Source organism: Euphorbia lathyris, chromosome 1, assembly GCF_963576675.1.
Source record: "Euphorbia lathyris chromosome 1, ddEupLath1.1, whole genome shotgun sequence".
In the NCBI taxonomy this organism is placed as follows: domain Eukaryota; kingdom Viridiplantae; phylum Streptophyta; class Magnoliopsida; order Malpighiales; family Euphorbiaceae; genus Euphorbia; species Euphorbia lathyris.
In genome coordinates, this window is record NC_088910.1 from 121,404,288 (window position 1) to 121,475,509 (window position 71,222).

At 36.4% G+C, this 71,222-nt stretch overlaps 5 protein-coding genes across 5 annotated transcripts; 4 read left to right on the plus strand and 1 right to left on the minus strand.

The window, feature by feature from the left end:
- The first annotated feature begins 2,081 nt into the window (after positions 1–2,081).
- On the plus strand, positions 2,082–15,041 carry LOC136210818 (cellulose synthase-like protein G3). The gene is made up of 6 exons (XM_066002235.1): positions 2,082–2,704; positions 3,738–3,890; positions 4,631–4,756; positions 4,949–5,413; positions 6,869–7,216; positions 14,414–15,041. The coding sequence occupies exons 1-6, from the start codon at positions 2,087–2,089 to the stop codon at positions 14,963–14,965; spliced, it is 2,262 nt and encodes a 753-aa protein (XP_065858307.1). The 5' UTR covers positions 2,082–2,086; the 3' UTR covers positions 14,966–15,041.
- Positions 15,042–17,309: 2,268 nt separating this feature from the next.
- On the plus strand, positions 17,310–32,200 carry LOC136210819 (short-chain dehydrogenase TIC 32, chloroplastic-like). Its single transcript, XM_066002236.1, has 16 exons — positions 17,310–17,762; positions 17,853–17,940; positions 18,372–18,473; positions 20,135–26,395; positions 27,087–28,086; positions 28,195–28,282; positions 28,408–28,510; positions 28,590–28,782; positions 28,887–30,439; positions 30,539–30,770; positions 30,852–30,931; positions 31,047–31,200; positions 31,286–31,355; positions 31,475–31,559; positions 31,716–31,762; positions 31,861–32,200. The coding sequence occupies exons 9-16, from the start codon at positions 30,334–30,336 to the stop codon at positions 32,023–32,025; spliced, it is 939 nt and encodes a 312-aa protein (XP_065858308.1). The 5' UTR covers positions 17,310–17,762; positions 17,853–17,940; positions 18,372–18,473; positions 20,135–26,395; positions 27,087–28,086; positions 28,195–28,282; positions 28,408–28,510; positions 28,590–28,782; positions 28,887–30,333; the 3' UTR covers positions 32,026–32,200.
- Positions 32,201–41,859: 9,659 nt separating this feature from the next.
- LOC136210820 (short-chain dehydrogenase TIC 32, chloroplastic-like) lies at positions 41,860–47,616 on the plus strand. The gene is made up of 9 exons (XM_066002237.1): positions 41,860–41,964; positions 44,687–44,802; positions 44,917–45,148; positions 45,230–45,309; positions 45,424–45,577; positions 45,731–45,800; positions 45,972–46,056; positions 46,315–46,361; positions 46,462–47,616. The coding sequence occupies exons 2-9, from the start codon at positions 44,697–44,699 to the stop codon at positions 46,624–46,626; spliced, it is 939 nt and encodes a 312-aa protein (XP_065858309.1). The 5' UTR covers positions 41,860–41,964; positions 44,687–44,696; the 3' UTR covers positions 46,627–47,616.
- Positions 47,617–48,891: 1,275 nt separating this feature from the next.
- LOC136214556 (short-chain dehydrogenase TIC 32, chloroplastic-like) lies at positions 48,892–56,437 on the plus strand. Its single transcript, XM_066002882.1, has 8 exons — positions 48,892–49,094; positions 54,222–54,456; positions 54,538–54,617; positions 54,732–54,876; positions 55,314–55,401; positions 55,594–55,678; positions 55,945–55,991; positions 56,097–56,437. The coding sequence occupies exons 1-8, from the start codon at positions 48,989–48,991 to the stop codon at positions 56,259–56,261; spliced, it is 951 nt and encodes a 316-aa protein (XP_065858954.1). The 5' UTR covers positions 48,892–48,988; the 3' UTR covers positions 56,262–56,437.
- A 5,311-nt stretch (positions 56,438–61,748) lies between these two features.
- On the minus strand, positions 61,749–69,451 carry LOC136210821 (mitogen-activated protein kinase kinase kinase YODA). Its single transcript, XM_066002238.1, has 11 exons — positions 68,657–69,451; positions 67,802–68,518; positions 65,936–66,023; positions 65,750–65,812; positions 65,226–65,386; positions 65,069–65,144; positions 64,873–64,932; positions 64,685–64,795; positions 64,294–64,524; positions 63,441–63,532; positions 61,749–62,849 (listed from the first exon to the last, which is right to left on the minus strand). The coding sequence occupies exons 1-11, from the start codon at positions 69,193–69,195 to the stop codon at positions 62,504–62,506; spliced, it is 2,484 nt and encodes an 827-aa protein (XP_065858310.1). The 5' UTR covers positions 69,196–69,451; the 3' UTR covers positions 61,749–62,503.
- Positions 69,452–71,222: the final 1,771 nt, after the last annotated feature.

The following is a 71,222-nucleotide window of genomic DNA, read 5'->3' on the forward strand; positions in this document are numbered from 1 at the left end:
AAAATTAAATATTACTTTTTTTTTTATAGTAAATACATATTAAAAATGAATTCAAAAGTGTTATCAAAATAAAAATAAAGAGTCCATTTAGTGGTAACATGTTTTTATAATTATTGAAAAATAAAATTAAAATAAATAAAAAGTTTTTAAAAAAAATGAGATTGGAAGGAGTTGAACATATTTAACCATCTCATCTACCTTTAAACATTTAAATAGAGTTAATATAATTCTTTCCAAAATATTATCAGACACCATTACTAAAAAAAAATTCTCAATTCTCCGACGGTCTGACGGGGCTCGATCCCACCCCAATCCTCCTTTAATTTCGCCCCTGTTTGCATCCATAAATTTCCGATTGGAATTTAGAATTTTAACCATTTCCGACATGCACCATAACAGACCGAAATTATCACTTCTTTATTTACAGTCAATATTCACATACCCAATAATTTTTTTTTTTTCGAAGTGCATCTAAGATGCGAATGTGAGAAAGAAAAATGATATCTCACTTATCCTTATACATATATTAACGTAATTGGTGTAAAAAAAATATATATTTAGCAGTACTTTGAATACGTATCATTTTGTTGAACAGAAATGATTCCTATACTGTGTAATTTTCCATTAATTCTCCAACAACTAGCAAAGATGGGCCAATAGCTGACGACCTGTGTTTACCCATTTGCGGATTAGTCAATTTCCCCAATTTAATACTACAATTTAATCAACAACATATTACATAGACCGCCATCTTTTTAAACACCACATGAATATCTCACTAATTTTTTTAAGAATAAAAACTCCAAATTTGCTCTCAAACTACAAATAATAAAAATTTAATCTTTAACCTTTTCAACTTAAAATAATTTTGGCCCTATATAGAGCAATTTTAGATCAAAAATATGTAATAGAACCATATACATAACTCTAAGTTATTTGAATCTAGAGCCCGAGTATCCTCGACAGCCGGGTAGAAGTAGATATTTCGGTCCATATCCACCCCTCTATCTTCATATACGAGATGAGATGTTGATTGCATCATTAATAGAAGGATTGTGCATCTCTCATTTTTTCCCCCAAACCCATGTCAAGTCGGTGTCGTTTTGGTTAGGATACGGAAAACGAGGTTTACTTTGCCACTTACTTAACCCAAAATTTCTTCACATTAGAAAAGTATTTGAACCACATTCCGTTTTATTTTTTATATTCATTATAAGACTTCGATACATATATAGTTTGTTGTAACGATTCGGCTGGGAGTGGATATTGCCAGAGTAGAAGGTCTGAGCAATGAGCTATTATAAGAGATAAAGATGAGGGAGGAATAAACCAAATCTCATATCGGAAATGAAATGAGAATGACTGTGAATACATATAGACGTGTTTTAAAATCGTGAGGTTCAATATGTTGTATTTGAACTAAAGCGGCCAATATCTACTGGTATTGAGCAAGGCTGATATATATAGTAAAATTTAATTTTTTTTATTAAGATTAAAACTTCATTACAAACTTGTTTGGTTAAAAAAAATCAGTGAACTTGAATAATATATATCAATTGACTAAATAGGTAAGATTACCAATATAAATATACGACAAACATAATAATAATCAAATAATACAAACTCACCGATTAAGGTTGACTTGGGTGGTTAATGACATCAAATCGCTAAATTTCGTGTTTGAGCTCAAATGTGCACAAAAAACTTCAATTGCAAGGGATCTACTTAAAGAAGAGAACTTTTACTATATATCGGGTGCAATACATGCGACCAATTAAAAAATGTATGTATAATAATCTATGAGAGATGATTGGTGTTAAGTAATTAATGCATAAAAGTGGCATTTTTTAATTGAAGCGTGTATATTGCATCAGGAGTATTGTAGAATTTCTCTGGAGAAAGCCTCGATTTTTCACAAATTATATAAAAAAATTATAAAACTCAAAACCTTAATTACGTGATCAACTAAATATAATTTTGTTTTAAAACATAACTACCTGACAAACAAAACTTAATTATTGGTGCATGAGGAGGCTCTATAAATAAGTTGATGTATATTATCTTGACTCTTGAGAATTCAGTATCAATGGCTGAGCTAAGAACATCCACCACCACCACATCCGCCGCCGATGCACCTCCTCTTCACACAGTAAAACCAATGCCCCAAACAATCTTCAACCGTGTATTTGCACCAATTTACGGTTGTGCCATCCTATCTTTATTCTATCACCATGCCAAAAACCTCATCCACTCCCCAACCATCTCCACTTTTTGCATAACCCTAACCTTGGTTATCTCGGATATGATTCTAACCTTGATGTGGATAAACATGCAGGCTCTTCGGATGTATCCGGTTCGCCGGCAAGAGTTCCCGGAAAACTTGAAAAAGATTATTAAAGAAAGTGAATATCCGGGTCTTGATGTGTTTATTTGTACGGCAGATCCATATAAGGAACCGCCAATTAGTGTTGTTAACACGGCTTTATCCGTAATGGCGTATGATTATCCTCGCGAGAAAGTATCTGTTTATGTTTCAGACGACGGTGGCTCAGCTTTGACTCTCTTTGCTTTAATGGAGGCGGCTAAATTTGCTACTCATTGGTTACCTTTTTGTGATGAGAATAAGTTGCTAAACAGGTCCCCTCAAGCTTATTTTGACTCCAAACAAGGTTTTAATTCTTCTAATGATGATCACCGTATTAAGGTGCGATTTCTTTTACTTTTCATACTTTAAATAAGAATCATAATATTAAATCGACTGAAATTATCACTAATCCCTCCACTCAGATAATCAGCATAGCTTAATGGCTTTATTACAATGACGTCGTACGGAGAAAAATTCTCCATATGAAGACAAATATTTATATTTGTATGATATATTTTCTAGTTTCGTTTCAAAATGTGTTTGGAATAAAATATCATATATAATTTGTAATAATGGAGTTGGAATTTTCAACCATGAATTAAAAGTTGCCACGCCTATATGACATTATTGTGTCATTTTCTCACAGAAATATCTTATCCTCCTCAAGTTCTGGCTTCGGTCCAATATTCACTAGTTATTATTTTATTTTATCAATACTGACCATGATTTATAAATTTTATTAAAATAGGAAATTACAGTCTATCCTATTAATTTAATAGACAATTTGGAGTGAAGTCCATAAGGAAAATTTAATTTAAATAAAAGATAACTACAAAGGAAAAATACAATTTACTACTCGTATATGACATCTCACTTCATTGTTTATAATAAAAAAGATAGGAATTTTCACACAACTAATTCATAAATACAAAATAATTTCACAAATACAATAGAAAATGAAATATTTTATAATATTTTTAAAATTACAAAAAAAAGTGATTTGGAAACTTTAATTATTATTAAATAAAATAGAAAAAGGGAAAATTTGAAAGTTAAAAAATAAAACAACAAAAAAACTTAAAACTGAAAGAAATAAATTAATGTATTGTTTATAAATATATTTTATGTAATTTTCAAAGAAAAAAAAAAGAAACTCTACTGTTAGGTCTGATGTAGAGTAGTTAAGGAGCTATATGTAATTTTTAAACGATTTCGTCATTTACATCTTTTCTTTTGTAATATTTTCATTTACATCCTTATTTTATAATGTTTTTTAAAGTTTCTAGAACGACATTTATTATGAAACGGATTGAGTATTAAATTTGATTCGTAAAGATATATGTTGTATTGATCGGAAGGATGTTTTAAACAGAAAATGTACGAAAGCATGAAATTGAAAATAGAAAAAGTAGTTGAGAGAGGGAAAGTTGAGGAAGAGTATATTAATGGAGATGAAGAGAAGCAGAAGGCCTTCAACAAATGGACTCATAATTTCACTCGACATCATCATCCTACTGTAATTCAGGTTTGCATTTTTTTTATTTCTACATACATGGATTGTAAAAATAAAAATATTTTAAAATAGGTCTAATACATCACCAGTTTCTTGAACCTGTTCAAAATAGTAGATTGGTTCCCTGAACTTTGCATGTATCTCACCAGCTCCCTAAACTTACTTATTTGGTATCACCAGCTCCCTAAACTTGTCCATAAAAGTAGATTAACTTCCTGAACTTTGCAAGTGTCTCACCAACTCCCTAAACTTGTTTATTCTGTAACAATTAAATACAAAAACCATAATAGTAACTCTCGATCCTCCTTCATTCAATCTTTCAAATTTGCATCACTAACTCTTATAATAGGTTGAAAGGTATGAGAAGTGAAAAATTACCTTTCGAATAGATGCAGACGTATTTTTAGAATTTAGGTTTAATAAGTTTTGTATTTAATTGTTACAAAATAAACAAGTTTAGGGAGTTGGTAAGACACTTACAAAATTCAGGGAGCTAATATATTTTTATAGACAAGTTTAAAGAGCTGGTGATACGAAATAAGCAAGTTTAGGGAACTGGTGAGACACTTGTAAAGTTTAGGGAGCTAATCTACTATTTTGGACAAGTTCAGGAAACTGTTAATATATTAGCCCTTTAAAATATGTGTAAACACTTTAATTGTAAAAATAAAAATATTTTAAAATAGGTGTTAACACTTTAATTAGGTTAATGATTATTTCACAATTTACTAATTATATAATTAATTAAGCAGGTTTTGTTGGATGGTTGTAAAGATAAAGACATGAATGAGCGTTCCATGCCAAACTTGATCTATGTTTCTAGAGAGAAAGACAAGAATTCACCTCATCGCTTTAAAGCTGGTGCCCTCAATACTCTGGTAAGTATGACATTTTTATTTCTTTAACCCATTTAACATATAAAAATACACCTTATTGTCTATTTTATCTAACATTTTCACTAATAACTAACAAGCATGTTACTTTAGTGATGTTATTACTATGTTTTTTATTTTTTAGTCTTATTGTTATTATGTTTGTAATTGTTAGTTTATGTTAAAATTATTTTGCAGCTAAGGGTATCTAGCATCATGACAAATGCACCAATTATCTTAACCTTAGATTGTGACATGTACTCAAACAATCCCCAAACTCCACTTGATGCACTTTGCTACCTATGTGACCCAAAACTACTTTCAAAAGTAGGGTATGTTCAGTTTCCTCAGAGATTCCATAAGATAAACAAGAATGATACATATGGTTGTGCATATAAACGGTTGTTTTATATTCAATCAATTGGGTTTGATGGATTAAAGGGACCAAATCATGTTGGAACTGGTTGTTTCTTCTCAAGAAGAGTTTTCTTTGGAGGTCCATCCACTCTTGTTCCACCTGAAATTCCTCAACTTTCCCCACCATATCCTCATCTTCTTCATAATCCTAATTACAAACCCCTTCTTCACTCCCAATCTGTTCTGGCATTAGCTCATCAAGTTTCAACTTGCAATTATGAGAACAACACAAATTGGGGCTCTAAGGTAAATTCATCTCGTTTTTACAATGAATTATATAACTGTAGAGTAATACATCCCATCAATTTCGAGTAAATTACAACTATTATCCCTTAATTTTGTCCTTACTTTTATTATGGCCCTTAGAATTTAAAACTGAACATTATGTCGTTGAACTTTGCACTTTACTAATATAAGGTTCCCTTTTTTTTTTATCGTAGATCAAGATGACCACTCTAATCAAGTAAACCGAATAAAGAGTCAAATTGGCCCAAATTGGTCCAAATTGGTCTTTCAAGTTCGCATAAATGATCATTTTTTATACCTGAAATCAATTTTTACTTAAAACTGTTATATGCGCAGCCACATAATGTTTTGCAATCATTGCGTTATTTTATGCGTTAGTGCAGAATATCAATAAACTAATATTATTTTGAGGAGTTCAGTAAAAAATTTTGCCTCTGTTTCAAAAAGTTTCTATTAAAATTAATTGTTCGTGATCCATACTTCTATTTTGAGAGATTTTTAGAGATTTTATTTGTTAGTGCAGTTTTGGCTTCTATTAATTTGTCTCACGTTTTATCACTTAATCTAATTAATTCATTAGTAAAAGAAATAATAAAATAATAAAATTAAAATTTTAAATTCAATTAATTATTGTCTAAAATTGGACCTATATAAATAAAAATATATCCAAAATTTATTTTTGCCAAAACATTCTGCAGCTGCAGAATATAATAATTTTTAAGTATAAAATAGATTTTAAATATTAAAATGTAAACATGATAAAGTTTGGGTATCAAAAATATATTATACTTTCATGGCTTATTTGACCATGGGTTAATTTGACCTTTCATGCCAACTTTAAGGAGTGAGTTGATACTCAAAGATTAATTTAGGCTAAACTCACCCTTCATGCGGACTTGAAGGACCCATTTGACCTTTTAATCTAAGTAGCCTTTAATTATAGAGTCGATGAAAATGATATTTTTATAAAATTTTAATTCTTCAAATTTGTGGTTTTGAAATCATTTAGGTATTGTTTGGTTGTGAAACAAAAAACTTTCAAAATGGTGATTTTAAAAATTGAAAAACCACGTTTCCATGGAAAATGTTGTTCTAAAAAAAAATTAATTCTTAAATTTTTTTTAGATCGTCATCGGTCATTTTGACTTGATCCATAGTAAAAATAATCATTTATAAGTGCAAATGTTTACGACTATAATATCGATTTTGAAATTCAAACGTTATAATGAAAATAAGGAAAAAATTGAGTAGACATGGATGTGAATTACCCTATCTATTTATTTCTTATATGAAGTGGTTTTTTTTTTTTTTTTTTTTTTTTGAAAAATATGAAGTGGTTAATGTATATTTTTTTTAATTGGTGGGATGTATTGCTACAGAACACTAACATATTAAATGTCATCAATTATTATTATATGTTTAAATTGGAATATGCAATTTGTGAATGAGATGCAGATAGGATACAAATATGGGTCATTGGTGGAGGACTACTACACAGGGTACAGATTACAATGTGAGGGTTGGAATTCCATATTTAGTATGCCTAAAAGCCCTGCATTTTTAGGAGATGCTCCCATAAGTTTGATTGATTTGCTAAACCAACAAAAGAGATGGGCAATTGGGTTGCTTGAAGTTGCCTTTTCAAGATATAGCCCAATCACTTTTGGTGTTAAGTCAATGGGCCCTTTGATGGGCTTGGGATATGGTTTGCTCTCTTTTTGGCCTCTTTGGTCAATCCCAGTAACCACTTATGCTTTCCTTCCTCAGCTTGCCCTTCTCAACAATCTCTACATCTTCCCTCAGGTACCCTCCTCTTTAACCTCCTTTTTTATTTTATTTTTATTAGCTTAAATATTGGGTTAAACCCAAAATGGGTAATTTAAATGAATTATTCCCAACCATTATGGGAAATAATTTCTTGAATGGGCTGTTTTTAACTTTATAGTTAAGGAAAATTTACATATAAATTCACTTTTAAAAAATTTATCTAATTTTATATCAAACTAATAAAATCATTACTTTTAATCTATTTTAAGAATTAGGAATCTAGAATACAGTATCCAGGGTTTATGATTTATGAATATGAGTTTAGAATTTTTAAATTAGAGGTAAAAGCATACTTTATTTATTATTTATGACATATTCATAATTAAGTTTGATAAGTTGAGTTAGTTGTAATTTTATATTTAATTATAGTTTTCATGTAGAAAGTTCTATAGTTAAAAATGGTTTCATTACGGTATTGGGCCCATGTAATGACATTATTTTTAACTATAAAATTAAAAACATACATTTCAAATAATCTATTTCTCGATCATTATCAGGTTGGAAATAATTTTCATAAATAATTTTTTGTTAGGTTAAACCCTTAAATATTGTCCTAACTTAAAATATTTCATTTAATCCCATTATTAAATACTAAATTTACACCGTGTTGAAAATGTTAGGCTTAATATTATATTGTTTTTCAAATAACCAATAGTTATAGTCATTATTAACCCATATCGGTTTTCAATTATCATATGACACCAACACGTAGTACTATTGGAAAAATTTCACAAAAACAAAAGGTTAAATAAATAAATTATTAGAAAAATTGATATTATAACTATATCTACTTTAGAATAAATTAATGGGTTAGTTTCAAACAAAATTTCGGGTGATTATACTGATTTGTAGATTATTTTTTTTAAAACAAAGGATAACTTCTTATTCAACATCCGATTTTAAAGCATTACAAATAAACTCCGGGGGGGGGGTATGTTTCCATATCCTAATGTCAGACTCTGAATCCGAAGCTCTAGCTAACATGTGAGCTACTGTATTCGCTGACCTTCTAACAAATGAAAAGGATAACACATTAGGCCCATTAATCATGGCTTTACAGTCGTCAACTATGATGCCAAATGGGGAAACTAGCTCGGTGGTTCCGTTAATTGCCAAAGCCAAGAGCTGAGAATCCATTTCCATATGAACATCACCAATGTTTTCCTTTTTTAGCCAACTAAGAGCTTCCCGACAGCTCATACCTTCAGCTAGCAGGGGATCTTGACAGAAACCGAGAGGACCAGAGCCTGCTGCGATGAACTCGCCCCTTTGGCCCCGGAGAATAAAACCAAAACCCGCCTTCCCTGATTCCGTAAAAAGCGCAGCATCAATATTCAGTTTTAAACTCCCTTCTTCTGCACTGGTCCAGACTGTACTCACAACAGCAGCCCCTCTCGTGTCCGACGCTTTCTGGGCAAGTTGCCACTTGGCTAAGAACGTCTGGGCATTGCACAATGTGATGGCTGGCGGCTGTCGTTTATCCTCCCATAAGACTGAATTACGGTCATTCCATATGGCCCAACACAAGATAGCAGCCAATTCTAGTGAACTCTTGTCCAGATTGTTTTGAATATAAATCCAGAATTCAGAAAAACAGCTAACCCTCCTACTTTGATCACCAATTATTGATAACAACCATACCTGACGGGCTTCTAGACATGAAATCAACGCATGAAAGACGGTTTCGTCTTCAAGGTTGCAGCGCGGACATCTAACAGCCGTATCAACTCTTCTTTTCACCAGTTCAGAACACGTAGGTAGGCAACGAGTTGTTGCCCTCCATACCAAGTGACGAACCTTTGGCGGGACATGAGTTTTCCAGATTTTACCCCAAACTTCGCTTAGATCAGCTCCCTCATTATCATGCGGTTGGTATTGGATGTGTCTGTAGCCGCTTCTAACTGAATATGCCCCGTTCCTTTCCAATTTCCAAGTCCATCTGTCTCGCATTTCCCTCCGACTCAGCTGAACTTTTTGTGATAAGCATTCTGTCCCTAATAGAAAATAGCTCCTGTAACTTCGCCAGATCCCAATTCCCTTATGGACTTTCTCTGAGCGCTGCAACTAATTCATCTTCTCGGCCCGAGGGAGCGATGCTGTCTACAAAAGGGTTTATCTCATCGGGAAGCCAAGGGTCTGACCATATATTTACTTCTGTACCTGATCCCACAAGCATTCAACTTTGAGATTTTAGTAAAGGTATACTAGCCATAACGCTCCTCCATATATAACTTGGATTTGTTTTAATTTCAGCATCAATGATAGTGGTCTGGGGAAAGTATCGAGCTTTGTAAACTCTTGCAACAAGAGATGTTGGGTAAACCAGCATACGCCATGCCTGCTTTGCCAGAAAAGCTATATTAAAACTGTGAAAATTCTTAAAGCTCATACCTCCAAGTTGTTTTGGTTTGCAAAGCTTTTCCCAAGACCTCCAATGTATTTTCCTTCCTTGTCCATCCTCCGAGCCCCACCAGAAGGAGTTTATCAACCTTTCTAGTTCTTCGCAGAGTGTAGTTGGGATGAGGAACAAGCTCATGACATAGGATGGGAGAGATTGTTTAACCGATTTGATTAGGATTTCCTTCCTTGCTTTTGATAGGAATCTATTCCTCCAGCTGCCTATCCTCTCCCTGATCATTGTTTCGATGTACTCGAACACCTCCCTTCTGTTTCTTCCAATCAGTGATGGAAGGCCTAAGTATTTACCCGGACTTGTTACTACTTCCACATTCAGGATGGAACCAATACTCATCTTTACTGTTGTTGGCACATTTTTGCTGAAGTGGAGAGAGGATTTATTAAGATTAATTTTCTGCCCAGATGCTTCTTCATATCTTTTGAGGCATTGTCGAATTTCTTCGCTCTCTTCTTCTGAAGACCTGAAAAACAGATAGCTATCGTCAGCAAAAAATAGGTGAGTTATTGCCGGTGCCTGTGCTGCTATTGAGCAGCCATGGATTTTTCCTCTCGCTTCTAGCTCCGACAACGCGACAGACAATCCTTCTGCACATATTAGAAATAAGTATGGTAAGATTGGGTCTCCCTGTCGTATTCCTCTTTGCGGAGTGATGGGGCCGAGCACATGTGGTCCGTTGATGATCCTGTACTTTGCTTTAGTGACACATTGCATTATTAAATGAACCCATGTTGAGGAGAAGCCCAGTTTGAGCATCATCTTTTCAAGAAATTTCCATTCCACCCTATCGTATGCCTTTGCCATGTCTAATTTCAGAGCTGCGTACACCGTCTTTCCTTGGGTTTTTCGGTTGAGATAATGGTTTACCTCAAAAGCTAACATAACATTATCAGTGATTAATCTCCCAGGAATGAAGGCACTTTGCTGTTCTGAAATGATACTTAGAAGTACAGTTTTGAGCCTATTTGCCAGGATTTTTGATATTATCTTGTAAATCACGTTGCACAAGGCAATAGGACGCAAATCTGAAGCATATTCAGGGGCTGATTTCTTTGGGATCAAGACCAATATTGTTTCGTTAATTTCCTCCGGTAATTCACCTGAATTGAGCCACTAGAGACAAGCCTCTGTCACTTTCGCACCCACCACTCCCCAGAACTTTTGGTAAAAACATGGGTTGAAACCATCCGGCCCTGGACTCTTTTCGGGATGCATTGAGAACACTGCGGTTTTAACTTCCTCGGGGCTGAACGGTCTAAGAAGTTCTTCATTAATAGTTTCGGTTACTTTGCACGAAATGTTAGACAATATAGGGTCTGGATCGCATGACTCTGATGTGAAAATCCCACTAAAGTAGGAGGAGATGATATCTTCCAAGCCAGATCCACATTCCTTCCATTCCCCGTCATTTCCTTTAAGCCTGTGGAGGTCGTTTTTCCTCCGACGCGCTGTTGCTGCTTTGTGGAAGTACCCTAAATTTAAGTCCCCTCCTTTTAGCCATTGTTGTTTCGCTCGCTGTCCCTAATAACTCTCCTTCTGCATTAATAAAGTGTCAAGTTCTTCTTTCGCCTCTTTATAGGCTTCTGCAGATTCGGCGTCACTTCTCCTTTTCATTCTGCGCATTACTGATTTACAATTTTCTACCTTTGTCTTAAATTGGTTTCTCAACTTGATGCCCTATTGATGAAGGGAAGAACCACAATCTTTTAATCTGTTTGGAAGAGAGGAAGCAACTTCATTCTGCCATCCTGCTGCGACTCTGTCCCTACAATCGTTCTCGTGTAACCAAGCATTCTCAAATCTGAATCCATACTTTAAATGAGTAGTGTTCTGCCATAGTGATAAAAATATAGCTGTATGATCTGAACAAGAAACTTCTTCATTTATCAGTTTAGCTTCGGGGAACCTGAGGCGCCAGTTTGAGGATGCCAGAGCTCTATCTATCCTTTCTTCGACTAACCTACCTGCCTCACGCCCCCTTTCCCAGGTAAAAGGGTAACCCTCCATACTGATGTCTGATAACCCACTTGACTCTATGGCAGAATTGAAACCCCTCATTAACGCAGGGCTCTGTCGCACACCACCTGATTTTTCAGCCTGTGACCTGATGTCGTTGAAGTCCCCAATTATAATCCATGGGAGAGTAGAAAGAGTTGACAGATGTTTAATTAGCTCCCAGGAATCCTTCCTGCGTGTTCTTTCCGGATGACCATAGTAACCCATTAATCTCCAAGAATCCTGCCCTGGTAAATTTATTTCCACGTCAATGTAGTTCCGCGAGAAGCGGAGCAAACTGACATAATTTTTCTGTTTCCAAAAGAGGGCGAGGCCTCCCCCGTAGTTAACAGCTTCTACCGTAAAAAACCCCTCGTACTCGATCTTCTTTCTTATTGTTTCAATTTTCTCTCTGCTACATTAACTTCGCTTAAGAACACAAACTCGGGCTTTGATTTGGACACTAGGTCCTTCAGCATACGAACTATGCGAGGATTGCCCACCCCCCGACAGTTCCAACTTAGTGTACTCATTGCCCCGGGCGGGCCTGGAGACCAGGGCCCACCTTATTATCATTCTTTGTCTGAACTGACTGATTCTTTCCACTATTCTGGTTTAGAAGGATCAAGGATTCCTCTTCCATATTTGTTGTCTGTGTTTCTGGTTCCTCCTGCCTTCTTCTCTTCGGATCTGTGATACTGATTTCTCCCGTGCTTGTGTCTGTTCCTGGGGGAGTGTTCTACTTTTGGATTGAAGTAGCTCTGAAGTTTCCGTACCTTGTGGGTTCCTACATCTTAGGTGGACGTGAGAGCAAATACTTTGATTGTACCTGTTGTGTAGCTCTCCAGGTTAAGGCACGTAATGTGGTGGAATAAGGCATGTCAGCTTTGTCTAGGTCTAGGACGTCCAACAGTAGCTCGCAGAATTTGTCCGAATGTCCAATGCAACCACAGAAGAAGCAGAAGGTCGGCAGTCGCTCATATCGAAAGCAAACCCAGGAGAATTCTCTACCTTCTTTGCTTATTCTTAGTTTTCTCTTCAAAGGTTGTAGGATATTAACAGAAACTCTTATTCTCAGATAGGTTCTTCCTGCTCCTGTGAAATTGTTTGGGTCTGATTCTACGAAACTTCCCACAAAGTTCCCTATGTGAACTGCAACCCTTTCTGACATTAGACCAACAGGGATGTCATGTACTTGTACCCAGAAATCAGTGCTGTGTAATTCTACTGATTTCGGCTCCTGTCCCGGTTCCAAGGGAGCTAAGAGTAGCAATTGTTGTTCAAAGTTCCAGGGGCCTCCCTTTAACACTCTGTCTCTTTCAACTGGGTGGAAGAATTCAAATTGATAGGAGTTCGGTCCCAGTTCCAGAACGCACATTCCTCTTGACGGGCTCCACAGGTCAGCCAATACGTTTTTCATGAATTGAGTTTTGATACTTCTTGATGTAACAAAAGAGCCTATCAGACTCTAAGAAGTTGGTCTGGCGGGGGGTATGGTGTCTTGGATTTGAAGAATTAAACCTGTAGAAGCCTCTTCCTCCAGGGTTATGCGGTGTATGGCGTCTGGTAATTTGTCCACGGCTGTTGGTGTGTTGAAATTCCCAAAACAAGGGTATCAATTAAGGCGGCACTGAGTTAGGGGTTGTGATTGGGGGTGGCTGTAATAAAAGAGGTCGGACGAATATGGGAGACTTGATTCTGGTGATTGGGGAAAATCGTAACTTTTTAGGGTTTTGGTGATGGAAAACAGGGGAGTAGCGGATGAGGAGGATGGGGATAGGTAATTGATGAATGGGGGGCTGCTGTTTAAAATTGACAGTGATCAGGGGAATTGATTATGGATCGGGATTGAAGATTTGGCTGGTGCAGGGGAAAATCGGAAGGTTTTGGGATGATGGTGAAACATGGGTTTTTGGGCAAGGATACGGTAAAGCTCCACAACAGGGAGAAATTCTAAATTCTCTTCTTTTTCTTCCGGATTTTTATGACTTGTAAAGCAACAATTTTTTCACGTGATTGTTATGTATATACTGATTTGTAGATAAATGACTATTGTTGGTTTTTTTGTTGTCAAAACAATGACTATGTTTGTCTGACACTTACAAATCGAGGACTTTTGGATTGATGTAACCAAATTTGATTGTTAACGACCTCAAAATCAAAAATTTCAAAAATTTAATGATATTTTGAGCAACTTTAATTCTTCAATTTTTCAGTTTTGAGGTCATTTAGGTATTGTTTGGTGAGGAGAGAGAAAGTTGATGTGTAGAGAGAGAAAGCTCCAAAAATACTGATTTTGAAAACTAAAAAATGTGGTTTCGTAATAAATGTGATACTAAACAATCTTAATTCTTGAAAATTTTGATTTTAAGGTCGTTAACAACCAAATTTAGCAATATCAACCCAAAAGTCATCGATTTGTAAATGTCCACAAGCACTGTACTCGTACTCGTTTTGACAAAAAAAAAAACTACATTCCTTCTGTAAATACCATGTAGATATTATTAGCTTGGGCCCAAATCCAACACTTTTGACCTCACAACTTTAAAACACGTCTGCACCCACGTGGGATTCAGTTCATTCTTGTCTCATCGTGATCCCTTAAGGCCGCTCTTTTCTACCCCGACATCACCCACTCCGGACTGGGTCGTTACACCTTCATTTTCAAATCTATAGAGTTTTTTTTTTAATTAACCCTAAATTAATTATACAAGTCATGTTGAAGAGTAAAATTAAGGATATTCTAAATTGTATGAATGCAGGCATCAGAAACAAAATGGTTAAGCCTATATATCTTTCTTTTCCTCGGGGCAAATACACAAGATTTGATTGAATTCATTTTAGTGGGTGGATCAGTCAAATCATGGTGGAATGATCAAAGAATTTGGTACATAAGAGGTCTCACATGTTACTTATTTGGATTAATAGAATACATTCTCCATACTTTTGGGATTTCAAAATTTGGATTTAATGTAACAAGCAAAGCAGATGATGATGATGAACTAAGGAAAAGATATGATCAAGGAATGTTTGAGTTTGGTGTTCATTCACCTATGTTTGTTACCATTTCAATGGCAGCTTTTATCAACTTCATCTCTCTTTTTCATGGATTGTTTCAAGCTTTTAGAGATGGAAATTTAGAGGGTTCATTGCTGCAGATTCTCCTTTCTGGTTTTGTTGTTTTCAATTGTTGCCCTGTTTATGAAGCTGTTTTCTTACGAGCTGATAATGGGAAAATCCCCTTCAAAACTAGTGTTATGGCTGCATTTCTTATATTTTGTTTCTATTTTCTATCTTTTTTCTTACTGGTGTAACCAATCTGATACAGTATTTGTTTGTTATTTAGGATGTAATTAGATTCTAAGTTTTCAATAATAATTACTTTCCGTATCTTTACGCGTTTCTATGTAATTATTTTTAATAGGGTGTCAAAACCGACAATCGTAGTTTTTATGTGATTTATACCTTCACGTGATTATGTATGATATATATTAATAGCAAACATTTTCTAATAGTTATATTTGACTTTAACGATCATCTCTCTAAATGTATGTCATATTGGAAAGGTTAATTCTTATTGAATGCGGGAAAGAAAGTGATCATTAAAATTGTATTTCATACTATTCCTCCTTATATTATGAGATGCTTCAAGCTCATCCTACTTTTCTACCTGATAATGATTGCTAAGTTTTGATGGGGGAAATAACAGTGAATGATATAGAAAGAGCCATTTGAGGCCTAACCCGGGCATCTCAACCCATCTCTTACTTTACACGTGTGGTCTAAATCCTCCAAACCGCATCTCCACGGGTTTAATAGAGATGTATATAGGGTTGTCCCTTATATAAATACATGTTCCCCATCTGTTGTAAATATGTAATTAATTTATTTGTTTACCGTTTTTATTCGCATTATTCCAATTAAAAGTAGTAAAGTTAGGTTAAATATAATTAAGAGATAAGGTGCAAAAATATCTCCAATTTTACTCTTAATGTCTAAAATAGTACATTTTTACTCCTAATGTTGGCAGCCAAGAGCAATTTTCCTCCTAACGTTGTCAAGTTGGATCAATTTTATAAATAATTTATCAAATTGTCTTCTCAATTATGAATCTTATTATCTACACTTCACATGTGAATCATTTTATCATTCATTAGTGACAGATCATAAACATATGATTAGACGTGAAAAAAAAAATAAAAAAATATACTGTCTATTTTACAAGTTGGATAAAAAAAATGGTTAATTACAAAAAAACTACATTGTGGTTTGGCCGATTTGCGATGTGGTACCTATGGTATTTTTTGTTACAAACAGGACCTCGTGGTTGTCACCGTTACACAAATAAAGGAGACGGTCAAAATTCTGTTAAAAAGCTGACGTGGCACGGGGGTAATTTAGGAAATTTGATTTTTTAATTTTTTTTTTAATGTTTTATTTCTCTCTCTCACCCCTTCTCTCTTCTCCATCGATCTCTTCTTCTTCATCTTCTCCATTGATCTCTTCTTCTCCTTTCTTCTTCTTCTCCTTTCTTTTTTTCTTCTTTCTTTTCTTCTTCTCCTTTCTTTTCTTTTCTTCTTTTTTCCTCCTCTCTTCTTCTTCTTCTCCTCTTTTTTTTTTTAAATTTCTGGTAAATTCCAGAATTCTGGAAATTTCAGAATTCTGGAATTTGCAGAATAAAAACAAAAAAAGAAGAAGATGGGAAAGAAGAGAAGAAAGGAAGAAGAAGAAGAAAAAGAAAAAGAAATGGGGAAGAAGAGAAGAAAGGAAGAAAAAGAAAAAGAAATGGGGAAGAAGAAGATGAACGAGAAGTGGACATGGTGGAATGAATACTGAAGAGAGAAGAAGAAACGAAGAGAGAGAGAGAAAATCGATATTGAGGAAGAAGAATGGAGTAGGATAGAGAGAGAAAAGTCAACAAAAAAGTCAAAAAAAAATTGTTTTCCGAAAATACCCCTGCGATTTAACAGTCGAACTGCTGTTTCCTTGATTTTGCTAACGGTGACAACCACGAGGTCCTGTTTGTAACAAAAAATACCACATGTATCACATCGCAAATCGGTCAAACCACATGGTAGTTTTTTGTAATTAACCTATAAAAAAATTCAAAATATTTCACCAAATTAATAAGTATTAACTTTCAATTTTGTTATTAAATCACAGAAAATATAAAATCTTTTGTTAAACGAACTGATATGCAATTTGTGCAGAATAAGGAACAAAATATGTGTTTTATAATAATATCTAAAACTAACCCAACTTGACAATGTTATAGATAAAATTCATTTTGACTGCTGATGTTAGGAGTAAAATTGTTAAAACGTTTAAATTTATTTTTGCACATTTTCTTATATAATTAATGGTTTTTTAAACATAAATCAACGCTGACTATAGGGTCCAACCGCACTATAATAGTATTTTATTGGAATTTAAATGTCTTTTTTTATTTAAATCGGAATTTAAATGTCTAATTACATTCATTTTTATCAAATCAAATTTCCATTAATTTTTTTTATTTTAATCATGTTTGAAATTGCATATATAAAAGTCATATTTAAAATCGCATTTGATGCAGTAAATAATTATATAATTAAAACTTATACATATCATATATGGTATTATGAAACGGAAACAGCTGTAAATCTGAAACCACAGCATGTAAGACAAAAATGGACTGCTCAGTAAAGATTCTCACGCCACAGACATCTCTCTTTATATAATTCCAATCCAATTCCTTTGTCTTTTCAGTCTCTTCCTCATATCCCTTCAATCTAGCCGTTAGAGTTCTGTCTAGGTCTTCCTCCTCCTCCTCCTTCTCTTTCCCGCGCCGTTTCTGGAATTTGTGACAAATTGGTCGAATTCGTGTGTGGGTTTCAGGAGAGCTAGATCTGTTTAGCCCTGCCTCCAACAAGCATTTTTTGGAGTCCTCTCTGTTGCACATCTCCAAAATCGCCATTGAAAGGTTATAGTCGGCCAACATTAGCTCAATTTTGATTTTGTTATAGATCTAGATCAGATCGAGCCAATTAAGAGAATGAAGGAGGATTCGATGTTCTTTCTCACTCAGGATCTTTGATTCCATTGCCTATCTCAGCTCAGCTCGCTATTCAGGTATAATCGTCGAAATTAATTGATTATTTCTTGATCTTTTGATTAGAGGCAGTTTTGTTTATGTTTTAACACAAAATTATCTGTTTTCAGGGAGCTTATTGAGCGAAATGTTCCGCGCCTATCTCATGAGGTCAGAGGATGTAGAAGATGAACAGGAGAAATATCAAAAATTGAAAAGGTAATTTTATCCAATCTGATAACTAATTAGTGAATTAATTAGGTAAATTGAGTCTATTTCATAAATTCTATGCTTTTACTTGTGCTAGTCTTACATCTATACATCAAAGAGTATCTTTATCTTCATCCTAAATTATATGTGACTAGAGTTTTCAAGCTTTGTGTGATTGAGTTCCTGATACCCATACCAAATAGTCCAACATTTGCTAAAAGAGAAAAAGCACGAATGAAAATTAATTTCAGAAAGGAACCACAATTTTTGTTCGTGTATATTTGACACTTATGAAAAGGACCACGACGGAATTCAATTCAAGTATTTGCGTTATAGTACGTTTCAAATGCTTTGGTGTAATCAATTGGACATATATACTTGCACATACATCTGGATCAAGAAATTTAACTCATCCCTTTTTATTTTTCTTCTAAACCTAGTTATTCTCACTTGATGTTGATGGAGTATGTGGTTAAGTGGAAGATGCGTGGAATACATGTGACTACCTACCTTAGAATCGGAAGTCTTGGAAAATTTGCAAGGTAATCTAAAGCGGTAAATTTAGAATTAGAAATTTTAAATTGAATTCAATATTTATCTAATTGCAACTAATCATCTCTATAATTATAACCAAAGCTATTTTTATCTAATTAGAAATATTATTTCTTATATAATAGTTGCACAAAACTATTTATCCCAATTAGAATAGACTGTTTATTTATTGGTTAAGGTGCAAAAATACCCCTAACGTTTTAGGTCAGGAGCAATTTTACCCCTAACGTTTAAAATGGTGCAATTTTGCCCCTAACATTTGTAGCCAAGAGCAATTTTATCCCTAACGTTGGTAATTTGGGTCAATTTCAAATACTATTATAAACCACGGATATTTTTGTTCATTATTTTGCACCAATTGCATATCAATTCATTCTAAAAAAAGAATTTCATGTTTTTTGTAATTTAATAATAGAATTGGAGATTAATATTTATAAATTCGGTGAATTTTTTGAATTTTTTTTGTCTAATTCGTACAAGAATAATATATTTTTTTTATTTTTTTTTACATCCCAATATATGTTTATGATTTGTTACTGATAAAATAACACACGTGTGACGTGTAGATGATAAGATTCATGACCGAGAAGATAGTTTGATGAATTATTTATGAAATTGCCCAATTTATCAGCATTAGGGGTAAAATTGTTCTTGGCTACAAACGTTGGGGGTAAAATTGCACCATTTTAGACGTTAGGGATAAAATTGCTCATGACCTAAAACGTTAAGGGTATTTTTACACCTTAACCCTTTATTTATTTGAGTTATATTATACTAGAATTCTTATTAGTTCAAAGATGTATTAATAAGCAAATTTAAATTATATCCCAATTCGAATTATTAAGTGTGGGTTGGTTGACATTCTAAAGTTTGATGTTGAGTCAATGAAGAGTGAGTTGGTTGACATTCTAAAGTTTGATGTTGAGTCAATGAAGAAATTGAAATCTGATTTATCCGGTTGGAACGAAATTCGGAGTGACAAGGTTTTTTTTTTTTTAAATTAACATCTACTCCAAGCTTTCAGATGAAAGTAAATTGGTTGTTTTCACACACCTTACTAATCTTATGATCAAATTCTAAATTACAGTCAAATTGTGAACTAAATTACAATTTGTTCTCTTATCTTCATATAATATCAAAATGAGTTGAATTAATTCATATGGATAAATACTTGGATTACATCCTTAAATTTTTTTTAAGGAATTGAAGCATATCTACCTGCAATGGGTAGATATTGCCAACCAGGTTGACATCATATTGTTTATAGTTTTGGTTACAAATAATTTGTGAATCGGAATAATAAGTAACTTTCTCTTTTGCTCTATGTTAGAAAATGTAAAATTGAGTAACTTTTATGTTACATTTTGAAGTTTAGTGACTATAATGTGAAAATGAGTAAAGTTTAGTGGTCATGGTTAATTTACTCTAAAATTAAAGATATTACAATATCGGGTAAATTACATACATAGTGTACAATCTTTACTTTGTTTCACATTTTGGCATACAAACTTTATTTTTTCAAATAAAACTCCACAACCTTAAGATGACATCATTTAGCTTAGTAAACCGGGGACATTACCAATATAATTCATTTATATTTACTATATAGTTCTTGTATACAATATATAATTCTTAATCCACTTTCGAACAGGCAACACTTGGAACTCGTCCGTTGAATTGGCCATCCTGGACAACTTGGGTCTTCAACCTCGCCTTTCTAGATCCCAAAAAATTTTACCTGTTCGATGGCTTCCTCCGCCTGCTGGTTGGGTGAAGGTGAACACTGATGCCTCGGTGTTGAATGGCGCAGCAGGATGTGGCGGGGTTTTCAGGGATAACAGTGGTTTATGTCTCGGTGCTTTCTCTTTCCCATCTGCTGACACACTTGTCCATGTTGCGGAGCTGAGATCTGCTCTTTTTGCCATTAAACGAGCTCGGAGTCATGGGTGGGATTCAATTTGGCTCGAATCGGACTCAACGTATGTGGTGACTTGCTTCCGGCGTAACTGTTTTGCTATTCCGTGGATTCTGCACTCAGAATGGCAGGACTGTCAGCTTATAATGGTTGCAATGAGAGTTGTTGTTACTCATTTGTTCCGTGAAGGTAATCAAGTCGCCGACGCCTTGGCCAATTATACCCGTTCATCTACCGGGATTACTTGGTGGGATTCACCTCCCTCTTTTTGTAATAGCTTATTAGCTTTCAATTTTTCAGGTCAGGCAACATTTCGTTTTACCTGATTGAACTCGGTTGTATTTCTCATTTTTTATTCTTTTATTCAATTTGGGTTCTGGGGGTGGCCTTTAGGGGTGCCAACATAGTTGGGATGTCTGTATTCCGTTCCCAGTCCTCCGTTTTAATAAAAAAAAAAAGACAATGGTAAATGAGTGGCAAGCTTGTAAATGAGTTGGTGGTAGAAGTTGTAAATAAAAGTGACAAAGCTGTAATTAAGAGCAAACTGGAGAAGTGACATGACTAACTCATAAGGACCATTTAAAAGGTCCACACGATGTGCGGGCTTTATTTCAGAAATAGAACTGGTGACTTTTAAAAATTCCACACGATGTGTGGATCAAAAATAAAGAAGTAAAAACTTTCCTTTGGACCCACACGGCGTGTGAGCTCTATTTTTCACATAGATTGTCTTCTCTTTCCCTCAGTATGTCTCCCATTTAGCATGACTTCTCCCCCACAATCCATTTTCACATACTTAGTCAACTCGGTGTCCTCATCTTACACTCCATCTTGAAAAGAACTTACCTCAAGTTGCTTGTTGAGTATGAGAGAAACTCGTCAATTTTGAACGCACTCAAAGTTTTGAAATCAAACAAAAGTGTTATTCTCAAGGAAATCATGAAGACCACTTCACAAGCTTTCGGTTCACCTTCTTCTCAAGGACTTCATCCTATCTTTCAACTTGTGATTTTTAAGTTCTCACCCTTCTTGACATTCGTCTTCCACTTTCTACCTTCATCAAATGAAATATCTCAACGAAACTTGTCAAATCGCTCCTCAACATTACTTTGAACGCTCTTCCAAATCCACATATCATGTTGCACAGACTAACCCCAGACCTTCTTATCCTCCACTTCACTAACTCGAAGACTAGCCAAAATCATTTCCCGCTCATGGCCAACCTCAAATGGAATGTTTCGGTGACCCCCACAAACACTCTTCAAAACCCCTATATGAATTTGAGTTGAATATCCACGGACTTCTCTACCCCTCACTTAGCTAATTCGGATATTATGCTCAATCTCTTCTTGTCCATTGCCAACATCAAATGCAATATCTCAGCGGCACTTGTCAGTTCACTCTATAATGATCCCATGAACACTTGTATAATCTCCTTCTTTGTCTTGCATTGCAATCTCAGGACTTCTAGATTATTCTTTTCACTAACTCGGACAATATTCCACAACTCTTGAATGTCTCTCATCTTCTCTATATCCCCCGGATGCCATTCTCATTCACTAAATGCTCCAGGAAGCTCACACCCTTCACCACAAGGTTACATCTGATAGAATCCTTATAGGGTTTATGCTCCCTTAACAAACAAACATAGCTTCCAACACATACATTTCAATAAAGCACAAAACAATAAGTTCGGATTTTACATAGTGGGAGACTTGATTCATCCACATCATGCATGTGGTATGAGTCTCGACTCTTCCTAGAGGCATCATAAGGTACTATTCATCCTTCTCTTTAGAGCTCAGTCTACCATGAGGAAGACTAGGTACACGTTCTTTGGGATCCCATTCAATGTGACGCGATATCTTCCCTAAGGTGGAAGCCCTCGAGGTTGCTCTTTGAAGGAAGCATACTTGCCATCTTCGGACATTGGTTCTACTTCTTCACTTTCGAGCTTGCTCTTGCTCTTTCCCTTTTCAACTTCATTCTTGTCTTTGGAGCTTACTCCATCATGAGAGAGGCTTGGTAAACGATCCCCTGGATCCAAGTCATTGTGATGCGGTATCTTTTCTCAATGTGGAAGTTCTAGAAGTTTCTCTTGTGAAGAACCATCATACATACTTGGGCATTAGCTCAACTTCCATTGGATTAGTCTTCCCCGTTTTATTGATGCATTCATTCAAAAGCAACTCCCGGGTTGGGCAAGCACTAATGTGGCCTTCTTTTTCTTAATAGAAGAACTCTTAAAGGGTGTAAGGATGTACTTGATGTCGTCTTTGCGTATGGTGCAGGTGTTTCTTCTTCCCGCGTGTGAGGGATCACAATCAAATTGCCATGGCCTCTCTAAGAGCAAGTAGCAATCATCCATTTCTACAACATTGCACATAACTTCATCTTGATAAGCTCCAATAGTGAAAGGAACCTTACACCATAAGTAACTTGAAACTTCTCCACATCGTTGACCCAACCAATGCGACAAGGTCTAGGATATGGCTCGGGAACCAAACCAAACTTTCATAAGGTGGCTCGACTAATGATATTCTCTTGGCTTCCTAAATTGCTTATCACCTCACATTTCTTCCCAAGAACTAAGCATCAAGTTTTGCACAATTGATGCCTCGGGTCATACTCGTCTTCACTAGACATTAGCACCATCGTCAATAAATAAACAACATGCTCATCGCCGTCATCATCATCACCACCACCTTTATAGGTATCCCCGCTTTGGCTCCACTGCCCTCCAACTCATCCTCATCATAATAGAATCTAGCTTCATCATTAACCCCATTTTGGTTTCACTCAACGTTCCGAAACTCATCCTCATCATGGTAAAACCCAACATCTTTATCATATAGGCCATTCTCAGAATCATTCTTTTTCCTATCAATCCCGTTTTTTTAACTCATCCATATCATAATAAAATTCAGCATCGCTATTTAGCTAATTCTCGGAATAGTACTCCTCTTTATCAACCTTGTGCTTGAACTCATCCTCATTTTCAAATTTGTTCATCTCTTCCTCAACCCAATCTTGCTTCCCATAATCTATCTTATCAAGCTCACGACTACCATTCAACATTAACACTTAGTCATTGGGCATTCCACATTTCCAACTTTCATTTGTTCCTCCCCGTAGCTCAAGTCGGTCACTCCATTTGCCAAGTTCCCAAACCTAAGTGACATGCTACATCCTAATATAGTTGAGCCACTAATATCTCTTTCATCACTGTAGCCATCAACCTCTCCACATAAAGTGATTTCAGCATTCTCCTCAAAGAGAATATCAAGCCCAAAGTCACTCTCCCTTTCTTCAAGATAAATACCCCACTTTTCTTAAGCACACAAGTGAAGTTTTGCCTAAGGGGCATTTTTATCAAACACATAGGGAACACCTTTTCCAATAGGAGTTTCCTCAGTGCTCTAAAAAACTTTCCTTTAGATCCACATGGCGTGTGCGTGTGGGCTTTGTTTTTCACAGGGATTGCCTTCTGTTCCCTTGGTGTGTTGCCCTTTAACCCGACTTCTCCCCACTATCCATTTTCACATACTTGATCAAATTGATGCCCTTATCATGATCTTGTAAGCTTTTCTATTAATCATGCTTACTCCTTGATCTTGTTGTGTTGTTGTGGAGTAGGAGAGCAAAGGATTATGTTTTTAATTATAAATATAGGCATGGTATCTCTACTTGGTAAATATGTAAAGAACGTTCAATATATACATGTTGGGTCATTGGATTCAACAAGTTTAAGCAATTGATATCCTCCAAATCATCTCTCTACGCAATGCTTTAAATTCATTAGTTTCGTATGGTAGGGAGCAGCAACTACATGCTATCTAGCATTGCATCCACATGTTAAAGGGGTAACTGCCGAGTATTTTATGGACAGTAACACAGCTAAACCAAGTTCTCTAGCGAGTATATTTATGCATCTTGGTTGTACCCGTTGGTTTCACTTGATTCGTCAAGTGATCAAACAACGAAGTTTCTCAATTTGCTTCTCAAATTAAAGCATTGATCACTACGGGAACCTATCTTTGAGAGTCGAACAATGAACATTATCTATCATCAAATGATCACAGAAATTTAGTTGAATCTTGAGCTTGAGCTTGGGCAGAAGGTTGATGTATGCTAATCAAACATAGCAGAAACACAACTCAGCTTTCAATGATACCGTATGCACAAAGTAGCAATGAATTAGCAAGCATCATCAATAAGGCTTTAGATAGTGTTGAATCAACCAACCTTTACCTACCTAGTCCATAATACTAATCTCTCCCTGCAAAATGCTTAAAAGCTAACTCTTAATCCTAAGAAAAGCTATTGTTTTCATAAAAAAATAAATAAATAAAGGTGTTTTTTTTTTATAATCTTGACTAAAAACTGCATTTTGTGTTGTTTAGAGAAAAAAGCTAAAAGATGTTTCGGAAAGCTAAAACAAACACCTGTAAGATAAATGCATCATAAGCAAAGCCAAAAATTACTCTTTGAAGTATGCCTTAGAGCATCCACAATTGTTGGTAACAACCAGTGTGATTTTAGAAGCGTTAGTAACAAGGGTTAGTAACATCTCACTAGAAGGGAGTTGTTATTTAAAATTTTGTAGGGAAAAAATTATTAATTACAAATAGGGAGCAAAACTGTAATTTTCTATGGACCAAACTCTAATCATCCTTTACCAAAAAGCAGATTATGAAATGAAAAGAGGGCGCCTAACTCACCATGCACCAGATTTGACGCCTCTAACGCGTTCCGTGGATTTAAAACTGTGAAAATTTTGGAATTGAGGGATATTTAGTGCTTGTTGTTACTAATTAATAGAAAATAGCAACCAAGTAGGATGCACTAGAGGTAGGGATGGCAACAGATAGGGTATCCGTGGGTAGTACCAATACCAATATCAAATCCTTATCATTTTATTTTTTAATTATCCGTACCCGTTCCATTACCTTAACATGTATACTTTTTACATCTCATACCTGTCCGATTAAATTCACGGAATTAATCAATAAAACAAAAAATATTACAAATTTAACGTCAGTCTAAAAATTGAATAAATTGAACCTTAATCAATAAGAATAAAGCAATTTAGCAGTATCACTCGATGGCTGAATAAAAAAAGGTTGGGGTTCAAATCTCCCCTCTTACATCTAAAAACTAATAAATTTTTTAATATATAAAAGAGTTAATTATAACGGGTAAAAGGTACCGAGTACCCTGGGGTATTCTCATACCCATTTTGTTACCCTAACGGGTAATAATTTTGATCACATACTCATCTCGTACCCTTTTATACAAGGCACAGGTAGTCCGATTAGGATCGGGTAGTGCCGGATACCCGCAGATACAGTACCTGTTGCCGTCCCTAACTAGAAATGCTCTTATCTCTTAAATTCTAGTTCTAGGTATTTTAGGCATCGTCTGACATTGTTTTCCAAAATCTAAAAGCAGGCTTTTCCAAATCATTAACAGGATTTTATTTGACCAATTAATTTTATCAACCAAATCATTTTATTTCTTCAATTCATTCAATTCCTACATATTGTTGATGAATTTCATCTCACTTTTCTTGTAACTTATGGTTACCGTTTGTGTCTATAGTTTGTGTTTGAATTAATCTCTGCCCCACTGCTCTTTTGCTGGGACTTTGCAAACCTTTTTGTCCACTTTATTTGTCTTCATGAACAGGTTGATGGAGTTGATTTAACTGCTAATTCACTTCACCATGAACCAATTGCCACAAATCTTGTACACCAATCACAGTTTAATTCATTGTAATTTTCTGAGGTTGACTGAGGTTTTTCTCTTGTTTAGATCATATATTGTTACAATGACCTTTTGGAAAAAATTTGACAAAAAAAAGTGCGAATTTGTAGACAAAATTGATACCAAACTTCAGTTTCAGGTGAATTGATTCTACTAGAAACTAAGCTGAAAGGTTAAATTCGCCTTTTATCCCATTTGATGGGATATTCCATGGAAAATTGAATAAGCCTGGTAAGCTTTTCCATTACTTTGTTCACTCTCCTCAAACTACTTAATGTATTCTAATCGCTCCCTCCTCAAGATGAAATACATTTAGATTCCATCTTGATCTTTGACCAAGTCTCTAATGCATTCACTGATGGTGATTATGCCGGTGATATTGATGATAGGAAAATATGTTTTCTTAATGAATTCAAAAGTTATTTCATGGTCTTCAAAAAAGCAACCATTAGTTACACTATCAAGCATGGAAGCTGAATTTGTGGCAGCAGCAGCTTGTGTTGGGAATTTTTTGGATTTCGACAAGTAGCACTCAGATGTTTTCCAAAAATACTCAAAATAATTATCTTACTATTTTGTCTCTCTCCAAAATAATTAAACTACCCTCTAAAATAAACTCTAAAAAACTCACAAGACACAATTTGCCTCCTCTCAAACTATATATTTCTTCCACTTCATTTCTCACAATGCATTGTGATGGAGCATCCTTGGCTTTTATAAGCCAATGATGACCTTGTCAATTAATTGCCATATTCGGTGGTCAAACTTTTTAATTTTTTTTTCTTTTTTTCTAATTACAAATTACAAAATCCAACCCCTCAATAATACAAATTACAAAAATAGTTCTTCATCAATTGGAACTTCACAACAATTTCTTTTTTTTATTTAGTTATTTTAAATTAATAGTTAATTTTCTCAACAGCTTGTGCCTGTCTGGATGATGAGGAGACTAAAGATGTTGGGAGCAAAAAGGATGCACAATTGTCATGTGATAGCAGTTCAGCCATTAAACTCTCTAAAAATCCTGTCATGCATAGCAAACACATAGATGTCCTGTTCCATTTTCTACGAGATTTGGTTAAAGATGGAGTTATCAAGATGGAATTCTGTGGCACAAAGAGTCAAATTGCTGATGTGATGACAAAGCCACTGAAGTTAACAGATTTTCTAAGGTTGCCACAGATGCAGAGTGTGTGAGGTGTCTAATAAACTAAATACTCAAAGGCCCTGTTTGGGAATTAGCTGTTAGCTGTTAGCTGATTACATTAGCTGTTAGCTGATTACATTAGCTGATTTGACTAGTTGATTTGATTAGCTGTTTGTGTAGACCTGTTTGGTAAAAATTAGCTGATTGATAATAGCGGTTTGTGCAAAAAGACGAATAAGGGCATTAATTTTGGCGCAGGAAAAGATGGAGTCTATCTATTAGGGTTAAAGAAGTCCATTAATTTTAATATTGCAAAACGCTAATTGAAAAAGCTCATTTTAAGAGCTTTTTCTAAATTAGCGTTTTCATCCCAAAACTCTCTCCCAAATCTCTCTCCACAAACACTTCAATTAGCGGTTTTAGTGGTCAGACCTCTAAAGCTGGTCAAAAACGCTCTTTTTATCCCAAAACGTTCTTTACCAAATAGGGCCAAAATATTTAGTTTAAGGGAGGAAATGATAAGTTAAGTTCCTATTTATTAGGATATTAGTTGGATAAGTTTTGAATATTTGTTTTCTGTCTTTACTGTTATTAGTCCAGGTTGTTAGTAGCCTAATTTATCTGGGTTTCTGTTTTGCCTTTGGCTATTTAAACTAAATTTTGATTAGATTGAGATCAGATCAGATCAGATCGAGCTAATTAAGAGAATGAAGGAGGATTCAATGCTTTCACTCACTTAGGATATTTGATTCCACTTTCTCAGCTCGCTATTCAGGTATAATCCTCCACATATAATTGATTATTTCTTCATCTTTGGATTAGAGACAATTTTGTTTATGTTCTGCGAATTTTGTAACTTTAACACAAATTTATCTGTTTTCAGGGAGCTTATTGATCGAAATGTTCCACACCTATCTCATGAGGTTAGAGGATGTAGAAGATGAACACGAGAAATATAAACAATTGAAAAGGTAATTTTATCCAATCTGATAACTAATTATTGGAATATATATGGATTGTGAACATATATATTTGCACATTCATATGGATCAAGAAATTATCAACTCATCACTTTTCATTTTTCTTCTAAACCTAGTGATTCTCACTTGATGTTCATGGAGTGTGTGGCTAAGTGGAAGATGCGTGGAATACATGTTCTTAACTACCTGCCTTGTAGAATCGGGAGTCTTGGAAAATTTGTAAGTTAATCCAAAGCCATAATTATTGAAAATAGATGTAAGTGAATGGATTCAAACATTTGCTTCGAAATGAATGTAGGAAATGGTTGACAAGAAGTTGTGCAACCCATTTGAGGTGATGCGCTGGAGAGATGTAAATCAGCATTCAATCTCACTTAAAGATTCCATAGAGAAATTTGATGCTGTTTCCCTGAAGAAATTGGGATCTGATTTGTCCAAATTGAATAAAATTCAGAGTGACAAATCTTTTACTTGATTGTTTTCCACTCAAGGTACACATCTTATGATCAAATTCTAAATTACAGTCAAATTGTGGACTAAATTATAGTCTATTCTCTTGTCTTGATATAATATAAAAAGTGAATTGATTGTTCAGCGAAAGAAGAGTGTAAAGGAGAAATCGAGGGAGAACAATAGTCTTAATGATCTTAAGATGGAAACCGAAGATCGAGTTGGTGGTTCGAAAGTCTACGTCCGGATATGAGAAACATATAAGTACTCGAAAATTGAGGTAGTATAAAAGGAGGAATGTGTCAGGTTGACTAAGGCTGATGGGACATTTACATTCTATGCATCTCGGATGTAACCGTTGGTTTCACTTGACAGTGGTGTTCACGTGGACCCTAAATGAATTGTGGTCATTCACCATTAGATCTATACTGATAAAAAAAACATGCTTTACTTGATTGGTCAAGTGATCAAGCAACAAAGTTTCTCAATTTGCTCCGAACTACTGAGATAGCTGTCAGATTCTGTTTGTTAAGGAGGTCATACACTGTATCTGTCTATTTGTGAATAGAGATTCAAGTTTGTTATGTTGTACTAAATAAATGGAAGTTGTTACTTTTCATTAAATTTCTGTTTTTGTAAAAGAACGAATTGATTAATTTGCATCATCAAATCCCTACAAGAACCTATCTTTCAGAGTCGAGCAATGAACATTATCTATCATCAAGTGATCACAGAAAGTTGAGCTTGAGCTTGATGTATGCTAATCAAACATAGCAGAAATAGATTATCTCCAAACAAACTAGATTACAAGAAACAAAGTGAAATCGAAACAGCTCGGGCTGAAACACACAAAGTGAAATTTAAACAGCTCTGTTAGACTTTAAATCCCTTTCTAACAAATCCTCATCCTTAACATTGTATAAACCAGATCAACGCACCATCGATAGGGCATAATTTCATTTAATTGATGATCTTAATCTCGATTTTACTAGTATCTGTTCATGTAAATTTTCCTTTTACTATTAGCTGAAACAAGGGTTCTTAAATGATTAACTAGAATGGTAAATTAGAAATAGCCCAGATTGCAAAAGATGTCCTAATTGAGAAGGAAAATTTAAGAATATTGAAAGGTGTTTGGTTGCTCAACACTCAAGCTCCACATTTCCCTTGCTATATTGTTTTTAATGACAAATGATAGTTAAAATAATAAAAGAGGACACAACCAACCAATGAAAAGAAAAATAGTTTCTAACTTATAGAAAACATTATGAAAGCAGACATAATTAATATATCAAAACCAATTAGCAGCTAATCTAATTCACAAGGCAACAATAAAATACAAGATAATAAGAAAAGTTAGCATATGTAAAATATAAAAAAACCACCAAACAAGCTAGATATAAGGTAATATCTAAATCTAAAGAATAAGCTGCAATACACAAGCTAACACAGGGAAAATTAAACTTAAACAAAGTAAGAAAAAATCCATGAATCAAGATTCAAGAAGACATAACAGAAGATCATATTCTTGAAAATTCTTGATTCCATTCCATATTTATTTGAGGTTCCATAAGCAACTTTTACTTGTGAAAATGTGGATTTTTGGGTGGAAAGGGCCATCTGGGTTTTCAGCACGTTCCACTGCTGAGCAAGTCACTCAAGGGATCGATGGAACTGGCCTCACTGCTATTGTCACAGGTCTCCTTTGTTTATTTACTTACTATTTTGAGTAGATGTTGAAACATGTTTCTGACAGCATTTTGTGTCTGTGAATCCTTTTTCTGGGTCTGATTTCAGGAGCATCAAGTGGTATTGGAGTGGAGACAGCAAGAGTTCTTGCACTCAGAGGTGTTCATGTGGTTATGGCAGTAAGAAATGTCCAAAATGGTACAAAAGTCAAAGAAGCAATACTTAAAGAAATCCCTTCTGCTAAAGTTGAAGTTATGCATTTAGATCTCAGCTCAATGGCTTCAGTTAGGAAATTTGCATCTGATTATATTTCATCAGGTCTTCCACTGAATCTCCTTATGTAAGAAACTAACTTCAAGTGTACATATGAGTTAACTCAAATTGAACATTGAGAAATAAAGTTCTTTTTCTTCGTTTGAAGTAACAATGCAGGCATTGGGCTACCTCCTTTCTTGCTGTCCGAGGACAACATAGAAATACAATTCGCCACGAACCATATAGGTAAGTATGTGTTTGATTTCGTGCCTTGAAATTCGAAATGAAAATGTGTTTTCTGATGTATTGGAATTGTCCTAATCTTGAGGTTCTATTGAGAAATTTCATGTTCATCTGGCAGGACATTTTCTTCTGACGGACCTTTTGCTGGACACTATGAAAAGCACAGCATGCCAAAGCAATCAAGAGGGAAGAATTATTAATTTATCATCAGAAGGTCACCGCCTTGTAAGAAGTGAAAGAATTCTTTTTGATAAGATCAATGACAATTCAGGGTAATGTTGTGCTAAACTTCTTGGATTTGTATCTATGACACTTCTTAATCTGCTGAATACATACTGTAATACGGACATATAACAGCGTTCTTGGTTATGCACGATCGAAGTTGGCTAACATTTTGCATGCTAATGAGCTTGCAAGACGCCTAAAGGTACTCAGCACTTCAATATATGTCTATGGGAGCATTCAGATTTGCAGAAATCCATCTGATCTCATTTAGCCAGGACTTTGCAACTTCGTAAGCCTTTTTCGTTGTGTGTTCCTCAACAGGAAGATGGAGTCAATTTAACTGCTAATTCAGTTCACCCTGGAGCAATTGCCACAAATCTTGCTCGCCATAACAGTATCCTTGATGGTAATTCTCTTCGGTTCTAACTCTCTTGCTTCAGTTGGCGGAGGCTTTTCGGTGTGTTTTAGATTGCATATTGTATATTGTAAGAACTTTACATAGCTTGTATTGTATTTGGTGGGATTATGTTGTTGATTATAGATATCTTTTGCCTTGATGCAGGCACGATGTCCATACTTGGTAAACTTGTGCTAAAGAACATCCAACAGGTATATGATGTGACATAAATTTGCACAAGTTTAAGTAATTAGTATCCTATCTCTCTATGCGGTCCAGCAATTTTCATATACATTATTGTAACTCGTAGGGAGCAGCAACGACATGCTATATCGCATTGCATCCGCAGGTTAAGGGGGTCACTGGCAAGTATTTTATGGACAGTAACGTAGCGAAACCAAGTTCTCTGGGTGTAGATGCAGGATTGGCAAGAAAACTATGGGATTTCAGCTTCAAATTGACCAATCCGAACTAGCTAAGTAATCAAATCAATGCGTATTTTTGTGTGTCATGTATGCACCTCGGCCGAACCTATTGGTAGTTTCTGCATTTACTCTAAACTACTGCAGAAATTGTGTGTGTATTTTAATAGCATCTACTACATGGATAAACCAAGTATGTGAATATGTAAGTTTGTTGTACTAATTAAATAAATGGAAGTTGTTACTTTTTTTATCAAATTTCTGCTCTGTAAAAGCACGAATTGATTAATTTGCATCATCAAATTAAAGCACCGGATCCCTACGAGAACCTATCTTTGAATCAACTAACCTTCCTAGTCCATAATACTAATCTCTCCCCGGAAAATGCTGAAAAGCTGAGGTACTTCTCCCTTATATTTGATCACATATGTATCCAAAAACTGCTTCTCAGTACCTTATAACCGACAACCTTGGCATAATCCTTTTCTGTAAACTAGAACCAAAAATTGTTGGAACTGTCACAATATCTGCAGTCTGAAAACCCATTTTGTTCACAAGAAACTCCATGATACTCAGTGATCTTTTTCACTGAGACGAACATACAAAAGGGATACCTTCTTATAGCCAACCAAACTTCATATTCTGAAAACCCCCAGTTCTTATAAACCTTCATTTTCTGATCCCACGTTTGTTAGGAAAAGCACCAGAATTACCGAACAGAACAATGGGCAGAGTCGTAGACAAAGTGGCTTTCTTTAAGACGTTCGCAGAACAGCCAGAAACTGCAAGCAGATCAATTTTCGGTCGCCTCCAGGATAAAGCAGCTCACTCGTAAATCAAAAGAGACGTTAAAGCAGCTCACTGAAATGTGTGAGACCCTTCTTTATAGATATTTTGTGATTTAGCAAGGATGTCTTGCTCTTCCAAATCCCTTTGAAGACAAATATTTGGGTCTTTTTATAAATTCAAATTGGGTCTAGTGGCCTAGGCCAACATCAAGTGATCAAGCATGAAGTTTCTCAATTTGCATCTCAAATTAAAGCATTGATCCTTATGAGAACCTATCATTGAGAGTCGAACAATGAACATTATCTATCAACAAGTGATTACGGAAAGTTTTGAGCTTGAGCTTGGGTAGAAGGTTAATGTATGCTAATCAAAGATAAACACAACTCAACTTTCAATATATAATGCACAAAGCAGCAAAGAATTAGCAAGCAGCATCATTAGGGCTTAAGATAGTGTGGAATCAACTAACCTTTGCCTCCCAGTCCGCAATACTAACATACTAATCTCTCCTCGGAAAAATGCTCACTCTAATCTTGCTTCCCATCTATTCCCTACAATCATGCTCATCAGAGAGTCTTACTCCCACTTATCCCCTGGTAAATATTCATCTATTGCCGTCCAAATATGACAGACCCATTTCTGTTATTGGTCTTATGGATACTGGGGCTCAAAAGACGATGGTTAATCCATCAATTTTGCCTAATACCTCATGGGAAACTCACTATGAGTATTTCAAGGCTGCAGATGGCAAGGTATTTTCCACTACACTCAGATCCAAAAAACCCATTGGGATTCAGTTTTTCCCTAACTGTATCATTTGGGTCAAAGTCCTTGGATCGGCACTTCCAGACAAAGACATCTTAGTTGGTTTTGATGTCTACCAGAAAGCTAAAGGGTTACAAATTCTTCCTGAAGGGATTCGTTTCAAACGACAATTAAAATTGTACACGTGCGTCCCTAAGATGTACTCCCTAGCTGAAGTCTCACCAGATTTTCAACAAATTACAAAACTTCTCTTGAAGTCATGTGCTGATTCCCACTCGCAATTCTCGCATCCCTCACCACTTTGGAAAAATAAAGATTTCTTCATCAAATTGCCTTTCAAGCTTAATGAAGATGTCAATCCTACAAAGGCAACGCATCCGGGCATGACACCTGCTGACCTTCTCCTGGCAAAAGAAGAATGTGCTCAATTGTTGCAACAAGGCTTGATAGAGCCAACCACATCTCCTTGGGCTTGTCAAGCATTTTATGTCGAGAAGCGGTCAGAAATAGTTCGTGCAAAGAAAAGGCTTGTGATTGACTACAAGCCCCTCAATGGATTTCTAAGAGATGACAAATTCCCCCTTCCAAGGATTAATTCCTTATTTGTCCATCTCAATGAAGCCCATATCTTTTCAAAATTTGATCTCAAAGCAGGTTTTTGGCAGCTTGGGATTCATCCAGAAGATCGTTACAAGACAGCATTTTGCATTCCTACAGCACAATATCAATGGAGAGTTATGCCTTTTGGGCTGAAAACAGCCCCATCTCTGTTCCAAAAGGCCATGATTAAGATTTTTGAGCCCATCCTTCATAGTGCTCTTATCTACATTGATGATATCTTACTCTTCTCAAAAGACGTCCAGGCCCATAATAGTCTTTTGGCCCAATTCCAGCACATTGTAGACCAGCATGGCATAATGCTTTCTGAAAAGAAGAGCATTATTGGACAGGACTCAGTGGAGTTTTTAGGCATGAGATTCCATGATGGCCAATATCAGCCTGGACCCCACATTTCTCAAGAATTATTGAAATTCCCTGATGAGAATCTTTCTGTAAAGCAAATTCAGCAATTCTTGGGAATCATCAATTACATCCGGGAATTCATCCCTCATGTCTCTGAGCACACTAGCCAATTATCAAAAATGCTGAAAAAGAATGCACCATCGTGGAGTCATGTCCAAACTAAAGCTGTTCAGCAACTTAAAGTTGTGGCTCAAAATCCTCCAGCATTAAAGATACCTGGCACTGGAAAGCGTGTTTTACAAACAGATGCTAGTGATGAACATTGGGGTGCATTGCTTATTGAAGAAGTTGATGGAACTTCTCATTACTGTGGACATGCTAGTGGACAATTCAAAGCTGCAGAGCAACATTATCACACCACGATCAAAGAGATTCTTGCGGTAAAAAATGGTATAAAGAAATTTGAATTCCATCTCATCGGCCATCATTTCACTGTCAGAATGGATAATTCATCTTTTCCGAAAATCCTTGAATTCAAAAATAAGTCTCTCCCTAGCCAACAATTATTGAGACTTAAGGACTGGTTTGCAAAATATGACTTCCATGTGGAGCATATAAAAGGACATCAGAACCTCATCCCAGACTTGCTTTCCAGACCACAACCTTCACTTATTACCTCTATAGCCTCCCTACCTTTCATCTTCATGGCATCCTCTACTCCTAAGAATCCTGTAGCCCTTCGCCCCTTTCCTCCTAGAACTAATTTCAAAAATATTTTTGAAATTCAGTGCTATGCCAAAACCCACCTGTTTGTTCACTTCAAAGACTTCCTCACTGCAAGGAACCTCCCTAAACCTGATGAATTTTACCAAGATTGCCCTTTCCTTATCCTTTTCCGTCTGAAACCCACACAAGATCTCCTCTCTTCCGAATTATGGTGCATTTGGTGCTTAACGGTTCTCTATTCCATTGCCATTGAAATACCAGTCTTGGAAATGTTTCATCACCTCCATGAAGAACAGCAATGTGATTCTCTATTATGGACTTTAATGGGCTGGTATGCCCCCCTTTCGTGGTGGCGAAAGGAACTCCAGAAAATAATTGAAAGACTCAAGCTCTGGGATAGTGCAACGTCCCATTTATCAACCAGTGCAGTCTTTATCATCCACAGGCCATACTTCCAAGATATGCAAGGGAAATTTTGGACTCAAAATGAAGCTTATGAGTGGAATACTTTCTTAACTCCAATACAGGAAACCAAAGGCAATGAAAAAATGGCACTCAAAAATTATCTTTGTTGCCTTAATGGTTATGATCTCAATACTAACCAAATTCTTAGTACAACACTGTACCCTGCCAAGCCAGTCAACATTCACTTAGTGTCAAATCGGACTCCATTTATGGCTTCACAACAACAACCAGAACCAGGACAAGCATCTTCTTCCAGATCAAGACCACCTCAAGTGCCATCTCAAGCAACTCAAGTGCCACCTCAAGTGCCACCTCAAGCAACTCAAGTGCCACCTCAAATGCCACCCCAAGCAACTCAAGTGCCAACTCAAGAACCTCAAGTTCCACCTCATTACTTCCAAGATTCCCAAGACCCTTATCCGGACCCACGAGTAAGGAAAGGACCATGGTACGAATCTCTGTATGGCGACATTGATTCGGATGATGAAGACTGGAAGAACTTCAATCTCTCTCCTAGTCATTACATATGAAAATATCCAGAAGACATAAGTGCCACTTGTCCAGAAAGTTGTGGTTTAAATATCAAGTTTGTATTTTTCTTGTAATAATAATCTAGTGTGATGTGATGTGTAATAAGAAAGATAAGATTCTTATCTTTCTTAAAGATAATGGTGTGGTGTGTAAGAAAGGAAAGATTCTTATCTTATCTTTCAAAAAGATAATGGTGTGTAAGATAAGATAAGATGTTATTCTTATCTTTTTATTTTGTCTTGTTCCTAAGGTTTTTCCTATATAAGGAAGCCTTAGCTCATTTGTAAGATCATCCTTTGCTTCCATTGTAAAATACTCTTTGTGTAATAAAAGTTATGGCTTTCTAAATCCTTCTCTCTTTCCAAAGTACTTTCTTAATTTAGTATAATCATATCATATCTTAGACAATGATCCTAGTTTCTGGTCTCCTTGCAATAAAAGAACCATGTCGTGGCCATTAAGAGTGTAAGAGGCCTTCGTTTCGGTGTGAATTGCAGGAGCTCCCAGCCGCTGGTATCAGAGCCATAAGGTAGAGGTATGATTGATTAAATTAAGGAGTACAGAGGAAAGATCATTCAATCATGGAATTACCTTCAACTTCTAATTCTAATCCCATCCAACTTTCTTCTTCTCTTTCTATCCCATCATCCTTTCGACAAACCAAAACCTCAAAAATTGAAAATCTTGTGGAATACTCTTATGTTCCAGAAGATGCTCAAATCCACTCAACCAACTTACCCTTGATCAATCCCTACAACATTTATAGGCGTGATTCTTCTATCACACGCAGTATCCGATCTTTGATCTCCACCAGACGACCGTATGCTAAAGAATATGTCCAAACTTCCAAAATGGACCAATGTTCTCTAAAGGCTACCAGTGCAGAACAATATGTAACCTTGGAGATTCCTACTTCTTTCATATCCAAATGGAGGCAAGAAGGATACTCCCATTTCCACCTTGGGGCAGTACGTATTATTTTGACTCTTCATGGTAGGAAGGGTCTTCCAGTCACAGCACGAGTAAGCCTGTTGGATACTAGATTTCTTAAGTTTGAACATGCTGTCATCGGCACAGTTTTAAAAACACTCAATGCTGGTAGTATTGTTCTAACATTTTTTCCAAACTTCAACCTTTCATTACACGACCCAAACCTTCCTTCCACCTTTAAGATTCAAGTACAGCTAATTGGTGCTGAACAAATCTCAACAGCTGTTGCAGCAACAATTCACCACCAACTCATTTATCGGCTCCAGAATCATGCACTTGACATGCCAACCCAGAGTACTTCATCTGAAGCCTTGTTTTTAATTGCGGAGGAAGATGATAATCCAACAATTGTACAAATCCCTCGCCAGATCTCCAGGGAAGAGCTTACTCAGTTGATGCCTCTTGAATGGCTCACTGCATATGAGAAATTGCACCAGATTTCTCAGCCCGTCCAAACCACTTCTTCATCCTTTCAAAACAGGGAAGATGGACTGGTAAAAACAGTTTTTCAGCCCCCAAGGCACTCCTTTCACCAAGCCATGATGATCTCTCCGGCCTCTTTTCCGAGAGAAAAGAAAATTCCCATCCATAGTTTTGGGCCTGATGGTCGACACACCTATGTTTCACACATAGATGGTCATTTCATCTGGGATGTTCCCGGTAGTGGGATGTGTGATCCATCGTGCACATGTGTAGAAGATCTTGATTCTGATGATGATTCTTGCGATAATTACTCGCACAAGAAAACAACAAAGCCATCCAAAAAAGGAGCATGTCGCTCGTCCTCAACCAGAGCTCCGACAAAGCCTGATGATGATGATGCACCTTGGATCGGTATCCATCCCAGAAAAGATATCACTCCAGACCCTCAATTTAAGGTCACCCCAGCTTATCTAAAGCCTCTTGCAATCTACAAAAGGGAGCTTGAATTTCTTGCAAAATTAAAAAGACGGTGTCATCCTTCTCCACCTGTTAATTCTCCAGAACTACCACCTCTTGTACAACCATGCATGATGAACACCAGTTTTACCCCAGAAGATTTCCCACCTTTGACAAAACAAACCAACACCCAGTCTAAAACAGTATCCTTTCCTTACATACCTTCCCATACTGTTACCCACACTGGCCATCTTGAAGAACCTAAACCCTTTGAGTCTGTGCTAAACTGGCAGACTGACAATGCCATAGCCCAGAATAATTATCTTCAAAAGATTGATCACAAGCTTGAGCATATGGTTTCCTCCCAGAAACACATGTCCCAAAAGGTTGATTCTTTGACAGAGTTTGCACTCAAAACGCAGAAAGATCTGACACAGCAGATCCAAAAGGTTGACAACAATCTTCGAACTTTGATCTCTCAGCGAAGATTTGGTCAAGAATTCAACCAGAAAGAAGCTGAGATTAGGAGGTTAAAAGATCAGTTAGCTCAAGTAGAAGCAGACTTGGCAAAGGTTCAATCTCAACCTTCAACTTCTCCTCCAGAATTTGTGGATCCCTTTTCCAGATCCCCTCATCATTTTTCACCTTTTCCACCTCCAGCACAAACATATACTCCTTTTCAGATGATCCATGAACAACTTCAAGCTCCACCCACAAAAGTTTTATCTTCTTCCGGCTCATTTGAAGAAGATTCTCCGAAGCCAAAACATCACAGGCCCTCAAAAGACAAACAACCTATGTTTTCCAATATGGCTTCCATGATTAACCATCTCACCACTGTCCCGGAGTATTCTACAGACTCCTCAGAAGGAACATCTGAAGATCTTCCTTCAGAACCTGATGCTGATATTACTGATATTACTCAGATACTCATGGCTGATGAACAACATTCTTCTGCACCAACCCCTGGTGTGACAGAACCCACAGTTGAAGAACCAGCTGATGAAGATTTTATGTTCTATGAAGAACCTAAAACTACCAAGCCAACATCTGGTCCTTGGTTCACATTTGATCATCTCCCTCCTCATCGATGGCGAGACCATCTCCATGAAATGGCAGCATGGATAGATTTGCAAATGACTAAACAAGATGTCACCATGAAGGAAGTGCTAACTGAATTTGTCTCCCGGTTTACCGGCACGCTTCGAGAATGGTACCAAAGTCTTGGACCATACAAGATGGCCGCCTTTCTCAATCTTCCAACTGCTAGTCATGCTCTGGGAGAGATCCATCAACAGTTCATCGGCGATCCTAAAAAATATCACAACCAGATGAAACAAGAATTCTTTGATATGAAATGCTGCTCTTTGAAGAAAAAAGATCTAGACTTTCATTATCAAAGAATGGTGAAGAGGTACTACATGCTAAATGGGTATAATGATCCGAATCTTCGGTACACTTACATTGCCTCTCTACCAACCGAACTCCAACCAGAGTTACAACGTCTCATCACAGCTACAGGTAGAAATTTCGCCGACATCAGCATTGGGGAAATTCACCAATTCACTCTTCTTGCTCTAGAGAAATTGTGTGAGCAACAACGCCTCTTCAGCAATATCATGTCCCAAAGAAATCTTGCTCAGAAATTTTGCAACAAATCTTACCTACATATCAAGTGCAAGGATAGCAAATGTGACTGTCGTCCCTCAAAGAAGAAACACTACAGGAAGCTCTCTAAATTCCCTAATTCATATCAAGGGTCCAGACGGCAGAAACGATTCAAGTTTTTCAAGAAAGATTAAAGTGTAAAAATACGTCTAATGTTTTGGGTCAGGAGCAATATTTCCCCTAACTTTTAAAATTGTGCAATTTTACCCCTAATGTTGGAAGCCAAGAGCAATTTTACTTCTGACGTTGATAATTTGGGTCAATTTCAGAAATAATTTATTAAAATGTCTTCTCGGTCATGAATCTTGTCATCTACACTTCACATGTGCGTCATTTTATTAGTAACAATTCACAAACATATGTTGAGATGTGAAAAAAAAAATATAAATAAATATATTGTCTTTTGTACGAATTAGACAAAAAAATTCAAAAAATTCACCGAATTTATAAATATTAATCTCCAATTCTATTATTAAATTATAAAAAACATGAAATCTTTTGTTTTAGAACTAACTGATATGCAATTGGTGCAGAATAAGGAACAAAATATTTGTGTTTTATAATATTGTACCCAAATTATCAACATTATGGGTAAAATTGATTTTGGCTACCAACATTAGGAATAAAATTGCACCATTTTAGATCTTACGAGTAGAATTGCTCCTAACCCAAAACGTTAGGGGTATTTTTGCATCCTAACCCTAATAAAAACCTAAAAGATGCACCGAAAAGCTAAAACTAACAACCTAAGATAAATGCATCCTAAGCAAAGTCAAAAAAAAAAACTCTCAAATATGCCTTATCTTTTAAATTATGCTTCTAAGTATCTTAATATGAAAGAAGAGTAACTGTTAGCGAATACAGGATTCGTCGGTTCGGGGGCTAATTTTACACGTGTGTGTATAAAAAAAAAATTTGTTGCTCAATCGAATTTGTCCAAAAAAAAATCGTATATACATGTGTAATAATTTGAGTGATCAATAGCCAATTTTTAAGTACCAATGTAATTGGATTTAAAAATGGTCTAACAGTAAAAAAAAATTGAATTTAAGGATGACTTAACATGCCAAAAAAAATTTAGAATTTTAAATTTAAAAAGGGTCTTAAGACCAATTTTTGGATGCTAATTCAGCACCCATCAAAATTTATCGGTGCCGGAACCTCTCCAATTTTGTGGAGACAATAGACAAAAACTACTCATGGTCATTGTGGTTCCGGCGGTCCGAGAGAGCCGGCCCCCTGCCTTGAAATTTGAGGTAATTGTAAAATAATACTTATTTGGCATAACTGAACAAACTTGCTTAATCGATAACTTTTTAAATAATTTGAATCAACATTTATTAAGTTCCTCTATACAAACTGGGTATTGCTATATATCGCATCCAAATTCTTTATCACCGCATCTATTGGACAATTTTGCCCTTGACATAAAAATTTTGTCAAAATTGGGAAAAAAAAATTTTGAAAGAAAATTCAAAATTTAGCCTAAACGGATGCGGCATACCATTCCCACCATGGTGGAAACGGATGCGGCATCCGTTCCCGCCATGCCACATCCGTTCCCATCATGGTGGGAATGGTATGCCGCATCCGTTCCAGCCATGGTGGGAACGGATGCGTCATCCGTTCCCGCCATGGGTCGGGTGGTACGCCGCATCCATTCCCGCCATAGTAGGAATTGTATGCCGCATCCGTTTAGGCCAAATTTTGAAATATGCAAAATTTTAAAATTTTTAGTGATGAAAAATACTAAATCATTAAATTTTTTGTTACGAAAAATTAAAAATTCTCCAATTTTTTGTGCCGAAAAATGCAAAATCCTCGTGAAAAATATGTATTATTTGCATGAGTTCTTTGATAAAAAGATGTAAATCTTAATGTTTCCGACTCGTAATCATCCATTTTCGGGGTTCAGATTGTCACACGTCAATTATTTTCATAATTTCAATTATTGTTGTTCGGGTTTATGATTTTGGAGAGAGAATTTTCAGTTTTTGATCAAAATTATGAGGCAAAAAAAAGTCCAAAAGAAGCGGTGAAAAAAGGAATTTGATGGCGGTATTTAGCAGCTCACATACAAACTTCTGGAAAGCCCTGTTATGAAAACAACGAAAAGACGTTATATGGAAACAACGAAAAGACGTTATATGGTTCAAGCAGGTACACAATAGACACTTCATTTTTTGATGGAACTTCCCTCACTGCTCTTGTCACAGGTTTTCTTTCTTATTCCTTTTCTACTTTCAGCTTTTGTTTGGCTTTGGAAATTTTTTAGTAGAGCAAAGTAGAAATGGTTTCTTTAGTGTTTGAGAAAATGCCACAATCAGTTATTTATTTACTTTGCAAGCCTTTTTGTCCACTTTATTTGTCTTCATGGTTGATGAAGTTGATTTAACTGCTAATTCAGTTCACCTGGAGCAATTGCCACAAATCTTGTACGCCAATCATAGTATAATTCATTGTTTAGATCTTACAAAAGTTAAGTTCTTCTGTTTTTATCACATGAATAATATCATGATGCGAAGAACTTTGCATAGCTTGTATCATATAGTGATTGATTCATGTGAACTCTTACTAACTGGCCCTTGCTTCTAGTTACCTTACATCTACCCCAATCTGAGTCACAAAATCCCTTGATCACCTTCAAGTCAGAATTTGCAGGATAGAATAAACCCATGTTCACTGTGCCCTTCAAGTATTTGACCACATGTCTGGCTGCATCCGTTCGAATACAAGTAGGACTGCTCATATATTGACTTAGCTTCTGAGTTATGAAAGCAATATCAGGCCTGGTGACTCCCAAATAAATAGACGGCCAACCAGTCTTCTAAAGCTCTCTCTAGATCTGCATATACAGGTGATGTCTCATCATCAAATTGAACACCTGAAGGGAAAGGATTGGCTACACTGTAAGCTTCCTCTAGGCTAGCATCTTTAACCAAGTCTCTAATGTATTTAGACTGAGATATAAGCGTCCCCAAGCTGATCTTGCTAATTCAACTCCAAGAAAGAACTTGGCTTCTCCCATGTCTTTAATAGTGAAAACTAGCATCCAAAGCATGCTTTGTCTCCTCTATCATAGTCATTGAAGTTCCTGTAATTAGCACATCATCTATATAAACTATGAGTTCAAGGAACTTCCCTTCTGTTTGTTTTGTGAACGAGCAGTAATCATGTATAGATTTTCCAAATCCCAATTGAAGTAGCCTCTCTGTAAACACCTTGTTCCATTGTCTTCCGGCTTGTTTCAAGCCATACAAGGATTTGTCAAGTCAACAAACCAAGTTAGGATCAGGTTCACCCTTGACATATCTTTCAGGAGGAATCTTGTAGAGCTCTTCTTCGATATAACCATGCAAATAAGCATTGTTAATATCAAGTTGTTCTATTGGCGTTACAGCCAAAACAAGAAGCACTCTAACTATTGTAATCTTTGTTATTGGGGAGTAACTGTCATGGTAATCTATACCAAACTGTTGATCATATCCACGAGCTACAGCCTTGCCTTATACCATCTGGTGCATATTTTATCTTGAATATCCACTTGGATGTAATGGCTCTCTTGCCTTGTGGTAATGAGACAAGAGTCCATGTGTTGTTCTTTTCCAGAGCTGCAATCTCTTCTGCCATGGCTTTCTCCCATTGAGGATGGCATTTTGCTTCCTGGTATGTTCTTGCTTCATTCTCTTGATCAATTGAAGCCAGGAAAGTTAGATGTGTTTCACTATATTGAATAGTGGAGTCATCATGGGTAACCTGATTAACAACAAAGTCTTCAAGCAATTTGTGAACCACCATATGTTGTATTTGGTAAATAGGACATTCTATGAGTTGGGAGGGTAAATGGACAAATTGAATGGATGAGAAATACCACTTTTATAGAGTTAAGGGGGTAAATAGGACATTTGATGAGTTGGAGGGGTAAAATGACCAATTTGGACAAATTAAGGGGGCTGGATGAGCATTAGGCCATAAATTTTGTACGAGTTTGACAAAAAAATTCAAATATTTCACCGAATTTAAAACTATTAATCGACAATTCTATTATTAAATCACAAAAAATACGAAATCTTTTTTTAGAATCAATTTACGTGCACTTGGTGCAGAATAAGAAACAAAATATTTGTGTTTTATAATACTGTTTGAAATTGACCAAATTTTTACACCTTATCGCTTTATACAATGGAAGAATACAAACTCATGTACTAACACCCTCTAAATAGCTAATAACAAAAAATACTCCTCAAACTACCTAATGTATTCTAACACCCTCATCTTGATCTTTGATCAAGTCTCTAATGTATATTTAGACTGAGATATAAACAGTCCCTTAGCTGATCTTGCTAATTCAACTCCAAGAAGAACTCGGCTTCTCCCATCCCATGTCTTTAATAGTGAAACTAGCATCCATCCAAAGCGGGCTTTGTCTCCTCTATCATAGTCATTGAAGTTCATGTAATTAGCACATCATCTACATAAACTATGAGTGTAAGGAACTACCCTTCTGTTTGTTTTGTGAACAAGCAGTAATCGTGTATAGATTTTACAAATCCCAGTCGTGTATAGATTTTACAAATCGTGTATAGACTTAATTAATATATCAAAACCAATAAGCAGCTAATTTAATTCACAAGCAACAATAAAATACAAGATAATAAGAAAAGTTAGCAATATAAAATACAAGCTAATATCTAAATTTAAATAATAAGCTGCAATACACAAGCTAAGCATAGGAAAAATTAAACTTAAACAAAGCAAGAAAAAATCCATTAGGGGAAATTATGGGAAATTTGCACCAACAATAATATATATATTAATGTTAAAGTCAAAAGCATTACTTGATGGATTAGAACAATGACATCATATTCTTGAAAATTCTTGATTCCATTCCATATTTATTTGAGGTTCCATAAGCAACTTTTACTTGTGTAATTTCAGAATCTTGAAAATGTGGATTTTTGGGTGGAAAGGGCCATCTGGGTTTTCAGCACGTTCCACTGCTGAGCAAGTCACTCAAGGGATCGATGGAACTGGCCTCACTGCTATTGTCACAGGTCTCGTTTTATCTGGATTTCCTTTGTTTATTTACTTACTATTTTGGGTAGATGTTGAAACATGTTTCTGATAGCATTTTGTGTCTGTGAATCCTTTTCTGGGTCTGATTTCAGGAGCATCAAGTGGTATTGGAGTGGAGACAGCAAGAGTTCTTGCATTCAGAGGTGTTCATGTGGTTATGGCAGTAAGAAATGTCGAAAATGGTACAAAAGTCAAAGAAGCAATACTTAAAGAAGTCACTTCTGCTAAAGTTGAAGTTATGCATTTAGATCTCAGCTCAATGGCTTCAGTTAGGAAATTTGCATCTGATTATATTTCATCTGGTCTTCCACTGAATCTCCTTATGTGAGAAACTAACTTCAAGTGTACATATGAGTTAACTGAAATTGAACATTGAGAAATAAACTTCTTTTTCTTTGTTTGAAGTAACAATGCAGGCATTGGGCTACCTCCTTTCTTGCTGTCCGAGGACAACATAGAAATACAATTCGCCACGAACCATATAGGTAAGTATGTGTTTGATTTCGTGCCTTGAAATTCGCATGAAAATGTGTTTTCTGATGTATTGGAATTGTCCTAATCTTGAGGTTCTATTGAGAAATTTCATGTTCATCTGGCAGGACATTTTCTTCTGACGGACCTTTTGCTGGACACCATGAAAAGCACAGCATGCCAAAGCAATCAAGAGGGAAGGATTATTAATGTATCATCAGAAGGTCACCGCTTTATAAGAAGTGAAGAAGCTCTTTTTGATAAGATCAATGACAATTCAGGGTAATGTTGTGCTAAACTTCTTGGATTTGTATCTATGACACTCCTTAATCTGCTGAATACATATATATACTGTAATACGGACATACAACCACATGCAGAAGTGCTTTTAGTGCTTGTACATTGATTGTCTTGTGCTGATTTGACATATAACAGCCTTCTTGGTTATGGACGATCGAAGTTGGCTAACATTTTGCATGCTAATGAGCTTGGAAGACGCCTAAAGGTACTCAGCATTTCAAATATTAAACAATTACTGGTTAGATCAATATATGTCTATGGTAGCTTTCAGATTTGCAGAAATCCATCTGGTCTCATTTAGCCAGGACTGTGCAATGTAATCACATTATTGTCTTTCCAACTTTGTAAGCCTTTTTCGTTGTGTGTTCCTCAACAGGAAGATGGAGTCAATTTAACTGCTAATTCACTTCACCCTGGAGGAGTTGCCACAAATTTTGCTCGCCATGTCAGTATCCTTGATGGTAATTCTCTTCAGTTCTAACTTTCTTGCTTCTGTTGACTGAGGTTTTTCTCTTGTTTGGATATTGCAAAACTTATGTTTTTGTGATCTTATCACATGTACTGCTAGAGTAACAACACATATCTCCTCAAAGTTCGGATTAAGACGAAAAATATTATGATCTAGATTGCATATTGTATATTGTAAGAACTTTCCATAGCTTGTATTGTATTTGGTGGGATTATGTTGTTGATTATAAATATCTTTTGCCTTGATGCAGGCATTGTGTCCCTATTTCTTAAATATGTGCTAAAGAACCTCCAACAGGTATATGCTCTGTGACATAAATTTGCACAAGTTTAAGTAATTAGAATCCTATCTCTCTATGCGGCCCAGCAATTTTCGTATACATTTTCGTAACTTGTAGGGAGCAGCAACAACATGCTATATCGCGTTGCATCCGCAGCTTAAGGGGGTCACTGGCGAGTATTTCATGGACAGTAACATAGCGAAACGAAGTTCTCTGGCTGTAGATGCAGGATTGGCAAGAAAACTATGGGATTTCAGCTTGAAATTGACCAATCCGAACTAGCTAAGTAATCAAATTAATGCGTATTTTCGTGTGTCATGTATTGTTCAGTCATGTATGCATCTCGGCCGAACTTATTGGTAGTTTCTGCATTTACTCTAAACTACTGCAGAAACTGTGTGTGTATTTTAATAGCATCTACTACATGGATAAACCAAGTTTGTGAATATGTAAGTTTGTTGTACTAATTAAATAAATGGAAGTTGTTACTTTTCATCAAATTTCTGCTCTGTAAAAACACGAATTGTTTAATTTGCAACATCAAATTAAAGCACCGATCCCTACGAGAACCTATCTTTGAGAGTCGAGCAATGAACATTTACCTCCCTAGTCCAGAGTACTGATCTCTCCTCGGAAAATGCTCAAACGCTGAGGCATTTCTACCTTATATTTGATCACATATGTATCCAAAAACTGCTTCCCAGTGCATGTTACAACAGAAGATAAACTTATAGTTTCCTTCACTAATCCCTTCCATTGCAAAAACCTTATAACCGACAACCTTGGCTTAATCCTTTTCTCTAAACTATAACCAAAAATTGTTGGAACTGTCACAATATCTGCAGTCTGAAAACCCATTTTGTTCACAAGAAACTCCATCATACTCGTAATCTTTTTCACTGAGACGAGCATACAACAACGATACCTTCTTATAGCCAACCAAACTTCATACTCTGAAAACCCCCAATTCTTACTAACCAGAACCAGTCCAGGATTGTCGCCAGCATTGTTGATGTTTGATGACTTCTGATTTGAATTCATTGTTGTTTTGTTTCTTCTGTTTCAGATCTCGGATTAGAAAAGCAATTTGAATCGGAATCACTATTTTCAGATCTAATTTCAGAATCACTTAATTCTTCTTCTCTTACATTACCGCTAGAATGTAACGCTTCTACATACGAGTGACGTTTCTTGGTCATGATCGATTTCAGCAACATGCATTTGTGGATCTGCCATGAGCTCAGATACCATGAAAATGGGTATTGGAGAAGAAGAAACTGATTCTCATTAGGAAAAAAAAAACTGCTGATACAAACTATTTATACAATAGAAGAAAACAAACTCATGTACTAACACCCTCTAAATGGATAATAACAAAAATACTCCTCAAACTACTTAATGTATTCTAACAGTAACATAGCTGAACCAAGTTCTCTCTGTAGATGCAGAATTGGCAAAAGAAAACAATACAATGGGATTTCAACATCAAATTGACAAATTCTAACTAGCTAAGTAATCGAATTGAGGCCTCCATTATAGGCAACATCTTGTTTTAGAGTAATTTTGTGTGTTACAATTATGTTTCTCAACTTTTCCTGTTAGTTTGTATATTCGGTTGATTTTTCAAGCAATCAAGCAAAAACGTTTCTATTTGTACTCCAAAGGGGAAACTTTGTGTATGGATATTAATGGCATCTTTTTCCTGGATAAAGTTCAGTTTTATTCTTAGCTTGTTAGTTAAATTATCCAACTCATGGTTTAGAAGAGTTAATTGGTATAAGAATGAAACATCTCTTTTCGTTGACCAAGCAATAATATATATTAGGCCTAATACATACCCAGCCCCCTAAAATTGTCCGTTTTGTTCATTTAACCCCCTCACCTTACGGGACAACCTTTTAACCCCCTAAACTCCATAAAAATGGTATTTCTCACCCCCTTAACTTGTCCAAATTTGTCATTTTACCCCTTCTCAACTCATCGAACCTATTTACCCCCTTAACTCCATAAAAGTGGTATTTCTCACCACTTATGATCCTATTTACCCTCTTAATTTCATAAAAATGGTATTTCTTATCCCTTTATAGTAGTAAAAAAAGTTGAATGGAGAAAAAACGAATAAAAAATACAAATAACAAGAACATTAATATAAACAAGTTAAATACATTATATGTAGGGATAATGTACCGAAATGGGCCTATGATTTTTGGGGAAGTATCAATTTAGGTTCCACTTTTATGGAAAACATAAATATAGGTTTAACGTTTAAAAAAAGTTATCAATTTAGGCTTCGATAACGGATTGTAAGGGGTGAAAATTACCACTTTTATGGAGTTAAGGGAGTAAATAGAACATTCTATGAGTTGGGGGGATAAATGGACAAGTTAAGGGGGTGAGAAATACCATTTTTATGGAGTTTAGGGGGTTAAAGGGTTATCCCGTAAGGTGAGGGGGTTAAATGAACAAAACGGACAACTTTAGAGGGCTGGGTATGCATTAGGCCTATATATTAATGTTAAAGTCAAAAGCATTACTTGATGGATTAGAACAATGACATCATATTCTTGAAAATTCTTGATTCCATTCCATATTTATTTGAGGTTCCATAAGCAACTTTTACTTGTGTAATTTCAGAATCTTGAAAATGTGGATTTTTGGGTGGAAAGGGCCATCTGTGTTTTCAGCACGTTCCACTGCTGTGCAAGTCACTCAAGGGATCGATGGAACTGGCCTCACTGCTATTGTCACAGGTCTCCTTTTATCTGGATTTCCTTTGTTTATTTACTTACTATTTTGAGTAGATTTTTCTGACAGCATTTTGTTTCTGTGAATCCTTTTCTGGGTCTGATTTCAGGAGCATCAAGTGTGTTACAGTAATAATTAGATGTAGTTAGTAGTTAGCATTTAAGGAAGTAGTTGGGAATAAAGTAGTTGGGAATTAATTGCTTGGTTTGTATATAAATACTTGTAATACCTTTGAGTTAAGATAAGAAAACCATTCTTTCAAATAACCCTAGTCTGGTTACATGGTATCAGAGCCAACCATTTTGGCTTAGGAAATTATCTCTCTGGGTTTGAACGGTAAACGACGGTCCGGGTTGGAAGTCGATTTTTCAAACATCTCTGTTCATCTCACCGCCCCCTCCATTGAACTCCTCTGCCGCCGATCTGTCGGGTCGCTGAACTCCGGCAACCAGAAAGGCCGCGCGTAGGGCTCACGCGCCGCTTCTTACTCCGACGCGCCGCCCACTCGCCGGCGCGTGGAGGCGCGTGGCTGCTCCGTTCGCCGCCGTTTTTCTTCTCCCGGCCTCGCCTCGGTATCTCCGGTCCGTCTGTGTGGTTAGTTTCTCGTTGTGGAAACTCCGGTCAGTCTCCTCCTTTGTGTTACTCCGGCTTGTGTTCGGTTTGTCACATTTTTCTTTCCTGATCTGATTATTTCTTTTAAATAGAGGTTGCTATATTTGCTCTACTTTATCTTGGTCCTGTTAAAATTATCTATAGCGCCTCTACTGTTGTGTTCTTTGAATTTTTGGTGGTAAGTGTCATTTGCTTGGATTAACAATGAGCGGGGAAAGTGATAAGAAAGTCATGACTGAAATTACTGTTGGTACGACTCGAATTACGGACAGGAAATTGACTGGAGTTAAGGATTACACTCAATGGAAACGTACTATTACTCGGTACATTAATAGTGTCGATTTGGGGGATCATTTGAGTAATAATCCTCCACCTAGAGATGAGCAGGGAAGTAGGAAGAAATGGATGATGGTAGACTATAAACTTTTTAATCTGATTCAGAATACTTTGGACTCTACTATTGATAACATTGTGACTCATTGTGATACTGTCAAAGAAATGTGGGAATACTTAGAGTCTATGTATGCTAGTAAACAAGACTTGACTCATATTCATAACTTGCTGTCTTCATATTATCGTCCTCAGAGAAAGGGTCGCACCTTCTTTCAATATTATAATGAATATAAGCAGATTTGTGAGGAAAAGCGAACTCGTTTTCCTATGACAGCCGATGTTAAACAGATGCAAGAGGATGATGATTGTATATTTGTTCTTGGATTTCTGGAGGGTCTTGGTCCTGAATTTGAGATAGCACGCAGCCAGATATTGACCAGTGGGACACTTCCCTCCTTTGCTGACCTCTATGGTCGACTTCTTCCCGTGTGTAGGGATATTGAAAAGACGTCTGATGTGGTGTCTCAAGAGACAATGGCTCTGGTGAGCAATGCGACACATGGAGTTCAAAGTGGTCCTCAGAATTCCACTACTCACCGTATCTCTCAAAGTGGTCCTCAAGTATGCCATCATTGCGGCAAAGAAGGACACATTAAGAAGAATTGTTGGAAGCTTCATGGTCGGCCTCAGAAAAGTAACAATCGGAAGTTTGCTCACATTGCTGCTGGTGATGGTATCCTACCATCCCCTCAATCTTCGTCTTCTACTCCTACTGTCACTATCTCTGTTGATGAATATGCTCGACTTCAGCAGCTGTCTTTTGATCATGGTGCCTCCCAGTCCATTACTACTGCGTTGGCTGATACAGGTAATCGGGTTGCTTGTCTCTCCACCTCATCCCGTAGTTGGGTTATTGATTCTGGTGCTACCGATCACATGACTGGTAACACAGGTATTCTTTCTTCTTTTGATACTAATGTTAATCTGTCATCTGTTACTTTAGCTAATGGAGCCACCGCTCCTGTAAATGGTCATGGAACTGCTCAACCTACTTCCAAAATCTCTTTATCCTCTGTTTTATGTCTTTCTCAATTCCCTTTTAATCTGTTATCTGTTAGTCAACTCACCAAAGCCCTTAATTGTTGTGTTGTTTTCTTTCCAAATTATTGCCTTTTTCAGGATCTTGGGACGAAACAGAATATTGGTAGAGGGAAACTGGTGAATGAGTTGTATGTTCTTGACTCCACTGAAGCGGTGCCAAGACCAATTGCCTGTACAAGCTCCTCTTTGTTGCAGCTTCATTGTCAGTTTGGTCATCCATCTCTTCCTGTCTTGCAGAAAATGTGTCCGAGTCTTCCAATGAACTCTATTTTGGAGTGTGAAGCATGTCAGTTTGCTAAACACCATCGAGTCCCATATTCTCCTCGAATAAATAAACATGTTGAGTCTGTCTTTGATTTAGTTCACACTGATGTGTGGGGTCCTTGCCCTATTGTTTCTAAACTTGGTTATCGTTATTTTATGACTTTTGTGGATGATTTTTCTCGAGTTACATGGCTTTATCATTTGAAGCACCGTTCATATTTATTTACTGTTTTTTGTGCTTTTCATGCTGAGATTAAAACTCAATTTAATAAAAATATCTGTATTTTGCGAAGTGACAATGCCAAAGAATACTTATCCAGTACTTTTCAGTCGTACCTTTCACAACATGGTATTATTCATCAAACGTCATGTGTTGTTACCCCACAACAGAATGGTGTAGCTGAAAGGAAGAATCGTCATTTACTTGAAGTCACTCGGGCTATCATGTTCCAAATGCAAGTCCCGAAAGTTTTTTGGGCAGATGCTGTTTCCACTACCTGTTACCTCATCAATCGTATGCCTTCCGCTGTTCTGCAGGGTCAGATTCCATACTCTATCCTGTTTCCTTCTCAATCTTTATTTTCTCTTGCCCCTCGTATTTTTGGGTGTACTTGTTTTGTACACGATATTCGTCCTCAAGTCTCCAAACTTGACCCCAAATCTCTCAAGTGTGTCTTTTTGGGATATTCTCGAAGTCAGAAAGGGTACCGTTGTTACTCTCCATCCTTGGGGAGCTATCTTGTGTCCGCCGATGTCACGTTCTTTGAGAATACGCCTTTCTTCCGTCCATCTTCCCCTTCACCCTCTTTTCCTGCTGATACATCTGATGATGATTTTTTGATCTATACTGTAAGTGAACAGGTTGTCTCTCATCCTCCTATTCGTCATGTTTATTCTAGGCGTGTACAGCCTGCGGTTATGGCACCTGCTCCAGGACCAGTCACCAATGATACCTCATCTGTTTCGGCTCCAGATCCTCCACCTTCATCTGAACCTTGTCTTGATCTCCCTATTGCCCTTCGGAAAGGTACAAGGTCTTGCACTTACCCTATCTCCTCCTTTGTTTCTTATAATGCCTTATCACCCCGTTCCAAGTGTTTTGTAGCTACCTTAGATTCCATTGCGGTTCCAAAATCCGTTTCAGAGGCTATGGCTCATCCTGATTGGCTAAAGGCAATGAAAGAAGAATTGACAGCACTCGAACAAAATCACACTTGGGACCTTGTGGACTTACCAACAGATAGGAAGAAAATTGGTGCTCGGTGGATCTGGACTGTTAAAATGAATCCTGATGGTACTGTTGCTCGGGTGAAGGCTCGCTTGGTTGCTAAAGGCTATGCTCAGACTTATGGTATTGATTACTTCGATACTTTCTCTCCTGTTGCCAAACTCACTTCTGTCCGTCTGTTCATTTCTTTAGCTGCCACTTACAATTGGGAGCTTCATCAACTGGACGTTAAAAATGCTTTCTTGCATGGTGACCTGAATGAAGAGGTTTATATGGAGCAACCTCCTGGGTTTGTTGCTCAGGGGGAGTCTGGAAAGGTGTGCAGATTAAGAAAGTCTCTGTATGGTTTGAAGCAATCTCCCCGTGCATGGTTTGGTAAATTCAGTGCCGCAGTAATGGAATTCGGCTTACATAGAAGTGCTTATGATCCCTCTGTTTTCTACTTCAGTTCTAGCTCTGGGTGCATTCTACTGGTTGTGTATGTTGATGATATCATAATTACAGGAAGTGTTGTTGCTCGGATTAAGGAGTTGAAGGAGTTCTTTGGTACTCGCTTCCAGAGAAAGGATCTTGGTCCTTTGAAATACTTCTTGGGAATAGAGGTATCTCGCAGTAAGAAAGGGATTTGTTTAAATCAGAGAAAATATTGTTTAGATATGTTGAAAGATGCAGGTCTAATTGAGGGAAAGACTTGTGATGCTCCAATGGTGCCCAATGTGAAGTTGAAGTCTGATGATGGTGATCTACTCAAAGAACCTGAGAAATACAGGAGAATTGTTGGCAAACTGAATTATCTCACAATTACCCGTCCTGACATTTCATTTCCTGTGAGTGTGGTAAGTCAATTCATGTCCTCACCTAGGACAACGCATTGGGATGCAGTTACTCACATCCTGAGGTATCTAAAGGGAGCTCCTGGACGAGGCTTGTTATATCAAAATCATGGACATCACATCGCAGAAGGCTTCACCGATGCAGACTATGCTGGAGATCTGTCAGACAGACGCTCTACTACTGGGTACTGTGTATTTGTTGGGGGAAATCTTGTTTCATGGAAGAGTAAGAAGCAAAGTGTAGTTTCTAGATCCAGTGCAGAATCTGAATACCGAGCTATGGCACAGACTACATGTGAACTTGTGTGGTTACGTCGTCTACTTGGCGAAATTGGGTTTGACCAGATAAAACCAATGAAGTTATATTGTGATAATAAAGCAGCTATCTATATTGCAAATAACTATGTGTTTAATGAAAGAACAAAGCATATAGAAGTTGACTGTCATTTTACTCGAGAGAAGTTGGAGGATGGTACAATCACAACTCCACATGTCAGAACCGGAAGTCAATTAGCAGATGTATTCACCAAGGCTTTACCAGGAACTCGAGTCAATTATATTTGTAACAAGCTGGGCATGATAAATATCTATGCTCCAGCTTGAGGGGGAGTGTTACAGTAATAATTAGATGTAGTTAGTAGTTAGCATTTAAGGAAGTAGTTGGGAATAAAGTAGTTGGGAATTAATTGCTTGGTTTGTATATAAATACTTGTAATACCTTTGAGTTAAGATAAGAAAACCATTCTTTCAAATAACCCTAGTCTGGTTACAAAGTGGTATTGGAGTGGAGACAGCAAGAGTTCTTGCATTCAGAGATGTTCATGTGGTTATGGTAGTAAGAAATGTCGAAAATGGTACAAAAGTCAAAGAAGCAATACTTAAAGAAATCCCTTCTGCTAAAGTTGAAGTTATGCATTTAGATCTCAGCTCAATGGCATCAGTTAGAAAATTTGCATCTGATTATATTTCATCGGGTCTTCCACTGAATCTCCTTATGTGAGAAACTAACTTCAAGTATATATATGCGTTAACTGAAATTGAACATTGAGAAATAAACTTCTTTTTCTTTGTTTGAAGTAACAATGCAGGCATTGGCCTACCTCCTTTCTTGCTGTCCGAGGACAACATAGAAATACAATTCGCAACGAACCATATAGGTAAGTATGTGTTTGATTTCGTGCCTTGAAATTCGCACAAAAATGTGTTTTCTGATGTCTTGGAATTGTCCTAATCTTGAGCTAGTAAATGGTTCATAAATGTTCATCTGGCAGGACATTTTCTTCTGACGGACCTTTTGCTGGACACCATGAAAAGCACAGCATGCCAAAGAAATCAAGAGGGAAGGATTATTAATGTATCGTCAGAAGGTCACCGCCTTGTAAGAAGTGAAGGAACTCTTTTTGATAAGATCAATGACAATTCAGGGTAATGTTGTGCTAAACTTCTTGAATTTGTATCTATATCAGTGTTGTTAAACGCCCTCAAGACGCTCGCCTAGGACAGGCAAGGCAGAAGCGCCTCACAACTCCCTGGGCGAGACATTCTTTTTTTTTTCATTTTTCACATGTTTAGAACTGTAAATACTGTTTTGAGAAGGAAATACTAACTTTCTGTTACTTTTTATATATATTATTACCTTTATTTTAAGTAACGTCTCACTTTGCTCGGGCGAGTGCTTAGGGTGGCGCCTTGCGGCTTAAGCAATTTGAGGTCTCATTTCCTTAAGGTGCATAGCACTTTAATAACACTGATCTCCTTAATCTGCTGAATACATACTGTAATACGGACATACAACCGCAAGCAGAAGTGCTTTCAGTGCTTGTAGAGGTATTTTTATAATGACTTTCGTGTGCTGATTTGACATATAACAGGTTACTTGCTTATGGACGATCGAAGTTGGCTAACATTTTGCATGCTAATGAGCTTGCAAGATGCCTAAAGGTACTCAGCATTTCATATATTAAACAATTAGTGGTTAGATCAATATATGTCTATGGGAGCATTCAGATTTGCAGAATCCATCTGATCTCATTTAGCCAGGACTCTGCAATGTAATCACATTATTGTCTTTGCAACTTTGTAAGCCTTTTTCGCGCCTTTTTCGCACCTTTTTCGTTGTGTGTTCCTCAACAGGAAGATGGAGTCAATTTAACTGCTAATTCAGTTCACCCTGGAGCAGTTGCCACAAATATTGTCCGCCATCACAGTTTCCTTGATGGTAATTCTCTTCTGTTCTAACTCTCTTGCTTCTGTTGACTGGGGTTTTTCTCTTGTTTGGATATTGCAAAACTTATGTTTTTGTGATCTTATCACATGTATTGCTAGTGTAACAACACATATCTCCTCAAAATAGTTTCGCTTTGGATTAAGACAAAACATATTATGATCTAGATTGCATATTGTATATTGTAAGAATTTTACAAGCTTGTATTGTATTTGGTGGGATTATGTTGTTGATTATAGATATCTTTTGCCTTGATGCAGGCATGATGTCCCTACTTGGTAAATATGTGCTAAAGAACCTCCAACAGGTATATGCTGTGACATAAATTTGTACAACTTTAAGTAATTAGTATCCTATCTCTCTATGCGGTCCAGCAAGTTCAATAGTTTTGTATACGTATCGTAACTCGTAGGGAGCAGCAACTACATGTTATGTCGCGTTGCATCCACAGGTTAAGGGGGTCACTGGCGAGTATTTTATGGACAGTAATTTAGCGAAACCAAGTTCTCTGGCTGTAGATGCAGGATTGGCAAGAAAACTATGGGATTTCAGCTTCAAATTGACCAATCCGAACTAGCTAAGTACTCAAATCAATGCTTATTTTTGTGTGTCATGTATGCATCTCGGCCGAACCTATTGGTAGTTTCTGCATTTACTCTAAACTACTGCAGAAACTGTGTGTGTATTTTAATAGCATCTACTACATGGATAAAAATCAGTTTTATTGTTAATTAGATAAATAAGTTTGTTAAGGAGGCCATACACTATGTACCTATTTGTCAATATGTAAGTTTGTTGTACTAATTAAATAAATGGGAGTTGTTACCTTTCATCAAATTTCTGCTCTGTAAAAGCACGAATTGATTAATTTGCATTATCAAATTAAAGCACCGATCCCTATGAGAACCTTATCTATCATCTAGGTTCATATATCTTTGAGAGTCGAACAATGAACATTATCTATCATCAAGGTTCATATATCTGCAGTCTAGAAGTGACCATATCTTTTCTCTGCTTTGATTCATTCAACTTGCCTGTACTCTTCAATCAGTCTTACAACCGAAACTAACTTCGGAATAGGAATTCGAGAGCAGGCTCTCCTCTCAACGGTTTGGGGTCCTGCCAATGGAAAACGAATTTGAGAATTTAGTCATCACTCATAACGAACATGAAGCGTTCGATTTATTGGGAGCTGTTGCACCCAACAATGAAAGAGCAAATGGACTAACTCTAGTCTGTCGGTTCCTTACTAACAAGTCCATCAATTTTCAGGTCATGAAGAACAGACTCGCAATGTTATGGCAACCTGGGCGAGGGATTTCTGGCAATCTATACAGCTTTGAGTTTTTTCATATTGTTGACAGGGATAGGGTCCTTGTAGGAGGTCCATGGTCTATAGACAATTACATGCTAGTGATGTCTGAGTGGAAACCTGGTGTAGCGGCGGAAGAGGTTCACCTTTATGATGTGCCAATATGGGTGCAGATCCACAACCTACCTCCAGGATCTATGTCTGAAATAATAGGAAAGCTGATTGGTAATTTTGTTGGATTATTCCAAGAGTATGATCTGAATAATAATGTTAGTATTCATCGTCAGTTCATGAGAATTCGTGTGTGTCGGAAGATACAAGGCTAACTCTGAAAAGATTAGAAGGTCAGAGAATGATTCATTTTACATACATTTCAAATATGAGAGATTAAGTTACTGCTGCTACATTTGCGGCTGAATTGGCCATACTGATAAGTTCTGCGAGATGATGTTTCGTATGCCTACAAAATTGATAGCATTCGTCGGAAATTTGATTTTAGTAGTAGTTTTTCTATTGATTGCCAGGGAAGGAAAGACGGCTTAACTGTGTTTTGGAAGGCTAAGGTTGATCTTAATATTGTTAGTTTCTCTTCTCATCATATTGATATTGGACTATACTAGGTGATTACAATTGTATTCTAGATCAGTCGGAGAAGAAATGAGGTCCTCAGTTCCATGCGAATCTTATGTCTAATTTTGTTGAAGCTATTAATTCTAATGGGCTTTTTGAGCGGGATCTTAAGCAGAGATGACATTGAAGCTGCTCTTATGCTACTCGTTGTTTGGCAGTCGGATATCCAAAGATCGGGAAGTAACTCGGAAACAATAGAAGAATGGGTTGAGGACTTTTGTGGTTCTGCAACGCAATTATGATCTTATAGACGATGTGGTGTCAGTGCAACAATCGTGTTCGGAATGAGAAATGCATTAATCCGCGATTTTTTTTTCGATTCTAGATTATTGAAAGGATGCACATATACTTGTTCGTCTTATGTCTGTTTCTGTTGGCACTATTGCTGTTGTAACTTCTTAGAAGCGTCCGGAACATGTAGATTAAAATGTAATGTTGATGCCTCTATCTTTCCTACTGATTCTGCTCTCAATCCATTCTTGTTGATGTGAATGATGTCGAGGCAATTGCTTTTAGAGAGAGTTTGTCTTGAATTTTCTCACAGGGTCTTTGGAATGTGAGTTTTGAAGTAGATGTCGAGAAGGTGATGGATAATATTCGATCTAAGATCATCTCTAATGGGAGATAGTAACTAAGGGTGCCACCTAGGACAAACTACACTCAAAAGTTACAACCCCATTAGAGTAGTTGTTATTTCACATTTTTAAAAGGGTTAAAAAACAAAAAAAATATTAAACATGAAGGATCTTATATAATATTAGCCAACTAAAACTATACCTTCTTGCTTTATTTCTTCGATTAGTGTCAGAAAAAGTATGTAACCAAATTTGGTTACATAGCTCCCTACTCCTTGGTTACAACCGATTTGTGAAAAGTTACAACTAAAATTGGTTGCACTAGAGATGCTCTAACACTTCTAATATTATAGAATATGGTGAGGTTATCATGAAGTGTAAGATCTTCTTAAGCACAGGTCTAATTGCACGGTAGCTTTTGTTCCTAGGTTAGTACATGTTATTGCTGGCAAAGTCTATTCCTATGCTAATAAAAAAAAATTAAGTTACCTTGTTGTGAGCTTTTTTGTGTAAGGATTTTGAGTAATCTTCTTAATTAATAAAGTGATATTTCTTTCAAAAAAAAAATAAAAGAAAATTTACTTTAATTAAAAATATTAATCTATAATTAATTAGACTAAAGACATAACATCCATTTTGAATCCTTAAACTACAGCTTTAAAATCAATTAGGACCCTAAACTATCAAAATTATTATTCTGATCGCTGATCCTCATTCTAAACAAAAATCTTCAACTGAGACCTCACAAAACAATTTCATATTTTCTTTCTCAAACTCATTTTGAATTAACACATATATTATTACAATCTATATCAAATAGTCATAGTTTCCGATTTTAGGATAGTATAGCAACTCAATTGCTGATTTTTGCTTAGTTTAGGGATCTAATTGACGATTTTGATAGTTTAGGATCCTAATTGATATTGAAGTTTTGGTTTAGGGACCCAAATGGGTATAATGCATGGACTAAACGAGAAAGGAAAAAGAAATAAAGCAGCCTAAGCTGGCATTGAGCGCTGGGAGGAGGGGGTTGGATCAATCTGGGTTACTCGGATTGATCACAGCCGTTAGTTTCATTAGAAACAACGGCCGAGATTAGGAGATTTAGGTTCCTATAAAATGGACCGTAATTCCACAATTTCGCCGCTCTTCTCTCGTTTTTCTCTCTAGAGCCTTCTTCGACTCTCTGATCTTCTCTCGCCCTCATCTGAACCCTAGACCTCCCTTCTAAACCCTCCGGTCATTGAATTGAACGCCATCCCCTTCCTGAAGAAGGTTTTATGGTGTTTATGGTTTGAACCTGGTTCGTTCTGTAAGGAACCCTAATCTACTGGTTTGGGTGGAAAGTGGAAACGTCTCCGTTTTCACTCAACTCTCTGCGATCGCTCCTCTCATAGCGATTCTTAGGTGAAAAAACTTGAAATCTCTCTGTTTGCGGGATCTAATGGCGCCGCAAACGAGAAATCAGAAGCGAAAGAAGTTAAATGGAAATGATTACATTAGTTGCTTACCAGATGAAATCCTTTTGATTATACTTTCTCAACTGCATCTAACAGAAGCAGCAAGAACCACCATCCTCTCCACCAGATGGAGAAATGTCTGGAAATTAATTGCTTCGAGTTTGAACATTGGTTCTTCAGAATTTATGGCTCCTACGAGATTCCTGCTGGAGACTAACACCAAAAGAGAGTCAGAAAATGACTCACAAATTTGTAAAGATCGTCTGCCAAATCCTAAGGACAGGGCAGACCAGAGCCTCCACCATTAAGTAGCTGTTAGTTCCGCTCTTTCTAGACCCCAATGTTGGATTATGTCAGTTGTTCAATATTTTAGAGTGGTGGAAAAGTATGATTTGAGGTCATAGTTCAAATTTAAACAATCTTATTTTATATAAATTTATGGTTCTATGTAGTATCCAAATCTTACTGATCCACTGCATTTTATCTAATTCACCAAATCTTGACAATTTGTCGACAAAAAAAACATGGTAACGGTTCTATATGGTATCTGGGAATCACAATGGTTCAGCTTTAAAAAATGGTAATGGTTTTCTTTATGTTTTGAGTCAAAAAAATTCTTTCTTAACTGTGACAACCACTTAACAAAATACTATCAAATCCATCAAACCACAAATTAGGTGTTTATAATTAGGGCTGTAATCGAGCTCGAGCCTGAGTCGAGCTTGCTATAAAATTAACGAGCCGGGTCGAGCCGAGCTTTGGCTTGCTCAGCTTGAACCGAGCTTCGAGCTTGTTTCGAGCCCAAAATTCTCTTTTGGACTTGGTTCATTAAGAAAATTATCTAACCATGAATTATTTATGAGTAAATTGTTAATTATATTTGTGAAGTTTGCTCGTAAATAACTTTTTAATTGTGTACATAAACAAACTCACAAACAAAGTTTGTGAATAAATAAACAAGATGCTTACAAATAGTTCATCTATTACTCATTTATTATGTTTGTGAACGAACTCATCTAATAGCAAATGAAATAATATTAAGTTTAGATATTTGTGAACTAACACAAAAATATATAGTTTTCTACAAATCTAAAATTTGTTCATAAATGTTCTAATCGAGCCTGCTCGCAAACTTTCGAGCCGAACTTTGGCCTGTTTAAGCTTGGCTCGTTTATGAACTGAGCCAGTAAATCATATTCACGATCGGTTTGTTTACAAATCAAACCGAGTCGAGCCGAACTTTTATCGAGCCGATTATCGAGCGGCTCATGAGCGGCTCTACTCATTTACAGCCCTATTTATATTTAACCCTGCAAATTTTATGCATAAAAGTGATTTTCCTTTGGATACATTTGTGTGTAAAAAAAATGACTTAGTATTTTAGTGTGGAAAATATGGTTTTACGTATTATATATAAATTATATTTATTTGTTATTTTAAGTTAGGTTTATATGTTTGTGAAAAGTTATTCCTGTTTCATTTTAATTGTCTTTCAAGGTTTTTACTCAAATATTAAGAAACCTATTAATTAGCCTAAAAATAGTTAAACATTACCTTATTACTCTCTTACAATTAATGTTTAAATTTCTAATTTGAAATATAAAAAATTTTCTCAAAACGATAGTATATTCCGAAACAAAATATTTTGGTTCTTTCTTTCATATATTTGAGTCTAAATAGTGATTTATTTATTCTTATTAAATTTAAGTCTTAGGATTGTTTAAATCCCCACCACATGATTCTAATAAGTTTTTAGTTTGGATCTAATAGTAAGTGATCAAATTCATTTGGTCATTTAAGGTCCAGATGAGCACTACTGATAAAGACCAAATTTAGCTCCACCGTTTAAGAGAAGTTCAGCTTTAAGTACTAAATGGTATAAATTTAATCTGAATGTTTCCAAACAAATCAATTTTAATCCTATCTTATTGCAAAATTTAAAAAGTCTGATTTGACTGATATTTAATTATCACTTACCAAAAAAAAAATATACAAATTTGGTTTATGGGATCGGACCATTTCATAGCTTAGTACTAAATTTGGCGCTTATCCTTTGAAAAAATATAAAAGCATTTGACAACCAATAATTAGAGAAGCTAAATCAGAGTTATTAAAATTTGATGCAAAGTAGATACATACAACAATATCTTGCCCGAGTGTTTCTGTTTTGAGCTGCCTCCTTCACATATCTGTTCTATACAGTTTCAAATCCTACCCACTTCCTTCCACCAGAAAAAAGGAGTGAAAGGAATTTCATGAGGCATTCATTCTATTGTCCAGACAGGGTAATCGTGTGTTTTTTTCAAGTGTAATAACATTTACAGTTCTTTACAACAGCATCATTCATGTTCATTATACCAAGAACCACCCGAATCAATGTCATCGTCTTCCTCTAGCCGCTCCAAAATGAGCTTTTGCATCAACTGCCATCTTCACAGCTGTGAGGAAAACATGCTACATTAATGACTTTGAGTGCAGAAAATATCCACCCTCCCGTTACATGTGTGTAAACTACTGCTTACCATGTTAGCTCTGCAACCAGGCATTTGGATTCTGCTTCCGGAATATCTAACTTTATCATATTAGAAGCAGTCCACAATTAGAATCACAATGGATTCTGCTTTGAAATTTGTTTCTTTGGGCCAAGGATTCCCATTTTGCACTACATTCTGGTGGTTCGGACATTCTACGGCGAGGTTGTATTCAAGTGCAGAGATGGCTTCAACTTCACACGATCTCTTAGGAGCTGCTGAGATACACGATCCGCCAGGACAGGCTGCACACTGTAGAGATCACTATGGCCAGGTCGTCCAAACTGGTTTTCAGGAGCACTGTTGTCAGGTTAAATAAAATCGGGAAAGACATGAGAGGGTTGTGACATCCCTCGAAATAGATCAGGCATGGGTTCATGATACGGACTACTGCAGTTGGTGAACAGAGCATTTTGTGATCTTTGAATCATTCCTGTGTTTTCCTGGTGCAAGTAAGTTGCTGGCTGCATTGAGTGATGAAATGGGATTGCACCACTCCCGCCAGTAAGAGGTGTGGATGAACCAGATGCAGTATGAGGGCTAGATATAGGAGATGGAGATAATCTTCCACTCAATCGTTGAGGTGACCTTGAACGCAAAAGAGGACTCCCAACTGGAGAAACGGGACATGATGTGTACTTTGGTGAATGAGCTTCACTGAAATAGGAGGGAAATAACAGACAATGGAACATCAGAAGATAGAAAGGAAAACAGAAAAAACAAATACAACAATCCACTTGCTAATCACATGTCCACAGAGGCAATTTCATAACATGATTTAAAGAGACAACTTCACAGACACCCGGTTTGACACGATTATCATTTTGCAGCATTTACATCACATATAATCAAAGGACTAGACAATCCACTTGATAATCACATGTTCAGCATGAAGCACTGAAAACGGATATTCAAAGGACCAGACAAAGAGGTGAAAAAAATAAGACTTGTTTTACTCAGCTGTTTGGTGTTTATTGGTGATAAACACCTTCTATAGTGGATATGCTAAGGGCTGTGACGATACTTCCCCATTGTAATAAGCTGAATCAGAAACTGAAGGACCAACGTACTTGGAAAATAATAGCGATAAAATATATAATTCTAAAGCCGTTGGTCAATGCAGAAGAAACATATTGATTTGCTAGCAGTCCTAATACACAAATCAACCCAGAAAGTGGAGTGTGTTTTTTATGAACATTTACAATATAAACATAAGACGCACAAGCATATAACAGAGAGAAGAGAAACCTGCATCCTGCACCAGCCTTTGATACTCTACATTGATGGTTAACAACTCCTTCTGATTCAAAACCTTGAACACTTCTTGCATGCCCGATAGCCTGATTGAAGATTCAAGAATGAATTCCAACATTAAAGATCATCAATGTCAATTCGATCATACAGACAAAGAAAGAGAAATCACTAAAAGGTACATCACAAAGCAAACAAAACATAGCATAAACATATAACTACTATAAAAGGTACCAATTTGTCTTTTTTTGTATGTTTGATTTTTTATATATATGTATACATCAAAAAAATACATACATGTCACATAACAGAGGGGAGAAAAACAGATGTTTTCATTTTGAAATCTTGTAGAAGATGATTTAGAAAATATTAGGGATTTACTGAACATGTGATCCACTTCTGCAAACACGTTACGTTCCAGGAAATGAGTATCCAAATTTTAAGAAAGGAACTTTCAATTTTTTTTTAAATTAGGGAAATGTGACCCGAAGGTTTCTTACAAGTTTCCGAGAGTTTCAGTTTCCGAAAAGTGAATTACCTTAAAACCAAAGTTTCCGTGCAACATAGGCCAATGCAATAGAACTCAACGATGAGAGTGACCTCTCTTACAAAGAAAATGAATAAGAACAAGGTGACATTTCCTAGAATACATGTAAAAGCCTCAAAAATCCCTTTAAAAATACGATCAACTCAGCAAATGAAACTCATGTAATGGAAGTAGAGTAAGCAAATTCATAAGCATGTAGGAGTGAACTTGCAAATACTGAAATTTCAGTGACTATTTCATGGAAGAGCATGAAACAATGAGTAGCAAACTGAAGGAAGCATGAGTTCAAGAAAATTCTAATACCATTGGTCTTCCACCATTCAGTGTCACTTCTGAAGGCTCAGCAGTCAAAATTGGTTTCTCCAGTGGAGTAACATTTTTCACAAAAGGATGCTCCAAAAGTTGAGAGGCTGTAGGGCGTTGTGAGGGGTCCCGCTGCAAGCATCGCTTCACAAAGTCCTTGCCATCAGCCGATAAATTGTCAGGAATTGCAGGAAGCTCCTTGCTGTTTCCAATTTTAAATATAGCAGCAACCTTTCCAAGAAGAGAAAAAGAAAAAAAAAAAGCAAATGGCAGCTTATAAGAACCATGCACAATTCAAGAATTCAGCATGAAAGCATGCACCATGAGACAACTTATATAATAAAACTATCTGACAGAACTTATTTGAATTTTGCACTCAAATTTCACTGACCCCTTCAAACTGGCTCCATGGTGGTTTAGTTGTAGCCATCTCCAAGACTGTACACCCAAGGCTCCATATATCAACAGCAAGATTGCAACCATTTGAATTCCTTATCACCACCTGAAAACAATGAATACATGTATAAAAAGTTAGTAGGAAATATGACAAATTGAAGAATGAAGTAACAAAATGCTTACCTCAGGTGCCATCCAGTAAGGGCTTCCCTTGAATGACAACGGACAAGATTGCCCAGTAATCTGCAAATTGGTTCAGTTAAAATGGATTAGAGGGTTAAAAAGAAGCAAAATATCTTTTTGGTCTTCCTTTCTATGCATCTGTGGGGAATTCATTTTCTTGGATCACAGAACACATAAATGCAGAAAATATTCTTACATGCTTTGCCATCCCAAAATCTGCCAGTTTCACTCGGCCGCTGGGATCTACAAGTATATTTGCTCCTTTTATGTCTCTAGATATCATAAAAAAAACTTGGCATCAGCACTATATTCCAATATCTGATCAACATGGAAGTAGCAGTTGAAAGACTTACCTGTGAACAGTGTTTTTCGTATGCAGATAAGCAAGCCCAGATAGGATTTGTTGAGTGTAACTACGAATAATTATTTCACCAAATTCACCATATTCCTGAAGAAGTTTATAGATAGAACCACCAGAAATATACTCCAAGTATATGTATAATTTATCATCCACCTGTCCAGCAAATACCGAGCTGACTTAGCAAAACCCGAATGATAGAGTTTACCAATTGATCAAATAGTACTCATACAACATTGCTTTTCTAGAGAAATTTACATGGTCACACGGCCATCATATACCATATACTAGTCTTGCAGTCATGCAATCATTGATTGTTAAAACTCTATAGAATATTCAAAAGAAGCATATTTTGTACATGTTGCATCTTAGGAGTCCCAAATTTTGGAAACAACAATCAAAACAATACAACACTGTCAAATAAATACTTGGAAACGTTTACTTAGAGAACACAAAATGCACAAAGAAAACCCATAAAGATCATGTCTTAACATTGAAGTAAATGGTAAAAAACCTTACAGTTTCCGATCCATAATACTGCACTATATTAGGATGCCGTAAGCGACTTAACAGAGCAATTTCCTGCAAGATTTTATTAATTGTTAAGAAATATTCTTCAACAAACCAGAAAAGGACAGGTTCTGAATGTACTGTGAAAATACATTTCAAACAATAAATTCTGCAAAAATCTACAAAGCAACTTACTTGCCCCAGCTGCTGTGCACATTCCTTTGATTTTGGATCATCTGAAAATAAAGTTACTTCCTTCATTGCACACATCTCACCACTTTCACTGAAGCTCAAAGCAATAAAATAAAATCAGAAGTGTGATATCAATATGGAACATGTATAATATTGCTAGGAAGTAGGAAGTAAATAAGAAAAAAGAATAAAAAAAGTGCATGACAAATACATTTATAGCTCGTCAACATCTTCAGATAACATGAAGAAAAAAGATACTAGAGAACCGATGTTTAGGCCAAAACACTTTTAATCTTATATTCCAGAAACATGAAATATTTTAATCATTCAAGTATGAAATTGGCAGGGGAAGCCTTGGCGCAACGGTAAACGTTGTTGTCGTGTGACCGAGAGGTCACCGGTTCGAGTCTTAGGAGCGGCCTCTTGCCAAATAAATTGGCAGGGGAAGGCTTGCCCCCAGTACACCCTTGTGGTGGGACCCTCGCTTAGCGGGGACGCGTAGTGCACCGGGCCGCCCTTTATTCAAGTATGAAATTACTAACTGCAGTATATTTTAGCCATTGTGATGGATGTGTGTAGAAACTATAAGCGGCTGCCTGAGCCTTGTTCTGAGTTAATGGATAGAGTTTGGTAGGAGATTCAGTTGATTCAGGTACATAATGATTGTGAGGATTCAATTTTTGGCTTGGTAACGGTTCTCACATGATTTGGGGTCCCTCTCATATTCAGAGGCAGAGTTTTATTGTTTGGCTTGTTTTACAACGAAATATTGCTGTTCGGGTTCATTTAAAGAAGTGGGAGACCTCTATTAATGTTACTTGTGGTCTCTATAATAAAGAAACAGAAACAATTGAACATTTATTTTTCAGGTGTGATCAAACTAAGGGGATCTGGACTGTTTTGCAGAAACGTTGTTGTATTCCAAAAAGAGTTCACAGTTGGTGTCGTATTGTTAGCTGGACTTGTCGAAATGCTACAGGAAAAAAGATTCAAGCTCGGGTTAGAAGAATTGCTATTATTGCTGCTGTCTATTGGGTGTGGTTAGGGAGAAATCAGTTTATTTTGCCCAGGAACATTTTAGTATTGAGAAAATTTTGGGACAGATTTCTTTTGAGTGTTAAGAGCCAATTGTTGTATAGGCAAGTTGCTAGATTTAATCAGTATTTTGATTGGAGTGTTTGGTCTCAGATGACCTATTGTTGAATTTGTTGTATTTGTGGGTTCTCTATTCTTAATATAATGTATATTTTCAACAACAGAAAGAACTGATTTCCTTAAAAGCTACTGAAGCTGCTTTTAGGAAAAGCTACATTTTGTAGCTTTTGGGGAAAGTAGGTGTCACAACTTTTCGAGAAAACTGATATTAATTTCTTTTAATAAAAAAATAGCCATAACTTTCAATATGACCTAATATATATAAGTTTTACTTTTAGTTCTTGACTTTTAGAACTTTCATTTTGTATTTACCAAACACTTATCAGCTTTGTCCCACATCACTTTCCCAAGCACTTCCCTCCATACTCCATAGCAAGTTCTGTTAGCCACAGCAATGCCAAACTGGCCCTTAATAAAGTTTTAAACTTTTACTCCTTGAAAAGAGAGAAAATTTTCTTACATTTTGTATTGGTGGAACTATGAGAACTATCATTTCACGAAACTAATTTTGATACTGCACTAAAAGGAAAACCATAGGTTTGTGTCTAAGCAATTTCAGTCTAACGAATTGATGTACAGTACAGCAATGAAAGGCAGAGGCAAAAGAAAATGAAACAGTTAGAGTCAAAAAGTACACACCAATTTTCCAACTCTCCCCCTTTCTCTCTCAAGCACATTCAAATATTTAGCATATAATATAACTGTTGCACTGACCTGTTAAACCCCAGATACACATGCCCAAAAGTGCCTCTCCCTAGCAGACGACCCTTCTTCCAACGTGATGCAGGACTGAGAGGATTTTCCGGCCTATTAGGACTTCGAGGCAGCGAAGGAGATGTTGCTGTTGAATACGCAGGCGAAAAAGGACATGTATTAGAGATGGTTATGGGTGGTAGGGGCAGACGGTGACTTTTTTGCTTCCCGTCATCATTCCGGCTAGTAGGTGACTCTATGTTAGCACCTCCAGCTCTTGGGTGCAGAGGGGTGACTGCACCACTTTGTATTCTGGAACTGGGACCAGGGCTTGTTATTCTGGGGCTTGGTATTGGAGAGCACTCAGGACTACATCTACTATTGGGCCAAAATAGCTGTCCAGACATATCTCCACCTATTGAGTTATGACCCGAATTATGCCCAGAACCTGGACTTGAGCACTGCCCAGATCCAAGCCCTGCCCATAAACTATAATTAATAACTTGGTCAGGGCCAAATGCTCTCATTGGACTTCTTGATGGACTTGACATTGAGCTGTCTGGAGCACTGCAGAAAAGACCTCTATTAGGAATCTGTAAATTTTGTACATGATTGCTTAGAGGTGCCCGTCTAGGTGAGGCAGAAGGAATCTGACAATTGAGAGAAAAATCAGCAGGTTTCATTGACTCTTTGGAGTTCATTTGACTGATAATGGGGGTTTGCTCTTTATGCATCAAGCTTCACAAGGAATAAATAAATGTTGTCAGACATAAATCAACTTCTTCCTGCCAAAGAAATAACATATACAGAGACAAAAACGAAGAGATAGAGCACCCCAAAAGAATAAAGATTACCAATGCGCATATACAAACTCACCTTGAAGGGCTGTTTGTAGCAGTTCGGTTTCCATTTTCATAGTCAGATGTTAGGGGACTAAGAATACGTGAATCAGATGGATACTCGCTATCAGTGGAGCTATCACTAGAAACAGATGCAGTAGCAATATCTCCCTCGGCATAAGTATTATCTAACCTATTAGGTAGGCATCCAGGTCTTGGAAGAGGTAAATTCAGAGGCTTGGAGACTACATCCAATCTCGGTCTTATGGAGGCAGTTATCCCTGAATTGGTACGACCAATACCAGCATGATGAATCCCAGGAAGTGGAAGTGGTTGGGCATTAGGCCTCTCAGCAAAACTTTGGCATCGTGAAACTTTTGTGGAAGGTGATGGTGATCTAGACGGCACTCTCGATCTACTTACCCTTTCAGCATCACGCCTCAAGGATCCTCCTGATCGACCATTACTTTTTTCTTCCAATGCATTTCTGAATTTCCGCTGTAGTGCATCAATAAAACCTTCCTTTGGTTTCTTCTTGTCCTCTTTGGATGATGTCTTTCCCCACCATGAAGGCATATTTATGTAACAAAAAGATAGTTGCAACTCCTACACCTATTTGGAAAGATGCTCTCATATGTACGCCAACTACATGACCATAAACGCAGTTCTTACATTAGAAGTAATAGCTTTGTCAGCAAAAGCCCCACAAAAGGTTGCCAAATATATGTCCATGACTGTTTGAGGACGTTAATCAGGGGTCTTGAGATTTCTTGAAGGTAAAATGAACGTAATAATGAACCTGTTTCAAGTTCAATTTCCTATAATAAAGCAGTGATTACAAATGAATGTTTGCCACCGGGAATCTGGAAAACATAAAAAAACATTCAGAAAAAAGATAACAATAGAACTCATAATCACTTAAGTTGCAGCATGAATAAAAGTTTATCAGTTTTCTATGAGACAAATAAGGGTTTTTTCTAAAAAAGAAATTAGAAACCAGGATTCAGGGGTTATTGCTACTACCTATGCCTGAAACAAAAGCCTCAAGGAACTTTAGCGGAATTTAGCAACCTCTAACAAGGAAAATTGCAGACAAAACTGCAATTTTAGGCATTATGCATAATGTCCTACAGTGATTTGTAGGAGCCCTAACTGATTTGTGTCCGCTTAACTTCTCAGTTCATAGTTTAATTCCTAATCAATATTGGAAAAATCATGACCGATCACCACCCCTCTATAGAAATTTTCAGTTTACCACAAGCAAAATAGAATGGGAATGATAAATCAACATCATTTAAGCTTAAAAATTAGAACAACTTTCACACCCAACACCCTCTATTCAATTAGATCCATCCCTGATTAACCCTTTTACACAATAATGCAACACAAAATCCTCAACCTCAAAAGCCGAAAACACAGTTAACTCAATCTCAACAACAGATCTACAAATTCAACCATTTTTCCTCCAAACCGTAGCACAACAATAGCAACTAAACAACAAGCTCAAGAGCTCAAGTGCAAAGCATACTGAAAGACCATGCTCACTCAAAATAGAAAATCCACATCAGAATTCACAATCAAAAAGCATACAAAACGATTCAAACACCAAAATTGCCTCCAAAATTGAAGATTCCGTAGCTCCAAAAGGCAGGAATAAAACCCCAAATCAATATAAGGAAAAGCCCCAAATCATCACTTACAGTTTTACAGCAAATGCAAAGCTCAAAACAGCAGTGCCATTCCCCTGCAACTAAGAAGAAGAAGAAAAGAAGCTCAAAAGTCACAGAGAAAGGAAAACGAGAAAGAAATGTAGAGAGAGAAAGAGAGCTTCTGTGTTACTTTTAGAGAGAGAGAGAGATGTCTTAGCGTTAATCGTAATAAAATATTAAGTATCGGAAAACGGGAAGAACCTACATAAGACGAAAAGAAGCATGATACTAACTTGCAATTTTTTATTTAGGCCGTTGATATCAAATAAGTTTGACTTCGATTACGATGAATAAGTGTTCAAGTCAACTAACGATAGGGAAGACCATAGTGTTATAGTGAAACGTGAAGCATGGGATCACGAACTTTTTGAAAAATATAATATAAATATAAATTTATTTTTAGAGAATAGCATGTCTTACTCAATATATTCCATTTATCATGCTTTACGCAATTATGTTTTTGTAAATGTTGATGATCGTGAAGATCCTTTTTTTTTGTGTTTTTATTTATTTATTTATTTATTCACCCATCACGAAAAAATTATTAATTTTTCTTAAGAAAAAAAGAAAAAAAAAATAGTTTTTTTTTCCTTTTATTTGATGGGTAAGTGCCTTGTTTTTTATACATTTTTAAATATTTATTTATGCATGTGTAACTTACTACCATTTGACTAATTTTTCTACCATTTTATTGTGTAATCCAAGTAGTGGTATTAAGTAGTCATAAACAATAACTTGTTGTGTGGTTTTTAACATTTTTTTTGTTATATATATAAATATATTCTATTTAAAGCTATAATTAGATAATGCTAATAAAACTTTATATATATATATAAATATATATATATTTAAAGCTAGAATTAGATCATGCTAATAATACACTAATATAGAATA

What these genes read in the sequence shown, in the direction of transcription:
- LOC136214556 (XM_066002882.1), top strand. Translation starts at nt 48,989, where the DNA reads ATGTGGATTTTTGGGTGGAAAGGGCCATCTGTGTTTTCAGCACGTTCC. An exon ending in CCTCACTGCTATTGTCACAG is followed by an intron (nt 49,095 to 54,221) that starts GTCTCCTTTTAT and finishes AAATAACCCTAG; the next exon opens with TCTGGTTACAAAGTGGTATT. An exon ending in AGCTTGCAAGATGCCTAAAG is followed by an intron (nt 55,402 to 55,593) that starts GTACTCAGCATT and finishes GTTCCTCAACAG; the next exon opens with GAAGATGGAGTCAATTTAAC.
- LOC136210818 (XM_066002235.1), top strand. Translation starts at nt 2,087, where the DNA reads ATGGCTGAGCTAAGAACATCCACCACCACCACATCCGCCGCCGATGCA. An exon ending in ATGATGATCACCGTATTAAG is followed by an intron (nt 2,705 to 3,737) that starts GTGCGATTTCTT and finishes TGTTTTAAACAG; the next exon opens with AAAATGTACGAAAGCATGAA. An exon ending in CTGGTGCCCTCAATACTCTG is followed by an intron (nt 4,757 to 4,948) that starts GTAAGTATGACA and finishes ATTATTTTGCAG; the next exon opens with CTAAGGGTATCTAGCATCAT.
- LOC136210820 (XM_066002237.1), top strand. Translation starts at nt 44,697, where the DNA reads ATGTGGATTTTTGGGTGGAAAGGGCCATCTGGGTTTTCAGCACGTTCC. An exon ending in CCTCACTGCTATTGTCACAG is followed by an intron (nt 44,803 to 44,916) that starts GTCTCGTTTTAT and finishes GTCTGATTTCAG; the next exon opens with GAGCATCAAGTGGTATTGGA. An exon ending in CTTCCACTGAATCTCCTTAT is followed by an intron (nt 45,149 to 45,229) that starts GTGAGAAACTAA and finishes CTTTGTTTGAAG; the next exon opens with TAACAATGCAGGCATTGGGC.
- LOC136210821 (XM_066002238.1), bottom strand. Translation starts at nt 69,195, where the DNA reads ATGCCTTCATGGTGGGGAAAGACATCATCCAAAGAGGACAAGAAGAAA. An exon ending in AGTATTATGGATCGGAAACT is followed by an intron (nt 65,387 to 65,749) that starts GTAAGGTTTTTT and finishes TTTGCTGGACAG; the next exon opens with GTGGATGATAAATTATACAT. An exon ending in CATGGAGCCAGTTTGAAGGG is followed by an intron (nt 64,525 to 64,684) that starts GTCAGTGAAATT and finishes CTTCTTGGAAAG; the next exon opens with GTTGCTGCTATATTTAAAAT.
- LOC136210819 (XM_066002236.1), top strand. Translation starts at nt 30,334, where the DNA reads ATGTGGATTTTTGGGTGGAAAGGGCCATCTGGGTTTTCAGCACGTTCC. An exon ending in ATTCGCCACGAACCATATAG is followed by an intron (nt 30,932 to 31,046) that starts GTAAGTATGTGT and finishes TTCATCTGGCAG; the next exon opens with GACATTTTCTTCTGACGGAC. An exon ending in TGCTAAAGAACATCCAACAG is followed by an intron (nt 31,763 to 31,860) that starts GTATATGATGTG and finishes TGTAACTCGTAG; the next exon opens with GGAGCAGCAACGACATGCTA.